This window comes from Triticum aestivum, chromosome 2D (assembly GCF_018294505.1).
Source record: "Triticum aestivum cultivar Chinese Spring chromosome 2D, IWGSC CS RefSeq v2.1, whole genome shotgun sequence".
NCBI classification, from domain to species: Eukaryota; Viridiplantae; Streptophyta; class Magnoliopsida; order Poales; family Poaceae; genus Triticum; species Triticum aestivum.
Genome location: NC_057799.1, coordinates 610,454,235 through 610,526,323, shown reverse-complemented (window position 1 = coordinate 610,526,323; position 72,089 = coordinate 610,454,235).

Genomic DNA, 72,089 nt, shown 5'->3' with positions numbered 1-72,089 from the left:
TATAGCCACCCAGTTACGTTGTGACGTTTGGTACACCCAAAGCATTCCTACGGTATCCGGGAGTTGCACAATCTCATGGTCTAAGGAAATGATACTTGACATTAGAAAAGCTCTTAGCAAACGAACTACACGATCTTGTGCTATGCTTAGGATTGGGTCTTGTCCATCTCATCATTCTCCTAATGATGTGATCCCATTATCAATGACATCCAATGTCCATGGTCAGGAAACCATAACCATCTATTGATCAACGAGCTAGTCAACTAGAGGCTTACTAGGGACATGTTGTGGTCTATGTATTCACACATGTATTACGGTTTCCAGTTAATACAATTATAGCATGAACAACAGACAATTATCATGAACAAGGAAATACAATAATAACCATTTTATTATTACCTCTAGGGCATATTTCCAACAATTCAAGATACACATGGGTGCATATAATCCTTTACAAGAATGAAGTGCAGGATGTCTTCAGACGATTCGCCAATCGTGCCATGACGAACTATGGCATCAAGATCAAGCACATCAGAAGTGACAAGGGCACAGAGTTCAAGAACACCGGCCTCGACACTTATCTTGATACATTGGGCATCACTCATGAGTTCTCAGCTCCATACACACCTCAGCAGAATGGCATCGTGGAGCGCAAGAACATAACCCTCATTGAGATGGCTCGGACGATGCTTGATGAGTACAAGACTCCAAGGAAGTTCTGGCCTGAAGCCATTGATACTGCATGCCACGTCATCAACCGTGTTTATCTTCACAAGCTTCTAAAGAAAACATCCTATGAGCTTCTAACTGGTAAGAAGCCAAACATCAGTTACTTCAGAGTATTTGGTGCTAGGTGCTGGATCAAGGATCCACATCACACTTCAAAATTTGCACCGAAAGCACATGAAGGTTTTATGCTTGGATACGGAAAGGACTCGCACTCCTACAGAGTCTTCAACCTCTTTCACTATAAAGTGGTTGAAACTGTGGATGTGCGGTTCGATGAGACTAACAGCTCACAAAGAGAGCACCTGCCAAATGTGCTAGATGAAGTCCCACCTAGTGAATCGATCAAGCTTATGGGTACTGGAGAAATCATACCTTCAGAGGCACAGGCTAAAGAGGAATTTATCATTTCTGCACCAAGTCAACCTGAAGATACTGCTCAGCCTGAAGCCAATGCCGAAGAAGAAGAGAATGATCAGCAAGGGCAAAATCTCCGTCCAGTTCATCCTCGTGTTGCAAATGAAGTACAAATTGAGAAGATAATTGATAGCATCAATGCACCTGGTCCACTCACTCATTCAAGAGCAACACAGCTAGCAAATTTCTGTGGGCACTTTGCGTTTGTGTCTATATCTGAACCCAAGAAAGTTGCTGAAGCCTTCATGGAATCTGAATGGATTCAAGCTATGCAAGAAGAGCTTCAACAGTTCGAGCTGAACAATGTGTGGGAATTGGTTAATCGTCCTGATCCTCGCAAGCACAATATCATACGCACCAAATGGATCTATCGCAACAAACAAGATGAGCATGGTCAAGTTGTCAGAAACAAGGCTCGTCTCGTTGCTCAAGGATACACTCAAGTTGAAGGGGTTGACTTCGATGAAACATTCGCTCCGGTGGCTAGGCTTGAAGCCATTCGCATATTGCTAGCCTATGCCAACCATCACAACTTCCTCCTTTACCAAATGGATGTGAAGAGTTCTTTTCTCAATGGCAAGATTGAAAGAAGTGTACGTTGCACAACCACTTGGCTTTGAAGATCCAAAACATCCTGATATGGTATACAAGCTCAATAAGGCACTGTATGGCCTCAAACAAGCCCCTCGCGCTTGGTATGACACACTCAAAGACTTCCTGAAGAGCAAAGGCTTCAAACCTGGTTCCCTGGATCCCACTCTCTTCACGAAGACATATGATGGTGAACTGTTTGTGTGCCAGATCTATGTGGATGACATTATCTTCGGCTGCACTGACAAGAGATACAGTGATGAGTTTGGGCACATGATGCAAGAGCAATATCAGATGTCCATGATGGGTGAGCTGAAATTCTTCCTCGGTCTTCATATCCGTCAGCAGAGCAACGACATCTTCATATCTCAAGAGAAATACCTTAAAGATTGCGTGAAGAAGTTTGGAATGCAAGACTGCAAAGGGTACACGACGCCAATGCCAAACAAAGGTCAATTGGGTCCCGACGACAATGGTAAAGAGTTCAATCAAAAGGTATACCGCTCCATGATCGGTTCTTTGCTTTATTTACGTGCATCTAGGCCAGATATAATGCTTAGTGTTTGCATGTGTGCCCGATTCCAAGTGGCACCAAAGGAATCGCATCACTTAGCTGTGAAGCAAATTCTTCGATATTTGGCTTACACCCCAACACTAGGATTATGGTATCCAAAGGGCTCAGAGTTTGATCTAGTTGGATTCTCAGATGCTGATTATGCTAGTGACAAGGTTGATCGCAAGTCCACATCAGGCACATGGCACTTCTTGGACGATCTCTTGTCTGTTGGTCTTCAAAGAAGCAGAACTATGTGTCTCTCGCCACTACTGAATCTGAATACATTGCTGCTGGATATTGCTGCGCTCAGCTTCTATGGATGAAGCAAACTCTCAAGGACTATGGCATCCATCTGAAGCAAGTGCCACTTTACTGCGACAATGAAAGCGCCATTAAGATTGCCAACAACCCAGTTCAGCACTCGAAGACAAAGCACATTCAGATCCGTCATCACTTTCTCAGGGATCATGTTATGAAGGAAGATATTGATATCATTCACGTCAACACTGAAGAGCAATTGGCAGATATCTTCACAAAGCCCTTGGATGAGAAAAGGTTTTGCAAGCTGCGGTGTGAGCTAAATATCTTAGAATCCTCAAATGTCTTGTGATTGGACACACATCCTAACGCTTATGCATGTTGATGACTTATATGTGCAACACACGAAGTAACATATATCTTCAATCAATGAAGACATACACTCTAAGTGTGAATACATTAACACGGAATTTGACTTCGGAGCGCCACGATAATTGTGCACCGTGTCTGGGTCTAATACTTCCTATACGGTGGGTAACGCCACCACCAAATTCTTGTTTTCGCATTTGGTTTGTCTTCAACATTGATTTGACTTCATGTTTATATTCACAATGTTGATTTCGTCTTATGCTGATATATACATATATTCGTGTTCTGTCCTCTACAACATTCACTTATAGCTATGTCTTCATGTTTGCATTTTCTTGATCTAAGTGAATGTGATCGGACCCTAACCCTTCCTGTGCTTCCACCTCAAATTCTATCTATCCAAATCATATGCATTTTATTGAAACCCGTCGATTGTCTTCTCTGAATCCTTGTCAGCAGAAGACAAAGTGACAAATGTTTAAATCTGTTTTTAATGCCACATCCTGATTGCCTGAATACCGGAGAAGCCGGAACGACCACACGACAATCCAGGCGTGCGTGGGAACATGGAACAACTTTCAATAAGTTGCATGCATGCCACATGTCCTTCACATGTGAACCGCCAGGGGCACCTGCGTAATTATGCTCTGCTGTCCCTTTCCTTATAAATACACAACTCACCGCGGTCATTATCTCTTCTTCCACCTCGCCACCTCGCACAAACCCTAGCGCCTCCACTAGCACGCGACAACGCCGGAGACGAAGCGCTTAGCTGCCGCAACTTCTTCGACGCCGTCCTCACGCCGGCCGCGGACCTCATCCTCTCCACCGCCGCCGTAGGTGTCTTCCGCCGCCAAGTTAGGGCACATGAGATTGAACTGCTTGGCCTCTCTCTCTCTTGACCTCATCTAGCAGTTCGTCAGGGTAAATAAAACTTACTTTTTACTGCCTTTTTGATCCGTCAAATCTACCCACTTCAACCAAAAGTGGTTTCTTAACTCCCAAATCTGGATCTATCTTGTTCTGCATCTCATATCATGCCAAGTATATTCACTTATGCTTCAAAACTAGTTAGATTCCTCACTTGTACTTATTCATGGATTCGTACAAATCTGGAACCAACTCTCATCAAATAAGTGAATGTCTTCGCACTATGAGGTCAATGTCTTCCAATCGATTTATCTTCAAAATCTTCTGAGAATGCATATGACCTCTTCCCCTTCCCACGCACCTCTAATGCTGTCACAGGTACATGTCCGTGGGAGAATCCCATGGTTCTCATAGTCTGCATTCATTTGTAGAGTTCTTACAGCGTCACATCAACTCTCCTGAAGCCAGTTCCTGTCTGACCAGTAGAAGGAAGCCATTCACTATCTTGAAGCCATTCAGTTTGAATATAATGTCCACAGAGAAATCAGCTAGAAAGGGCGGCAGGCAGCGCCGTGGGGATAGAGGCAAGGATTTGCCACCAGATCTATTTGAAATGTACAAGACAGATCCTGACGAGAGCTATGGCCAGCGCAAAACTCGAATCCAATGGATTCGAAAATATTGGGCAGAGGAATGGTTCAAGTACAACTTGGTAACCCCTGAATATGTAGAGAAGAATGCTATCAAGCGCCCATGGGGAGATATTCTATACAGAAATCTGCAGCCCAAGTCCAAGTCCGAAGCCATTGCTCAAGGCTTCTACCCATGCATGGTTCATGGACCAAAGCCAGAAAATGCCGACCCATCATCTATGTTATGGTGTCATGAAGACAATCTTTTCAAGCGCAACTATCAGTTTGCAAATGATTCTGCCATGAAGAACAAGAAGGATCTGGGCCTGAACTTCAACCCTGGTCCATCTGCTCCTAGGGCTGATGGCACACGCGATGCCAATCCCAATGTCATCGGCCCCTTCAACAATCTCGATGGCCTCCTCTCTCATATAGTTGTTCAGAGGGCCACAGTGGAACAATCAGGTGATGACGCAGATTCTGAAGATGCGCCACCTCCACCTAAGCCGCAGAAGAAGAAGAAAACAAAGGCTTCAAAGCCCTCTGCCGCACCAAAAGCTTCGGTTGTGAAGCCATTGGCCACTGCACCTCCTGAACCCAGTGTGCAATCTGAAGATCTTTCTCGTGTCTCCAAGAAGACGGAGAAGCCCAAGAAGAAGCCCATGAAGATTTCTGGGGATGAACTTACTCCAGCTGCCGTTCTGAGGAATGAAGATGAAACCATTGATCTGTCCAGCGATGAAGATCTTGGTGATGATGCCCTTGAGCTACTGATCAAGAGCAAGCAAGAGGCGGAGATCTTCAACGATCTGCCCCTCTTTGACGTGGATATTCTGAACAACTTCATCGACGAGTGGTTTCACAACCCGAGCCTCAGCATAGATGATCTTCAGCTGCTAGTGGATGATACGTCTCCAACGTATCTATAATTTTTGATTGTTCCATGCTATTATATATTCTGTTTTGGATGTTTAATGGGCTTATTTATACACTTTTATATTATTTTTGGGACTAACATATTAACCGGAGGCCCAGCCCAAATTGCAGTTTTTTTTGCCTATTTCAGTGTTTCGCAGAAAAAGAATATCAAACGGAGTCCAAACGGAATGAAACCTTCGAGAGCGTGATTTTTGGAACAAATGTGATCCAGAGGACTTGGAGTGGACGTCAAGCAACCAACGATGAGGCCACGAGGCAGGGGGGCGCGCCCTCCATCCTCGTGGGGCCCTCGTGGCTCCACCGACCTACTTCTTCCTCCTATATATACCTACGTACCCCCAAACCATCGAGGAGCACCACGAAAACCTAATTCCACCGCCGCAACCTTCTGTACCCGTGAGATCCCATCTTGGGCCTTTTCCGGCGCTCTGCCGGAGGGGGCATTGATCACGGAGGGCTTCTACATCAACACCATAGCCTCTCCGATGATGTGTGAGTAGTTTACCTCAGACCTTCGGGTCCATAGTTATTACCTAGATGGCTTCTTCTCTCTCTTTGGATCTCAATACAAAGTTCTCCTCGATTCTTTTGGAGATCTATTCGATGTAATCTTCTTTTGCGGTGTGTCTGTCGAGATCCGATGAATTGTGGGTTTATGATCAAGATTATCTATGAACAATATTTGAGTCTTCTCTAAATTCTTTTATGTATAATTGGTTATCTTTGCAAGTCTCTTCGAATTATCAGTTTGGTTTGGCCTACTAGATTGATCTTTCTTGCAACGGGAGAAGTGCTTAGCTTTGGGTTCAATCTTGCGGTGCTCGATCCCAGTGATAGTAGGGGAAACGACACGTATTGTATTATTGCCATCGAGGATAAAAAGATGGGGTTTATATCATATTGCATGAGTTTATCCCTCTACATCATGTAATCTTGCTTAAAGCGTTACTCCATTCTTATGAACTTAATACTCTAGATGCATGCTGGATAGCGGTCGATGTGTGGACTAATAGTAGTAGATGCGGGCAGGAGTCGGTCTACTTGTCACGGACGTGATGCCTATATACATGATCATACCTAGATATTCTTATAAATATGCTCAATTCTATCAATTGCTCGACAGTAGTTTGTTCACCCACTGTAATATTTATGCTATCTTGAGAGAAGCCACTAGTGAAACCTATGGCCCCCGGGTCTATTTTCCATCATATTAATCTTCCATCAACAAGCTATTTCTATCTTTGTTTACTTTGCAATCTTTACTTTCAATCTTTATCATAAAACTACCAAAAATATTATCTTATCATCTCTATCAGATCTCACTTTTGCAAGTGGCCGTGAAGGGATTGACAACCCCTTTATCGCGTTGGTTGCAAGGTTCTTATTTGTTTGTGTAGGTGCAAGGGACTTGAGCGTGGCCTCCTACTCGATTGATACCTTGGTTCTCAAAAACTGAGGGAAATACTTATGCTACTTTGCTGCATCACCCTTTTCTCTTCAAGGGAAAACCAACGCAACGCTCAAGAGGTAGCAAGAAGGATTTCTGGCGCCGTTGCCGGGGAGTCTACGCACAAGTCAAACATACCAAGTACCCATGACAAACTCTTATCCCTCGCATTACATTATTCGTCATTTGCCTCTTGTTTTCCTCTCCCCCACTTCACCCTTGCCATTTTATTCGCCCTCTTTTCCGTTCACCTCTTTTTCGCTTGGTTCGTCGTTATGGCTAGTCCTTTATCTACTCCTTTGTCTCCCGAGAATGAAGTTCTTAATTTTAAACAAAGGGAGGGAGAAAATCTAAAAGATGCTTGGTACAGAATTTGCAATGCGTAAAATAGATCTACTAGGAAGCAATCTACTTCCGTTCTTCTTCGCAATTTTTGTGTAGGCATCACTCCTTGGAATAGATATATTATTGATACCATTACCGGAGGAAATTTCTTGGGTAGCCATACTTTTGATTCTTATAATGCTATGATAGATTTGTTTGGCCCACCACCTCTTTTGGTTAATGGAACTATTTTAACCTTGGAACATGTGATGCAACGACTTGAAATTATTGAAAATAAAGTTGCCACTGTAGAATTGATTGAAAATTTGGATAAGAAGATCCATAACCAAATTACCCAATACGGATCTAAGGTAGGAGTTGCTCTTAAATTTTTTAAAGAAAAGGAACCTATGGTTAATGAAAAGATAGATCAAGATTCCACTAGAATTGATAAAATTGAGGATATTATTACCAACCTAGGGTCTGCCTTTTCTTCCGTGAAAAACACTCCTCCTAATGCTAAGATTGCCAAATTAATGTATGTTCCTAAAAATAAGGGTGAAACTTCTAGTAAGGGAAATGCGGACCTCAAATCCATAAGTGTTCACCCCAACTTTCTCGCTATCCTTAAGGAACCTTTTGCTACAAATGATTTTCTCGATTTCGTGCCTAGGAGTTTGATAATTAATAAAAAGAAAGAAACTCCTAGGGGTTATAGGTGTCTTATTGAAGAATTGCCTACCAAAGATGGCAATACCTAGATCTATCCTCGCTTTTATGCCTAGCTAGGGGCGTTAAACGATAGCGCTTGTTGGGAGGCAACCCAATTTTATTTTAGTTTTTTTTGCTTTTTGGTTGTGTTTAGGAATAAATAATCCATCTAGCTTCTGTTTAGATGTGGTTTTGTGTTTTAATTAGTGTTGTGCCAAGTTAAACCTATAGGATCTTCTTGGATGATAGTTATTTGATCTTGCTGAAAATTCCAGAAACTTTCTGTTCACGAAAACAATTGTTAAAAATCACCAAAACGTGATAAAATACTGATTCAAATTGCAGTAGATCAATAAACAAATTATCTAGGTCGTCCTATTTTGGTAGAAATTTTGGAGTTCCAGAAGTTTGCGTTAGTTACAGATTACTACAGACAGTTCTGTTTTTGACAGATTCTCTTTTTCGCGTGTTGTTTGCTTATTTTAATGAATCTATGGCTAGTAATGGAGTTTATGAACCATAGAAAAGTTGGAATACAGTAGGTTTAACACCAATATAAATAAAGAATGAGTTCATTACAGTACCTTGAAGTGGTGTTTTGTTTTCTTTCGCTAACGGAGCTCACGAGATTTTCTGTTAAGTTTTGTGTTGTGAAGTTTTCATGTTTTGGGTAAAGATTTGATGGATTACGGAACAAGGATTGGCAAGAGCCTAAGCTTGGGGATGCCCAAGGCACCCCCAAGGTAAAATTCAAGGACAACCAAAAGCTTAAGTTTGGGGATGCCCCGGAAGGCATCTCCTCTTTCGTCTTCGTCTATTGGTAACTTTACTTGGAGCTATATTTTTATTCACCACATGATATGTGTTTTGCTTGGAGCGTCTTGTATGATTTGAGTCTTTGATTTTTAGTTTATCACAATCATCCTCGCTGTACACACCTTTTGAGAGAGACACACATGATTCGGAATTTGTAAGAATACTCTATGTGCTTCACTTATATCTTTTGAGCTATATAGTTTTTGCTCTATTGCTTCACTTATATCTTTTAGAGCACGGTGGTGGTTTTATTTTATAGAAATTATTGATCTCTCATGCTTCACTTATATTATTTTGAGAATCTTAAATAGCATGGTAATTTGCTTTAATTGTGAAATTAATCCGAATGTGATAGGCATCCAAGATGAGCATAATAAAAACTTCCATATTGAGTTCATTGAATATCATGAGAAGTTTGACACTTGATAAGTGTTTTGAGATATAAAGGTGGTAATATTAGAGTGTGCTAGTTGAGTAATTGTGAAATTCAGAAATAGTTGTGTTAAGGTTGGCAAGTCTCGTAGCATGCACGTATGGTAAAAGCTGTGTGTCAATTTTGACACATAAAGTGTTCTTTTATTGCTTTCCTTATGAGTGGCGGTCGGGGACGAGCGATGGTCTTTTCCTACCAATATATCCCTCTAGGGGCATGCGTAGTAGTACTTTGCTTCGAGGGCTAATAAAATTTTGCAATAAGTATATGAGTTCTTTATGACTAATGTGAGTCCATGGATTATACACACTCTCAACCTTCCACAATTTTCTAGCCTCTTCGGTACCGCGCATTGCCCTTTCTCACCTTGAGAGTTGGTGCAAACTTCGCCGATGCATCCAAACCCCGTGATATGATACGCTCTATCACACATAAACCTCCTTATATCTTCCTCAAAACAGCCACCATACCTACCTATCATGGCATTTTCATACCCACTCCGAGATATATTGCCATGCAACTTTCCACCGTTCCGTTTATTATGACACGCTCCATCATTGTCATATTGCTTTGCATGATCATGTAGTTGACATCGTATTTGTGGCAAAGCCACCATTCATAATTTTTTCATACATGTCACTCTTGATTCATTGCATATCCCGGTACACCGCCGGAGGCATTCACATAGAGTCATATTTTGTTCTAAGTATTGAGTTGTAATTCTTGAGTTGTAATTAATAAAAGTGTGATGATCATCATTATTAGAGCATTGTCTCATGAGAGGAAAGGATGATGGAGACTATGATTCCCCCTCAAGTCGGGATGAGATTCCGGACTAAATAAAAAAAGAAAAAAAAGAGGCCAAAGAAAAAAAAAGAGAGAAGGCCCAAGAAAAAAAAGGGGAAAAAAAGAGAGAAGGGACAATGTTACTATCCTTTTTTCACACTTGTTCTTCAAAGTAGCACCGTGATCTTCATGATAGAGAGTCTCCTATGTTGTCATTTTCATATACTAGTGGGAATTTTTCATTATAGAACTTGGCTTGTATATTCCAATGATGGGCTTCCTCAAAATGCCCTAGGTCTTCGTGAGCAAGCGAGTTGGATGCATACCCAATTAGTTTCTTTTGTTGAGCTTTCATATATTTATAGCTCTAGTGCATCCGTTGCATGGCAATCCCTACTCCTCTCATTGACATCAATTGATGGGCATCTCCATAGCCTATTGATTAGCCGCGTCAATGTGAGACCTTCTACCTTTTTGTCTTCTCTAATAACCCCCATCATTATACTTTATTCCACCCATAATGCTATATCCATGGCTTGCGCTCATGTATTGCGTAAGGGTTGAAAAGGCTGAAGCGCGTTAAAAAGTATGAACCAATTGCTCGGCTTGTCATCGGGGTTGTGCATGATGAGAACGTTTTGTGTGACGAAATTGAAACATGGCCTAACTATATGACTTTGTAGGGATAAGCTTTCTTTGGCTATGTTATTTTGATAAGACATAATTGCTTGGTTAGCATGTTTGAAGTATTATTGTTTTTATGTCAACATTAAACTTTTATCTTGAATCTTCCGGATCTAAATATTCATGCCACAATAAAAAGAATTACATTGAAAATTATGCTAAGAAACATTCCACATCAAAAATTCTGTTTTTATCATTTACCTACTCGAGGACGAGCAGGAATTAAGCTTGGGGATGCTTGATACGTCTCCAACGTATCTATAATTTTTGATTGTTCCATGCTATTATATATTCTGTTTTGGATGTTTAATGGGCTTATTTATACACTTTTATATTATTTTTGGGACTAACCTATTAACCGGAGGGCCATCCCAAATTGCTATTTTTTTGCCTATTTCAGTGTTTCGCAGAAAAAGAATATCAACGGAGTCCAAACGGAATGAAACCTTCAGGAGCGTGATTTTTGGAACAAACGTGATCCAGAGGACTTGGAGTGGACGTCAAGCAACCAACGAGGAGGCCACGAGGCAGGGGGCGCGCCTACCCCCTGGGCGCGCTCTCCACCCTGTGGGCCCCTCGTGGCTCCACCGACCTACTTCTTCTCCTATATATACCTACATACCCCCAAACCATCGAGGAGCACCACGAAAACCTAATTCCACCGCCGCAACCTTCTGTACCCGTGAGATCCCATCTTGGGGCCTTTTCCGACGCTCCGCCGGAGGGGGCATTGATCAAGGAGGGCTTCTACATCAACACCATAGCCTCTCCGATGACGTGTGAGTAGTTTACCTCAGACCTTCGGGTCCATAGTTATTAGCTAGATGGCTTCTTCTCTCTCTTTGGATCTCAATACAAAGTTCTCCTCGATTCTTTTGGAAATCTATTCGATGTAATCTTCTTTCGCTGTGTGTTTGTCGAGATCCAATGAATTGTGGGTTTATGATCATGATTATCTATGAACAATATTTGAATCTTCTCTGAATTCTTTTATGTATGATTGGTTATCTTGGCAAGTCTCTTCGAATTATCAGTTTGGTTTGGCCTACTAGATTGATCTTTCTTGCAATGGGAGAAGTGCTTAGCTTTGGGTTCAATCTTGCGGTGCTCGATCCCAGTGACAATAGGGGAAACGACACGTATTGTATTGTTGCCATCGAGGATAAAAAGATGGGGTTTATATCATATTGCATGAGTTTATCCCTCTACATCATGTCATCTTGCTTAAAGCGTTACTCCGTTCTTATGAACTTAATACTCTAGATGCATGCTGGATAGCGGTCGATGTGTGGGGTAATAGTAGTAGATGCAGGCAGGAGTCGGTCTACTTGTCACGGACGTCATGCCTATATACATGATCATACCTAGATATTCTCATAACGATGCTCAATTCTATCAATTGCTCGACAGTAATTTGTTCACCCACCATAATACTTATGCTATCTTGAGAGAAGCCACTAGTGAAACCTATGGCCCCCGGGTCTATTTTCCATCATATTAATCTTCCGTCAACAAGCTATTTCTATCTTTGTTTACTTTGCAATCTTTACTTTCAATCTTTATCATAAAAATACCAAAAATATTATCTTATCATCTCTATCACATCTCACTTTTGCAAGTGGCCGTGAAGGGATTGACAACCCCTTTATCGCGTTGGTTGCAAGGTTCTTATTTGTTTGTGTAGGTGCAAGGGACTTGAGCGTGGCCTCCTACTGGATTGATACCTTGGTTCTCAAAAACCGAGGGAAATACTTATGCTACTTTGCTGCATCACCCTTTCCTCTTCAAGGGAAAACCAACGCAGTGCTTAAGAGGTAGCAGTGGACATCAACGTAACCTTCCACGGAGCCATTCCTAATGAGTTGGCCTTGGCTCAGAAGATTGTTGAGCTGAAGAACAAAATTGATTATGAGAAGGCTCACTTCAAGAAGAACATGGCCAAGCTCAGCGTGGCAGATGTTCAGATCTTCAAGCAGGTGCTGCATGACCTCAAGGAAGAGTTTCACAAGAAGCGTGATGAAGCTAAAGGCTCATGAGAGCGGATGAAATACTTCGCAGAGAAATGTGTTCAAGCACACAATGAGGCTGAGAAGTGCAAGGCTCTTGGGCGTCCTGGCATCGACCCCAAGATGGCTGCCAAACAAAAAAAGAAGACTGTTGTGGACCAAGCTGAAGCATCAAGGCAGGAAGCCCCTCGCATTGTCTTCCCTGCCAGCATGACTGGCTCGAAGCCTAAGGTCCCCTCAGCAGCTTCAGAACTGTCTAACCAGCACAAGAATGCTTTTGATGATGCACCATCAGAGAAGAAATTGAAGAAGTCTTCAAAGAAAGAGTGTGCTGGTGGAGTAGGGGAACGGACTCGTGAAGGAAATGATCTTTATATGGAAATGAAATAATCCGGATTGATTCTGATATCCTTTTATTGGACTTTCCAGGAAAGATACGGTCTAGTTCTATACGAATACTGATGGGGGATAGGGTCAAAATTGAAGTAAGTCAAAACCTAGAAATTGATCACTGATCCAATTTGACTACCTCTACGGGATAGACCTCAACAGTCATATAGGCCTGAGTCAGACATCAAATAGCTTCGGTTTGAATTATCCGTAGGACAGTTTGCTCTTCCTCGGTTTCTGTTTTCTTATTCGGGATCTTGCTTTTCATGGTTTTCATCTCTGCAACTCATGATTTTCGCGCATTTCACCGCTCCACCGGAAATTCCCTCTGCCCCTACCTCAGCTAGGAGGAAGGTGCCGGGGACACTATGAACACACATGTACTTGGTTGACTTCACGTCCCGTCTCACAACCGGGGCCCCCTTCCGGGGGGCCCGAGCCATCAGTGAGATACCACTCTGGAAGAGCTCGGTCAATAATGATTTTTATTTAGAATTTGGATACTTGATTGACCCACTCACTTCTATTTGCCACAGAGCCCCTTGTTGTTGAGCCCATTTCTATTGCTCGTCCAGCCTCTACCAATCAAGAACGTCGCCTTGTGATCCACGAGCCTGCTTTCACAGAGGCTCCTGAAGATGAAGAAGTTCCAGCTGTTGACCCCACCACAGCTGAAGACATTGGTCATGAAGACAATGTTGAAGATGATGAAGTCCTTCCTCAACTCGAGCACCAACTGGTATCATCGCCTGTTCTTACAAACAGCAAACTCATCAGCATTGGTCGTCCTTTGACGCCAATTTCTCAGGATGATTCATGGGCCAATCTCCCTCAACAAGACACCCCCATTCATGATGAGACACCCAGAACTCCACCACCTCAAGTCACCACTCCGGTGCTTGACGACGAAAATTACATGGTGCAGACCACTCCATCACCACAGGCATCGCCCGCATTCCGCAGGCTTCACAAATGCCCTAGGCCACAGGTCACCATGTCGAGAATTCCGGAAGGGGAGGTGCAACAAAGCTCAGTAGCACGTCAAGTGTTTCCTGAAGCCACACCTACTACGAATGTCTTTGTGTTTGAAGCAAAAGCTGCTGAAGACATTCTGGCTGCATCAGCCGAAGAAAATCAAGAAACAAGATAAGAAGAAGCAAGAGTTGCCACACCCCCTGTCACTGAAGAAGTCATTCTCGAGGGAATGTGACTGTGCCCGACCCTCCTGTCACTGAACAAACGGAGGTTGAAACTACTGAGGCTGCCACAAACAATGATGTTGAAGCCAATGACACTGTCATGGCTGAAGACCATGTGGAGCCTGACGCTAGTGTGGCCCCTGAATCTAGTGTGGCGCCTGAAGCTAATGTGGTGCCTGAAGCTCATGAACAACCAGAAGCCCATGTGGATGCTGATGCCACTATTCCAGCCCCAAGGCCTCACACAATTGAACAGGCCTATAATCATGGTGAACTTGTCACAGTTCGGTGGCCCATCATGGTGCCTCCCACTGCTCCCGGACCTCAATATGACTATCATGTGGAGCAGAGGCCACAAGTTCAGAAGCCGAAACCAAGGCTGCCAAGGCTTCCAGGTGCTGCTACATCGCCAGGATCTTTCAGCGTCTACAGCTTAAGAGCCCACAACACCTTCTTCGACAGCGCCAAGAATCCTTACCTGATGCCAAAGATCTCATCTGATCGTTTTTGGAGCTATCAGCAGCGCAGCTACTACTTCTGTATTCTATATAATCAAGGATGAATCTTTCCACACATGCGCCTTGACTGTGAAGCTATTGCTGGGCTGCCCTGTCTTGAAGAAGCCCTTGACTGTTTTAGGGTGGTTGGTCTTCTGCCATTTGTCATGGACAAGGAGCACTGGAATGAAGAGCTTCTGCTGCAGTTCTATGCCACTCTTCACATCCGTGGCTACAACACGGATCCGAAGACATGGATCCTTGAGTGGATGTCAAGGGATGTGCATCATGAAGCCAAAGCTCAAGACATCATCGAGTTGTCTTCCCTGCCCAGTCCAGGTGAGCTCTATGAGCCTGGTTGTCAGCTTCACCAAAATGAACTGCAGAGTATATTCCAGAAGCCTGAGCCAAATATGAGCCAGATGCTCAGCATGATGAAGCCATTACCTCAAGATGCTGACTATCCCAAGGAATTCTTTGTCAAAGACCTCGAGTACTTGCCCCGCACAGTGTATCATATACTGAGGCGTACTCTATGGCCAATCAAGGGATTTTCTTCTGAAGCCAAACTAGAAGGAACCATGAAGACTTTGGTGTTTTATATTGTCAATGGCATCAGATTCAATTCTCAGGATTTCTTCATCAGACAACTAGCTGCATCTGGGATTGATCTGTTTGGCCTGAAGTTTTATGCTCCATGGGTGATGCACTTGATCAAACTCCACTCTTCTGTTGACTATCAGCCCTCAGCGCGCAACCATCTGGTCTTTCTGCCTGAGGTTGATATGTCCATCGAAGCCATCTACCCCGAGCCTGCAAAGGAGCCACTATATCTTCACAATGTTGATCATCAAAGCTTCATGCAACCAATAGAAGGAATTCATGTCCCCAATGCTGCAACTCCATCTTATCCTCTGGCTGGCAATATTCGTGTGCCTCATCGTGCAAACACCGAAGCCACTGACAGTACAATTGCTCAAAGGCCTCGGAAGCATTCTCGTGTACTCAATGACCGAGAGCTTCTTGCTGCCTTACATCAAAAGCATGATAAGCATCATGACTGGCTAAACCGTCAGATGTAGAGTATCATGGTGGACGTCAATCACATCAGAAACTTGGCCACCAAGAACTCATTCGTAGCTCATGAAGCCTGTCGGCGGTCTTGGAAGAGTCTCACACTGCTATGCCCTGAAGAAGATCTTCGTGAAGATGGCTTCACAGAAGGCTTCAAATTTGACTCCAGACCTCCACGCAATGCAAGCTGGCGCCGCACTCCCTCAATAGAAGATTCTGAGTATTCATCTTCGACTGCAACTGTTGTTGCGAGAGTCGTCGATGAAGAAGACGACGCCACTTCACCAACCATGGCTACACTGCATCTCGACACTGCACCAGGCCCTTCTGCACCACCAAACTCAAGCGTCGACCCTGCACCTTCATCTACTCCTAATGGGAACGAGTTGATGCTCTATGTCTTCAAACATTTTTGGTCCTCGCTGACAAAAGGGGGAGAAGCATAGGAGTTGATAGTCTTCAAGCGGGTCCTTATGGGTGGTTGCTATATCTTTTGCCAAGTGTTTACAACTCTCATCTTTTGATACATTTGGTTCTTTTGGTTGTAACACTTAAACTTGATGGTCGTCTGCTACTTTTCCTATCACTCTGTGATGCGATGATAAATTCCTCATGAAGTCATTCCGCAGACGTCCATTTGTCATTATGCATGTCATTATCTTTGTTATATCTTTATATGCATGATGATTTGTCTTCATAAGTTGAAGAGGATCTCCACAAAGTAAAACCTGCCATGTGCATTTGCATTCAAAAGCAAACTACTTATATGCAAATCTTCAGGGAGATCCTTTTGCTACTTATGAGGACAATGCCTCAATCCTTACACTTTCACATACTTTTATCCCCGTTGAAAACTTCAACCAGTTTGTCATCAATCACCAAAAAGGGGGAGATTGTAAGTGCATCTAGTGCCACCCCTAGTTGGTTTTGGAGTATTGACGACAAACTTGGTTGAGGGACTAATGTGTTTGTGAGAATTGCAGGATAACATATGTAGTAGTCCCACATTGATTCGGTTTACCTACCAGAGATGACCCCTAAAAATGTGTGAAGACATTGAAGACAATGGTGGTTTGTGAAGATATTCACAACGAAGATTATGACTTGAGAAGACATTCACGTGAAGACTATGGAGTGCGAAGACATAGTTGTTTCTTAGTTTCCTTTTCTTCTTTGTTGAGTCATAGGAACCACCGCACTATTAAGTGGGGTCCAAGTGAACAAAGTCAGAGTGACTGATGTGATGCTCAACCAAATCCTATGTCTTGGAGCGAAGACAATGAGAGCAAATCTAATCCAAAGCTGGATGAGTCCGCTTTACTTGTAGCCCAAGTCAAGCTGCCGCGTGTGTTTGAAATCTGACCATTGGACACGTGTTAGTTCCTTAGTGACCCAGGGTCATTTCGGACAAATCAGGTCGGGTTGCCTCCTGGCTATAAATAGCCCACCCCCTACACCATAAATTGGTGGCTGCTCAGAGTTAGTGCACGGCTTTTGTCGTTTGAGGGCAACCCACCTCCGAAGCATTTGAGAGAGAGATCCTTGCGAGGACAAAGCCCAAAACACCCAGAGCCAAAGAGTGTTAGGCATCACTGAAGTCTTTCTGTCTGCGTGATCTGAAGACTTGTTACACTTGAGGACTGTGAATCCTCCAGCCGGTTAGGCGTCGTGTTATGAGCATCCAAGAGTCATTGTGGATTGCCGGTGAGCGAAGTCTGTGAAGGTTTGGAAGTCTACCTTGAAGACTTACCAGAGTGATTGGGCGAGGACTAGGTGTTCTTAGCTCAAGGGGAATAACGTGAAGACGCGGTCTTCTGAGTTAAATCTCAGCCTCCCTAATCAAACGTACAGTTGTCACATCAACTGGAACTGGTCCAACAAATCCCTGTCCTCACCAAGCAACTAGTTCTATCTCTTACCTCTCTTTACTTGCAGTATGTCTTCGTGAAGTTATTACCTGGTTGCATGATCTGATTGGCTTCACTGTGTGAAGACTGTTATTATTTGGCTTCATACTATCTTCCATCCTGATCCTTACTACCTAGCTACTAATAGTCTTCGTGCATTCACTTCATTGCTTACTTGACTATGGCTTGTCTAGTGTAGTCTACCTTCATCAATAGGTTCATTTCTACTGTTTGTCTTCAAAGCCCCCGTGTTTGAAGACTTTGATAAAAATCGCCTATTCACGCCCCTCTAGTCGATAACTAGCACTTTCAAATGATCATTGCCTGGATATCGTCATGATTATTTGAAGTTCTATCAATTGCCCAACAGTAATTTGATTACCCACCGTTTGCTATTTTTCTCGAGAGAAGCCACTAGTGAAACCTACGGCCCCCGTGTCTCTTTCTCATATTATTTGCCTTTGCGATCTACTTTTCCTTTGCATTTATTTTCAGATCTATTAAACCAAAAATACAAAAATACCTTGTCGTGTTTTATTCTTATTTATTTTATTTGGCGTTCGATCTATCAATCTACTACAATTTATTCACGTCTGTTTGCCAATTTCTGGCGCCGTTACCAGAAAGGGATTGACAACCCCTTTAACACGTCGGGTTGCGAGTAGTTGTTATTTGTGTGCATGTGTTGTTTACATTGTGTTGCTTGGTTCTCCTACTGGTTCGATAACCTTGGTTTCATCACTGAGGGAAATACCTACCCTCGCTATGCTGCATCATCCCTTCCTCTTTGGGAAAATACCGATGTAGCTTCAAGCCGCATCACACACGACCCTCCATTTCATTGTAATCAAAAGAAGCAAACGGGGCTTGATCGATGTCGACAACGTTGGTATCCAACATGTTCACGAACTCGGCAATGGCATTGCTCGAACCGTCGCTACATTGGGTGAAATTAAGTCACGAAAACCACAATGGCAAAAAGCGAAGCAAGACAAAAGATCGAAGATGCATACCTTCCGGCCATTTCATCGAACACCTCGCCTACGGTGGAAGCAGCTCCATTGAACGGCATCGTCGGGGAACATGTCGCCGGGGCGAGGGGAGTGGACGAAGGCGCCAGCCTTTTCATTGGAACATTCTTCCGCTTCATGCCCGAAACCTTGCTCACCTTCTCCACCAGCAGCTGGGCAGATCGCGCAGCGGCGGCGGCGCCCGGTATGCGTGCCTTTCCGGCGGGGCCAGCCGGATTGCCGCCCTGAACGACGACGTTGCCCTGCCGCTTGCGGGCAGGCACGTTGGCCATTGGGGCCTTGGGCGACAGCGGGGGCGACATGGCCGATGATGAGATCCGCTGCGGGGGATGGGGGATTGCGCGTGCGCGACCTCCACGGTGACGGGGGATGGCTGGAAGGCTTCCATGGCGGCGAGGAATGGCGGGGAAGACGGACCGGAGCGAGCGGTGGCGGGGCAATGGCGGTCGAGGAGTGGGGAGGGGGGAGCGGGAACGGCCGCGCGAAAAGTTCCCTCCCGCCAAATCTCGCTGCGGATAGGGGGCGAGCTCGGGTCGGCCTTCCACCCCGTGAATCTAGAGGTTGAGGTCGAACTTTTGCGGTGCCCCGCAAAATCTTTTACGGCGGTTATTTTGCGGGTTTCGGCTATATATGGGGTCTTCTAGAGATGCTCTTAGCATTTAGAAGTGTAGAACAACTATGCATGAATAGTGAGAGCATTTTGCCAAAAAAAATGGGCTGAGACCAATAGATACACGCTAACCTGATAGCGATGAAAATTGAATAAATAACGCATGTCTAATTATCTTGCAAGAAAACAATGCATGAATCGAAAAAATTGACTCACAAAATCATAGAGATAGGTGGTGGTCGTAGAAAGAAGATTTGTAGAAGAAATAATTTGAGGCAGCCTGATGGATAGAAGGTTTTTTAGAGAAGAAAATGCAGCCTACTACCTCCTGAAGAAAGAGAGAAAATGAACAGATGGACAAAAGGCTTTCTAGAGAAGAAAAAAATTCGAGGCAGCCTATTACCCTTCCTGAAAAAAGAAACAAAACAAAATAACAGACAGGCAGAAGCGTCCGGTTTTGTAGTCGACCAGATAATTTACACACACATTTTATAGTACTTTGCGTGTATGTTGACAGAAGAATGAATTAATGCCACTAGAATTACACTTTAAGTAGAAGGAAAATAATAAAAAGATAATGACAAAATTGGCACACAACTTACACATAAATTGCGTTTATTACAATATGCAAGAATAAGAATATAATATGCAAGAATTAACAAAATCAAAATAATAAAGTATTCTAAAAAAGAATGAATTATTGGAATTGGTATTACCCTTCAAGAATAAAAACATGGAAGAATGACCAAATTTGCACATATTTTATACAGAAATTGCCCTTTTCTATAATATGCAAGAATAAAAAAATAAGAGTGGAAATTTCGCAAAAAGGAAGTGCCCTAAGAATGAATGAATTAGTGGCAACGGTATTACCCGTAATCAAGAAATAAAATCAAGTAAAACTAAAAATTAAAATAGTGAAGTGTTCTAAGAAAGAATAAATTAATGGCACTGGTATTACCCCTTAAGATTAAAGAAAATAAAAATAAAATAAAAAATAAACAAATAATGACCAAATTTGCACATATTTTATATATAAATTGCGCTTTTCTATAATATGCAAGAATAATCATATAAGAGTGGAAATTTTGCAAAAAATAAGTGCCCTGAGAATGAATGAATTAGTGGCATTGGCATTGTCCTTAATCAAGAAAGAAAATGAAATAAAACCAAAAAAAGTAAAGTAATTAAGTTTTGTAGGAAAGAATGAATTAGTGGCGATGGTATTACCCTTTAAGAAGATGGAAAATGAAATAAAACAAAAAATAAACTAATTAAAAGTTTTGTAAAAAACAATGAATTGGTGGCATGCGTATTAAACTTTAAGAAGAAAGAAAATGAAAATATAGAATGAAAATGAAGAACATTCCACACAATTTAAAAAAAATTAGGCTTTTTCATAATATGCGAGAACAAGCATATAATAGTGGATTTTCGCAAGAAAATGTAGTTTCTAAGAAAGAATGTACTGCTGTCAGTTATAAATGCAAAGATAAATATGTAATAGTGTAAATTTCACGCTCCAATATAATTTACACACATATTATGCTATACACACGTACATACTAACACTCACCCAACATTTAGACACATAAAAAACGACTCAAGAAAAAAGAAAAAAAGATAAACACACATAAAAATAAATAAATTAGCATGAACCAAATTTTTAGACGACTGTCAAATAGCAAAAGCACCATAAAATTTACCTTTAAATTTGAACTAACGCCGCCATTCAAGACTGCCTTGGGAACCTCACATAGCAACTCCTGAAGGCGTTGTCGTAGCCAGGAGCACTCCGCGACGGCGTTGGCCACAACCCTGTACTCGGCCTCGGCGCTCGATCGTGAGACCCTGGTTGTCATTTAGACGACCACGAAATCAGAGAGGGCCCGAGATAGACGCGGTAGCCGGAAGTGGAGCGCCGAGTGTTGGGACACCCAGCCTAGTCGACGTCGGAGTAGGCGACGAGGCTGGTGTCGGGTGATGTCGTCAGGGTAAGACCCATGGCCGTGGTGCCACGTATGTACCGGAGAATACGTTTCACCAGAGCCAAATGGGTGTCACGAGGAGAATGCATGTGGAGGCACACCTGCTGGACATCATATTGAATATCCGGACGCGTCAGTGTGAGGTACCGAAAAGCACCGACGATGGAGCGGTAGAAGGGAGCGTCGGACGCCGGAGAGCCCTCGATGGCGGACACCTTCGTGTGCACAGGCCTGGAAGCAAGCTTGCAGTTAAGCATGCCGGCTCGCTCCAGAAGCTCGTAGGCATACTTCTGCTGATGCCGGAAGAAGCCAGTGGCAGAGCGAACAACCTCGATGCCGAGGAAGTAGTGGACAGACCCCAAATCATTGAGGGCGAACTCGGGCCGAGGCGAGCTATGATTTGCTGAAGTAGCGCTGGCGAGGACGCAGTTAGGATGATGTCGTTGACGCACAGGAGAAGGTACGTGGTAGCGGCGCCCTGATAATCCCCAAGTGCAGGGAATCATCGTAGCAATTCCCAACGGTGGAAGTGATAAGTATGGAGTATCGAACCCACAAGGAGCTAAAGGTAAGATCAATATTCTCCCAAGCCCTATCTACCACTGATACGACTCTACGTACACCGAACGTTTGCTTCGAACTAGAAACGAGAAATAAAACTACGTTGTGGGTATGAAGAGGATAACTTTGCATGATATCGGAGAGCTAAAACATAAAAGTAGGTGTTGTTATCATAAAGTTAGAATATATTACTAAATATTATAAATAACGAGTGTGGAATAATGATGGGTCGGTGTGCGGAATTGTCCTAGGCAATTGTTAACAAGACCGGTAATCACTATTGCAATTTCATATGAGGGAGAGGCATAAGCTGACATACTTTCTCTTCTTGGATCATATGCACTTATGATTGGAACTCTAGCAAGCATCCGCAACTACTAAAGATCATTAAGGTAAAACCCAACCATAGCATTAAAGCATCAAGTCCCCTTTATCCCATACGCCATGACCCACTTATCTGTGTTTATGCTTCTGTCACTCAAGCAACCCACATAAGTAAACCATGGACATATTGCAACACCCTACAGCGGGAATCCCTCACGCTTGCGCGACACGGAGGGCACCATAGGACAGCACCAAAATAAAACATACAACTCATACCAATCTAGATCATCAATCAACCCAAAGACAAAGGATATCTACTCAAAACATCATAGGATGGCAACACATCATTGGATCATAATATGTGGCATAAAGCACCATGTTCAAGTAGGGATTACAGAGGGGTGCGGGAGAGTGGACCGCGTAAAAGAGATGAGGATGGTGATGATGATGGTGATGTTGATGAAGACAATCACCGCGGCGACGATTCCCCTCCCGATGGCACTCCGGCGCCACCGAGAGAGAGGAGGAGAGGTTCTCCCCCTTGTGCTTCCTCCTCCATGGCCTCCCCCTAGATGGGGAGAGGTTCTCCCTCTGGTCCTTGGCCTTCATGGCGATGATGGCCCCTCCGGGATCCTCCTCCATGGCCTCTGGTGATGATGGCCACCTCCGGCAGGGTGCCAGAGAGGGCCTAGATTAATTTATCGTGGCTACAGAGGCTTGCGAAGGCGGAACTTTCGATCTAGGTTAATTTCTGGAGGTTTGGGTATTTATAGGAGAGGTTGGCGTCGAGAACAAGTCAGGGGCCCCACGGGTAGTCCACAAGGCACAGGGGTGCACCCCCAACCCTTGTGGGGCCCACGAGATTCCCCTCCAGTAGATTTTTATTCCAGTATTTTTCATATTTTCCAGAAAAATTCTCCGTTGATTTTCAGCGCATTCCGAGAACTTTTATTTCTGAACAAAAACAACACCACGGTAGTTCTGCTAAAAACAGCGTCAGTCCGGGTTAGTTCTAATCAAATCATACCAAAATCATATAAAACTATTGTAAACATGGCATGAATATTTCATAAATTATAGATACGTTGGAGACGTATCAACATCCCCAAGCTTAATTCCTGCTCGTCCTCGAGTAGGTAAATGATAAAAGATATAATTTATGAAGTGTTAATGCTAGCAAGTGCATAAGTTTGATCAATGATAATTCAATCACCTTTTCTAGCATCATTATATATCATAACAGTAGCTCAACTCATAAAACTTCTCATGATCAAGTAACAAGCTATTCACATGTTAAAGTATAGATCATAAACTTTCTTGAAACTAACAAACTATATCTTAGTCATCAAACAATTGCAATTCATCTTATTTTCAGGAAGGGTCTATGTCAGAGCTTTGATTTAGCAAACTCCACATACTCAACTATCATTTAATCTTTCACAATTGCTAACACTCACGTGATATTTATGGGTTCAAAGTTTTAATCGGACACAGAGAAAGATAGGGGCTTATAGTTTCGCCTCCCAACCTTTTACCTCAAGGGTAATGTCAACAATAATAATTTATGAAAACCTACATCCAAGTGGATATATATATATCCGGATCGCTCCAACACAAAGTGCTTGCCAAAGGAAAAAGTGTAAAAAGGAAAGGTGATGATCACCATGACTCTTGTATAAGGGTAGAAGATAAAAGTAAAAGATAGGCCCTTCGCAGAGGGAAGCAGAGGTTGTCATGCGCTTTTATGGTTGGATGCACAAAATCTTAATGCAAAAGAACGTCACTTTATATTGCCGCTTGTGATAAGACCTTTATTATGCAGTCCGTCGCTTTTATTTCTTCCCTATCACAAGTTCGTATAAAGCTTATTTTCTTCGCACTAATAGATCATACATATTTAGAGAGCAATTTTTATTGCATGCACCGATGACAACTTACTTGAAGGATCTTACTCAATCCATAGGTAGGTATGGTGGACTCTCATGGCAAAACTGGTTTAAGGGATGTTTGGAAGCACAAGTAGTATTTCTACTTGGTGCAAAGAATTTGGCTAGCATGAGAGGGAAAGGCAAGCTCAACATGTTGGATGATCCAAGACAATATAACGTTTCGGATATAGGAAAACATAACCCATTAAGTTGTCTTCCTTGTCCAACATCAACCTTTTAGCATGTCATATTTTAATGAGTGCTCACAATTACAAAAGATGTCCAAGATAGTATATTTATATGTGAAATCTCTCTTCCTTCAATATTCTTTCATGAATTGTTCAAGTGACCAATTCTGCGTTTGCTAACTTTCAATAAGTTTACTACCTATACTTATTATGTGTGAAGTCATTACTCCCCATGGTATAAGCATATGAAACATATATAAATTCAGATTTATGATATTCAATTCATTCAACCATTTACTCATAGGATATACGTGAAGCACGTGAGTAAATGACAAACTACTCCAAAAAGATATAAGTGAAGAACACTGAGTAGTCAAATAATTAACTAGCCATGGGAGGATTCTTTTTCATTCAAGATTTCAGATCCAATGATTTTATTCAAACAGCAAGTAAAATTGAAAATACGCTCCAAGCAAAACACATATCATGTGACGAATAAAAATATAGCTCCGAGTAAGGTATACCGATAGTTTTGAAGACGAAAGAGGGGATGCCTTCCGGGGCATCCCCAAGCTTAGGCGCTTGAGTCTTCCTTGAATATTACCTTGGGGTGCCTTGGGCATCCCCAAGCTTAGGGTCTTTCCACTCCTTATTCTCCTCATATCGATATCTCACCCAAAGCTTGAAAACTTCAATCACACAAAACTTAACGGAACTTCGTGAGATAGGTTAGTATGATAAAGAGTAAACCATTCACTTTGGTACTGTCAAAGACAAGGTTCATAATTGTTCTCACACAATGCCTACTGTACCATATCATTTCTACAATTTATATTGAGAAATATAAGCCATAGAAACTAGAAAACAAGCAAACTATGCAATGAAAACAGAATCTGTCAGAAACAGAACAGTCTGTAATGATCTGAACAGCAACCATACTTCTGCTACTCCAAAAATTATGAGATAAACTGGTGGACGTGAGTAATCTTTCTATTAATCTTCTGCAAAAAGAATCAACTCAAAAGCACTCTTCTGTAAAAAATGACAGCTAATCTCGTGAGCGCAAAGTTTCTGTTTTTTACAGCAAGATCACATTAACTTTCACCCAAGTCTTCCCAAAGGTCTTACTTGGCACTTTATTGAAACAAAAGCTATAAAACATGATTAATGCAGTATCTTAATCATGTAAACACACAAAAACAGTAAGGGTAAATATTGGGTTGTCTCCCAACAAGCGCTTTTCTTTAATGTCTTTTATTTAGGCATGATGATTTCAATGATGCTCACATAAAAGAAAAGAATTAAAACATAAAGAGAGCATCATGAAGAATATGACTAGCACATTTGAATCTAGCCCACTTCCTATGCCTAGGGATTTTGTGAACACATAATTTATAGGAACAAGAATCAACTAGCATAGGAAGGCAAAACAAGTATAACTTCAAAACTTTAAGCACATAGGGAGGAAACTTGATATTATTGCAACTCCTACAAGCATATATTCCTTCCTCATAATAATTTTCAGTAGCATCATGAATGGGTTCAACAATATAACCATCACATAAAGCATTCTTTTCATGATCTACTAGCATAGAAATTTTACTACTCTCCACATAAGCAAAATTCTTCTTATTCGGAATAGTGGGAGCAAACTCAACAAAATAACGGTCATGTGAGGCATAATCCAATTGAAAATTAAAATCATGATGACAATTTTCATGGTGAACATTATTCTTTATAGCATACATGTTATCACAATAATCATCATGGGTAGCAACTTTGCTTTCATAATCAATTGGAACCTCTTCCGAAATAGTGGAATCATTACTAACTAAAGTCGACACTCTTCCAAATCCACTTTAGATGATAGTATTATTCATACTCCAAAAGATATAAGTGAAGTTTATGGAGCATTCTACAATTAATATAGACTAACCAATATCCAAGCTCAAAATATATAAGTGAAGCACACGAAGCATTCTATAAAACCATACTCAAAAGATTTAAGTGAAGCACAAAGAGCATTCTATAAGGTCATACTCAAAAGATATAAGTGAAGCACATGAATCATTCTATAAATTGATGAAGGTACATCTCATACTAGCATGGTTCTTAAATAAAAAGAAAAATACAAAGGACATAACTCATGTGGACAAAACAAAAACCGAGGTATACCGATAATTGTTGAAGAAGAAAGATGGGATGCCAACCGGGGCATCCCCAAGCTTAGATGCTTGAGTATCCTTGGAATATTTACTTGGGGTGCATTGGGCATCCCCAAGCTTGAACTCTTGCCTCTCTTTATTCTCTCACATCGGTAACTCCTCGTTCTTCGAACACTTCATCCACAAAAACTTAACAAAAACTTTGTGAGATCCGTTACTATACTAAAGCAAATCACTACCTTTAGGTACTGTTGCAAACTCATTCCAATTTCATATTAGCACTTTATCTACTGTATTCCAACTTCACCATGGTTCATACCCCCCGATACTACCCATAGATTCATCAAAATAAGCGATCAACACATAGAAAACAGAATCTGTCAAAAAAAGGACAGTCTGTAGTAATCTGGAAGTTTAGTAAACTTCTGTAACTCCAAAAAATTCTTAAAAAATATGAAAATTTAAAACATTTGTACATAAGTAATGTGCAAAAAGTTTCAGACCCATTTGACTTTCCAGTAAAAAATGTAAATTCACACACTACAGCCAAAGTTTCTGTTTTTGTACTGCACATAGTAAACAAGCAATCTAATCATCCTAAAACCAAAGATTGGCACATTATTTTTACAATAAAATGGATATATACATGGGGATTATTATTTTCAGAGAAGCTTCCATGAAAAAATTTACATTGTTTCCATGAGCATGAACACAAGTGTTCAAGGTCGACCCTCACTTCTCCAATGCATGACCTTCCAATCACTTCTCTTATTGAAAAACTTTTTAGGCATGAGAGGCAAGTAATTTTTTTGTATTTTCATTCTTTAAATTTTTTGTATGTTTCACCCACAACTAAACAGAAACAAAAAGGAAAAACAAAATCTACTTAGTGAAGAAAGCAAACAAGCACACACGAGAATATCAACCCCACGCTATTGCTCCCCGGCAACGGCGCCAGAAAAGAGCTTGATAATCCCCAAGTGCAGGGAATCATCGTAGCAATTCCCAATGGTGTGATAAGTATGGAGTGTTGAACCCACAAGGAGCTAAAGATAAGATCAATATTCTCTCAAGCCCTATCTGCCACTGATACGACTCTACGTACACCGAACGTTTGCTTCCAACTAGAAACGAGAAATAAAACTACGTTGTGGGTATGAAGAGGATAACTTTGCATGATATCGGAGAGCTAAAACATAAAAGTAGGTGCTATTATCATAAAGTTAGAATATATTACTAAATATTATAAATAGCGAGTGTGGAATAATGATGGGTCGGTGTGCGGAATTGTCCTAGGCAATTGTTAACAAGACCCGTAATCACTATTGCAATTTCATATGAGGGAGAGGCTTTTCTCATCTTGGATCATATGCACTTATGATTGGAACTCTAGCAAGCATCCGCAACTAATAAAGATCATTAAGGTAAAACCCAACCATAGCATTAAAGCATCAAGTCCCCTTTAACCCATACGCCGTGACCCACTTATCCGTGTTTATGCTTCTGTCACTCAAGCAACGCAGACAATAAGTAAACCATGGACATATTGCAACACCCTACAGAGGGAATCCCTCACGCTTGCGCAACACAGAGGGCACCATAGGACAGTACCAAAATAAAACATACAACTCATACCAATCTAGATCATCAATCAACCCAAAGACAAAGGATATCTACTCAAAACATCATAGGATGGCAACACATCACTGGACCATAATATGTGGCATAAAGCACCATGTTCGAGTAGGGATTACAGCGGGGTGCGGGAGAGTGGACCGCGTAAAGAGATGAGGATGGTGATGATGATGGTGATGTTGATGAAGACGGTCACCGCGGCGACGATTCCCCTCCCGATGGCACTCCGGCGCCACCGAGAGAGAGGAGGAGAGGTTCTCCCCCTTGTGCTTCCTCCTCCATGGCCTCCCCCTAGATGGGGAGAGGTTCTTCCTCTGGTCCTTGGCCTTCATGGCGATGATGGCCCCTCCGGGAGCCTCCTCCATCGCCTCCGGTGATGATGGCCCCCTCCGGCAGGGTGCGAGAGAGGACCTAGATTGATTTCTCGTGGCTACAGAGGCTTGCGGCAGAGGAACTTCCGATCTAGGTTAATTTCTGGAGGTTTGGGTATTTATAGGAGAGGTTGGCGTCGAGAACAAGTCAGGGGGCCCCACGGGTAGTCCACGAGGCACATGGGCGCGCCCCCACCCTCATGGGGCCCACGGGACTCCCCTCCGGTAGATTTTTGTTCTAGTATTTTTCATATTTTCCAGAAAAATTCTCCGTTGATTTTCAGCGCGAGAACTTTTATTTCTGAACAAAAACAACACCACGGTAGTTCTGCTAAAAACAGCGTCAGTCCGGGTTAGTTCTAATCAAATCATACCAAAATCATAGAAAACTATTGTAAACATGGCATGAATACTTCATAAATTATAGATACGTTGGAGACGTATCACGCCCTGGTGATAAACAAACATGAAGGCATCGGACCGTGTGGAACGGAACCCCTGCTGCTGAAGGAAGGCCGCGATCCGCTAGTACCAGGCTCGAGGTGCCTGCTTCAACCAGTAAAGAGAACGGGAGAGTAAGCACACGTGGTCCGGATAGTCGGGTTCGATGAAACCAGTAGGCTGCTGACAAAACACCTGCTCGTCGAGATGGCCATGCAAGAAAGCATTGGACACGTCGAGCTGGTGAACTGGCCAGGCGTGAGAGACGGCAAGCTGGAGGACAGTGCGAATCATGCCTGGATTGACAACCGGGGCGAAGGTGTCGGTGAAGTCCACGCAGGCGCGCTGGCGGAAACCGCGCACCACCCAACGCGCCTTGTAGCACTCGAGGGAACCGTCGGGGCGAGTCTTGTGGCGGAAAACCCACTTGCTAGTGATAACATTGGCATGGGGAGGCCGCGGGACAAGCTGCCACGTATGGTTGCGCTGCAGGGTGTCAAACTTCTGACGCATCGCAGCAAGCCAGTTTGGATTCCGAAGGGCTGCGCGTGCGGAGGTGGGTAGCGGAGACGGGGTCGAGATAGATGCGGCACATGCGTACTCGTCGGAGGTGTAGCGCTTGCTAGGACGAAATGTCCCAGTCCAAGCCCGAGTAACCACACCAGTGAGGGATGCAGCCACAGCCGGCGGAGTCGAGGGGGGGACCGGTGAGGAGGAGGTTGATCCGGTCTCCGATGACTCCGAGGGTTCCGCAGGAGAACACCCGAGGGGGCACCCGCGGTGGCACCAGAGGCCTCGGCGACGGGGGCGCTCACGCGGGCTCCCGAGGGGGCCGCGGCAACGGGGGCACCCGAGGGGGAGGCCACACCCGAAGCGCCGCGGAGGGGCGGCAGGCGCCGGAAGCGCAGGTAGGGCCGTGCCCAGTGCTCGGCTCAGCGAGGAGTGCGGCTCGCTGTACGTGGTGGCAGGGGCGAGCCGCGCCGCAGGAGGCGCCGAGGAGGACAGTACCTGCTGAAATGGGAACACCAGCTCATCAAAGTACACGTTTCGCGATGTATAAACGCGGTGGGACACTGGATCATAGCACTAGTAACCTTTGGTGTTGGGAGGGTAACCGAGAAAGATGCAAGGAACCGACCGGGGAGCGAGTTTGTGAGGGGTGGTAGACGCGGTGCTAGGATAACATAGACACCCAAAAATGCGAAGACCGTCATAAGATGGAGCTGCACCGAAGAGGAGCTGGTGAGGAGCATAGTTCCAGCGAGGACGTCACGGGCGGATGTTAATGAGGAGGCTGGCGGTGGCAAGAGCATCCGGCCAGAACCGAGGAGGCACGTTGGAGTGGAAGAGCAACGTGCGGACACAATCATTAAGAGTGCGGATGACGCGCTCGGCGCGGCCATTCTGCTGTGGTGTGTAAGGGCAAGTGAGGCGAAAAATGATGCCGTGAGAAGCGAGGAGATTACGGATGGCAACTTTGTCGAACTCTTTTCCGTTGTCAGTTTCCAAGGCAAGAATAGGACGACCAAACTATGTGATGACGTAGGAGTAAAAGGCGGTGAGTGTGGCAAGAGCGTCGGACTTGCGATGGAGAGGAAATGTCCACACATAATGGGAAAAGTCATCCAATATCACCAAATAGTATAGATAACCCATGTTGCTTGCAACCGGGGACGTCGAAACATCACTATGCAATAACTGAAACGGAAAAGTGGAAATGTTTGTAGACTCGCTAAAGGGAAGACGAACGTGCTTGCCGAGACGGCAGGCCTCACAAGTGTGGTTGTCAACCTTATTACATGAGAATGAAAAACTCTGAAGAATCTGACGCAAAACTGTGGAGTTGGGATGACCGAGACGGGCGTGCCAAAGATCGACGCTAGCGGCAAGGGCGGCTGGACGGGTGGTGGTGGCGGCGGAAGGATGCACTGGGTAGAGCTCGTCAGGGCTATCACATCGGTGGAGTACCATCAGTGTACGGGCGTCCTTCACAGAAAAGTCAACATCATGAAGTTCAACAGTAATAGGGTTCTCACGAGCAAGATGACGAACAGAGCCAAGGTTGGTAACTAAGTCAGGAGAGACGAGAACATTAGACATGTTAATAGGAGTAGAAGTGGAAGGAAACGACATATGAACGACATGTGCAATGGGTAAAGAGGAACCGTTACCAACGGTGATGCGAGTGGGAGTACGAACGGGAGTGGAAGACGTGAGGTTACTAGGATGAGATGTCATGTGAGCAGTGGCGCCTGATAATCCCCAAGTGCAAGGAATCATCGTAGCAATTTCCAAAGGTGGAAGTGATAAGTATGGAGTGTCGAACCCACAAGGAGCTAAAGGTAAGATCAATATTCTCCCAAGTCCTATCTGCCACTGATACGACTCTACGTACACCGAACGTTTGCTTCCAACTAGAAACGAGATATAAAACTACGTTGTGGGTATGAAGAGGATAGTTTTGCATGATATAGGAGAACTAAAATATAAAAATAGGTGTTGTTAACATAAAGTTAAAATATATTACTATATATTATAAATAGCGAGTGTGGAATAATGATGGGTAGGTGTGCAGAATTATCCTAGGCAATTGTTAACAAGATCGGTAGTCGTCATTGCAATTTCATATGGGGGAGAGGCATCAGCTAACGTACTTTCTCTTCTTGGATCATATGCAGTTATGATTGAAACTCTAGCAAGCGCCCGCAACTACTAAAGATTATTAAGGTAAAACCCAACCATAGCATTAAAGCATCATGTCCCGTTTATCCCATACGCAACAACCCCCTTACTGGGGTTGAAGCTTCTGTCACTCTAGCAACCCACTATAAGCGAATCATGAACGTATTGCAACACCCCACAGCGGGAATCCTTCACGTGTGCGCGGCATGGAAGGCACCATACAACAGCACCAAAATAAAACATACAACTCAAACCAATCTATATCATCAATCAACCCAAAGGACAAAAGAAATCTACTCAAAACATCATAGGATGGCAACACATCATTGGATCATAATATGTGGCATAAAGCACCATGTTCAAGTAGGGGATTACAGCGGGGTGCGAGAGAGTGGACCGCGTAAAAGAGATGAGGATGGTGATGTTGATGAAGACGATCACCGTGGCGATGGTTCCCCCGATGGCATTCCGGCGCCACGAAGAGAGGGGGAGAGGTTCTCCCCCTTGTGCTTCCTCCTCCATGCCCCCCTCTGGTCCTTGGCCTCCATGGCAATGATGGCCCCCTCCGGGATCCTCCTCCATGGCCTCCGGTGATGATGGCCCCCTCCGGCAGGGTGCCAGAGAGGGCCTAGATAGATTTTTCATGGCTACAGAGGCTTACGGCGGTGGAACTCCCGATCTCTCTTCTGTTCTAGGGTTTTGAGGATTTATAGGAGGGGTTGGCAGCGGTTTCACGTCAGGGGGCCCCATGAGGCGATCACAAGGTCGGGAGGCCTAGGGGGGTGGGGGCGCACCCACCCTTGTGGTTAGCCCGGGACTCTTCTCTGGTATCTTTTCGCTCCAGTATCTTTTATATTTTCCAAAAATATTCTCCGTAAAATTTCTGCCCATTCCGAGAGCTTTTATTTCTGCACAAAAACAACATCACGGTAGTTCTGCTGAAAACAGCGTCAATCCGGGTTAGTTCTAATCAAATCATACCAAAATCATATAGAATTGTTGAAAACATGGCATGAATACTTCATAAATTATAGATACGTTGGAGATGTATCAGCGCCCGAGTCCTTGTACCAGTCAGCGCCGCCACCATAGTTGCTAGGTGACGGAGCCGACTGGAGAGCGGCGAGCATGGCGGGATCCCACGACACGGTCACCTAGGGAAGGTAGAACCCGCCATAGGGAGGCGCGGGGGTGACACCATAGCCGCCCGTGGCCGGCGATGCAGGGAGCGCCGGGTAGGGGGCGGCACCGGGTGCGGCAAAGTACGCCTGATGGCTCGCCGAACGAGGCCCAAGGATGCCCGGGGCGGGAGGCCGAGGAACCGGCGTCGAGTATGCGTGAACGACGCCCGTCCACGGATTGGTGCCGTAGGTCCATGGTCGAGTCGCCTGCTGCTGACGAGGGGCCCCCCGTGCGCCTGCGGCTGCAGCTTGCGCCCGCCCCCGCAGCGGTTGCCGCGCCGACCGCCACCCTGCGGCTGCTGCTGAGGGGCAGCGGGAGGGGCGGGGGCGTGGGCGGGAGGGGGAAGAACCCCGGGGGCGCGGGCTGCTGCCGGGGCGCGGTCTGGGCGGGTGGCAGCGGGGCGCCGCGAGAGGTGCCGACGGCGAGGGCGTGGTGCTGCACGCGCTTCTTCACCCCCTTCATCTGGTGCTCCTCCAACCGCAAGTACGCCACAAACTTGGGGAAGGAGGGCTCCGGCATCAAGGTGAGGTTGGAGGCGGCGTTGCTGAAGTCCTCGTTGAGGCCGGCGGTGAGCGTGCTGAGGAGGAGGTCGTCATCAACCTTGGCGCCGATGTCACGGAGTTCATCCGCCAACGTCTTCATGCGGCGGCAGCAGTCATCGATGGACTGTTCATCCTGATGACAGTCAAAAAATTTCTGCTGCAGAAAAACGCGGCGCTGAAGCTTGTTGTCGGTGAAGAGGCCGTTGAGCTTGACCCAACGGCGCGGGCGTCATCATCATCGCTCACGACCGTGTGAAACAGGTCCTTGGAGATGGTGGTGAAGAACCACCGGATGAGCGTTGCGTCGATCGCGGTCCACTCGAAGTCGCCCACCATGGCGCGGGAGTCGACGGTGCCGTCAACATGATCCACGAGATTGTTCTCGCGGAAGAGTAGCGAAAAGTTTGTCTTCCACGCGAAGTACGTGGAGTCGGTGGCATCGAGGACGACGGGAACGCGTTCGTGGATGTTGATGTCGCGGATGTCAGCGGGGTCCGGCCCGGCAAGGGGTTGGAGTAGGTGGAGGCGTTGGCCGACATGGCGGGGGCGCGGGGATGAGGAGGGGCGGCGGCTCGGGTTGGGTGGGGATGGCGCGGCGCGGCGGGAGAGGCGGTGCGGCGGGAGAGCGGCAGAGGAGGGGTGGTGTGGCTACGGGGAGGGGAGAGCGGCGGCGGCTAGGGTAGGCGGAAGCAATTAGGAGAGGATCGGGACGGTATCTGATACCATGTAGATTTGATTGTGTGCATCGATATTCTCATTCATCGTGCATTAGATACATATAGGTACAAGGGTGCGACCGGTGTCCTGTCTTCCGAGATACAAGTAAATACAGAGAAAAAAACACTACAGATGCGGCATATAAAACCCGGACCTACATACGTGTATACATGTGCAACAACGTTGATCAAATTCTTGGCCGTCCGTCAATACGCACGCCAGTTAAGTTGCATGCTGCATGCACACTGTAGTGCTCGTCACATGCATGAGGCGTTTGAAAATATAAATCGACTAATCATAAATTTTATTTCAGTCGATTGAAGTGTAGCTAAAGCGTCGGCAAATTGACCTATACGCGCCGCTGCCGCTGATTCCTGCGCCCTGCGGTGCAGGTGGGGTGGGAGTGGGGGCGGATGACACTGGACCGGAGACACGCCGGCGTGCACGCAACGCCGGCGGTAGGGAGAGGCATCCGGCAGCTGGTGTTCGCGCGCTCCTCCACCCAACACGTCGCGTGCGCGCGTCTACACTCGACCAGATTCAGAGAGGTGCGGTTAACCTCTTCGGTCCGAGTTTTTCAGAAAAGGAGGCGCGATTCTGATCATGCACAGAGCACAAGTTGACGACCGAAAGGGCGGGGAATTTCTCTAGCAAGAAACGCCTAAAGCACGGCAGAGATAGGATGGAACTCGATGCAAACCGATCATGCACCGCCGCTGACGAGAAGAAAAGAAAAACATGCATGATCTTACCACGTCATGATGCCCATGGTAGGCCGATTCGCCTCCATCATTTGCCCGGCGAGAAATAATCGCGTTGATAAGGCACGCATGGACGTCACCGTTACGCCGTTCTCGGAGCCTTGTATTTGAAGTCGACATGTGCGTTCCACTAGGCCTCTCATCCGAACGATTACTTACGCTCTAAAGGCCGAAAGCTGCGATGGCGCGGGCAGATTATTGGCGCGCGATTGCCCGGGAATCCATTATGATCAGTGCAACTGTGCAAGATTATCGTACTACCACAAGATGGTATTTTTTTCCTTTGTTTGTGCGGGAAGATGTCCATGCCGTTATTGAAACCGACGGATTTGTGCTTCATATGCGCGATGGCGGGTTTCTGTCCAAGCATCTTGATTTGGCAACAAAATCATCCTCTGTCGTGATCAGGGATAGGTGCCGGTGGTCCCCAGCACCAACGAAACGAACACCCACCCGTTCTTTGGCTGCCATGATAACGCCATCATGCACCTCACTGCTGCACAAGTTTACTACATTATCCAGCTGCGTGTAGCTCTAAGCCTGTGATATTGTTATATGATGATTGGTCCACCTATAGATCTTGATCGCGTGTTGGGTCTCTGTTGGCAGCAGGCTACTAGGTGCTTAAGGGTTCTTAACCAGTAGCACAGTTTTGTATTACTCTCTGGCAATATGCTAGCATTCCTTTTTTCTTTTAGGGACATATGCTAAGCATTCTAAGCTTTTGCTTTCCATCGGTGTATAGATAAAACAGCCAGTGTCACCTCATTGGTCATGCCGCGACATGGAAGAACAAGAAAAACATTGTCTCAAACCAAAAAGGATCATGCAGTAAAGCTAACATACACAAGAACGGAACACATTCACGTGGGTACGGCACGTGATCTCGGGTAGACACACGGCGCTGATTGATGACCATTCTTAATTTACAGGTGCACCTTGGCCGTAGCCGTCTCATCTCTGATCGATGGATCGATCCTGTTTGTAATGACACGATAAGTCATCTGAAAGCAGGGGCATGGCCACCTTCGCATCACATGCTTCTGTAGCCGCATCACTCTGATTTCTCTCGTTTTTATCACTAGTCACCGCGGCGGCACTGTTGGTACCTTCACACGCCGTGCTTAACGCCGGCCGTGCGTGCGTACGCATACGGAGTTTCAGTTACGTACTATCTGGCCAAGATTTTGCGCTAACCTTTACTTTTGCACGTGGCTTTGCTTGCGGCAGGACACTCTCCTCTCATCAGTGGTAGTATCAGTGTGGGATTTGTCAGAGGAAAAACAGGGCGAAAGTTGCTCGAGCCGATGCCACTAGGCACTAGCATGCATGCCTTGGATGCTTGCACGATGGACGATCACCGTATTGATTACCGGCCAAGTGGCTAGAAAGATTCATGCTCGGAGGGAGGCAGGAGCGTTCCTCAAACTAGGCATATCCACAGATTTTGACTCGCTTGCATGGCCGTTTCTGTTCAAGGTTTTGACACACAAGGGATTTGGGGCCAAATGGAAGACGTGGGTGTCCATTCTTCTCAAGACAGCAACCACGAAAGTCATTGTTAATGGAGCCCTGGAAGAAGCTTCCAACATGTGCAAGGGCTAAGGCAAGGGGATCCAGTTTCACGGTTGCTTTTCGTCATTGCGATGGACGTGCTGTCCAAGATAATGACCAAAGCTGCTTCTATGGGGGTGGCGAGCAAATTCACTGGGGTCTCGGCGGATCAAAGTGTGTCTATCTGTGCGGACGATGTGGCGCTGTTTGTTAAGCCCACGGAGGTGGATCTGAGATTTGTAAAGGAAGCGCTGCGGGTGTTTGGGGAGGCATCGGGGCTGAAGATCAATTACCAAAAATCGCTGGCTGTTATGATCCAAAGGGAGGATGCGAATAGGGTGCGTGTGGAGACTATCCTGCAATGCAATGTGGGGAGTTTCCATTGCAGATACTTGGGTCTGCAGCTAGCGATCCATCGGCTTAGCAGGGCAGAGTGGCAGCCCATGGTGGATCAAGCAAAGAAGGCTGCTCCGGCGTGGCAACGGGGACTCCTTCAGAGGTCTGGGCAGCTGGTTCTTGCCAAGTCTGTGATCGCGGCCAAACCCATTCACCATTTCATGATTGCGGAGGCCCTGGCGTGGGTGTTGGAGGAGATCAATCAATGGATACGCGCATTCTTCTGGGCAGGCAAAGAGAAAGTGAATGGCGGGCGGTGCCTAGTGGCCTGGAGCACGATTTGCAGACCCACTTACTTGGGTGGCTTGGGGGTGAGGGACCTGGAACTCCAAGGCCTCACACTTAGGGTGAGATGGGAGTGGTTAAAGAGGACGGATCCTACGAGGCCATGGCAGGGGCTAGTTATGATGGAGGACAGAGACGCTAGAGAGGTTTTTGATAGCCTTGTCAAGATTGAGGTGGGCGATGGCAGCAAGGTTTTGTTTTGGAGAGACAGATGGATACATGGATTTGCGGTGGCGGACATAGCACCTTTGTTACACAAATTGGTGGACACTCGTACTAGGAACCGGCGCACGGTGAGAGCCGCATTGGAGAATGGCAGATGGTTGCAGGATATGGCTGGAGACCTCACCTTTGTGGGTCATGTGAAGGAAATATGCCCTAGAGGCAATAATAAAGTTATTATTTATTTCCTTATATCATGATAAATGTTTATTATTCATGCAAGAATTGTATTAACCGGAAACATAATACATGTGTGAATACATAGACAAACATAGTGTCACTTGTATGCCTCTACTTGACTAGCTCGCTGATCAAAGATGGTTGAGTTTCCTATCCATAGACATGAGTTGTCATTTGATTAACGGGATCACATCATTAGGAGAATGATGTGATTGACTTGACCCATTCTGTTAGCTTAGCACTTGATCGTTTAGTATGTTGCTATTGCTTTCTTCATGACTTATACATGTTCCTATGACTATGACATTATGCAACTCCCGTTTATCGGAGGAACACTTTGTGTGCTACCAAACGTCACAACGTAACTGGGTGATTATAAAGGTGCTCTACAGGTGTCTCCGAAGGTACTTATTGAGTTGGCGTATTTTGAGATTAGGATCTGTCACTCCGATTGTCGGAGAGGTATCTTTGGGCCCTCTCGGTAATGCACATCACTATAAGTCTTGCAAGCATTGTAACTAATGAGTTAGTTGCGAGATGATGTATTACGGAACGAGTAAAGAGACTTGCCGGTAACGAGATTGAACTAGGTATTGAGATACCGACGATCGAATCTCGGGCAAGTAACATACCGATGACAAAGGGAACAACGTATGTTGTTATGCGGTTTGACCGATAAAGATCTTCGTAGAATATGTGGGAGCCAATATGTGCATCCAGATTCCGCTATTGGTTATTGACCGGAGACGTGTCTCGGTCATGTCTACATAGTTCTCGAACCCGTAGGGTCCGCACGCTTAAAGTTTGGTGACGATCGGTATTATGAGTTTTTGTGTTTTGATGTACCGAAGGTAGTTCGGAGTCCCGGATATGATCACGGACATGACGAGGAGTCTCAAAATGGTCGAGATGTAAAGATCGATATAATGGACGACTATGTTCAGACACCGGAAAGGTTCCGGGAGGTTTCAGACATTTACCGGAGTACCGGGGGGTTACCGGACCCCCCCCCCCCGGGGGGGGAGTTAATTTGGCCTCATGGGCCTTAGTGGGAGAAGAGGAAGGGCAGCCAGGGCAGCCGCGCGCCCCCTCCCCCTCTAGTCTGAATTGGACAAGGAGGGGGGCGCCCCCCCCCTTTTTCCTTCTCCTTCTCTATCCCTTCCTTCCCTCTCCTACTCCAACAAGGAAAAGGAGGATTCCTACTCCCGATGGGAGTAGGACTCCCCCCTTGGCGCGCCCTCCTCCTGGCCGGCCGCCTCCCCCCTTGCTCCTTTATATACGGGGGCAGGGGGGAACCTCTAGACACAACAATTGATCTCTTGATCTCTTAGCCGTGTGCGGTGCCCCCCTCCACCATATTCCACCTCGATCATATCGTAGCGGTGCTTAGGCGAAGCGCTGCGTCGGTAGCAACATCATCACCGTCATCACGCCGTCGTGCTGATGGAACTCTCCCGTGAAGCTCTGGTGGATTGGAGTTCGCGGGACGTCATCGAGCTGAACGTGTGCTGAACTCGGAGGTGCCGTACGTTCGGTACTTGGATCGGTCGGATCGTGAAGACGTATGACTACATCAACCGTGTTGTGCTAACGCTTCCGCTTTCGGTCTACGAGGGTACGTGGATAACACTCTCCCCTCTCGTTGCTATGCATCACCATGATCTTGCGTGTGCGTAGGAATTTTTTTGAAATTACTACGTTCCCCAACAGTGGTATCAGAGCCTGGTTTATGCGTAGATGTTATATGCACGAGTAGAACACAAGTGAGTTGTGGGCGATACAAGTCATGCTGCTTACCAGAATGTCACACTTTGGTTCGGCGGTATTGTTGGATGAAACGGCCCGGACCGATATTACGCGTACGCTTACGCGAGACTGGTTCTACCGACGTGCTTTGCACACAGGTGGCTGGCGGGTGTCAGTTTCTCCAACTTTAGTTGAACCGAGTGTGGCTACGCCCGGTCCTTGTGAAGGTTAAAACATCACTAACTTGACAAACTATCGTTGTGGTTTTGATGCGTAGGTAAGAATGGTTCTTGCTCAGCCCGTAGCAGCCACGTAAAACTTGCAACAACAAACTAGATGACGTCTAACTTGTTTTTGCAGGGCATGTTGTGATGTGATATGGTCAAGGCATTATGCTATATTTTATTGTATGAGATGATCATGTTTTGTAACCGAGTTATCGGCAACTGGCAGGAGCCATATCACTACTAGGGAAAAGCCTAGCAGCAGCGCGGGTTTTTGGCCTACCAGTAGCGCGGGCACCGGCGCTACTAATAGGGCGCTACAGCTAACCCATAGCAGCAGCGCGTGCGCGCCCGCGCTACTGCTATACAAGTGTAGCAGCAGCGTGCTGCATGGAAGCTCGCTACTGCTAATAGCTCTAGCGCTCTTTGGCCGAACGCGCTACTGCTATTGTCACGCTGCTGCTAACTTTCCTCCACTCGCTACTGCTAATTTTAGTAGCTTTTGTTTTTTTCTGCATATTTGTTTTGTATTTGAACAGGATTTATACACGAATCTTTAGCACATACAAATGTCATCATCATACACATACAAATCGCTGCAAGACCACAAATGTAATCATAGAATATACATACAAATAGTCTCATCGTAATTATCATCCAACACAAAGTGGTATATCGTCATCATCTCAAAAATAGCGATACATGCAAGTCTCGAATACTTGCAACTACAACGTCATCCATCTAAACAATGATATACGCGAGAAGTGCTATCACTATGAGTGATAGTGGAACTATGCAGTACATGAGGCGGCGGTCATGAGTCCTCTCTCGCGCTCGCCTGAACCTCAAGTAACTAGCTTGTGCTTCTTGTCTGCTTTTGAAGCCTTTATGGCTGGCACCCGAGACCCCCTGCACTTGCGCCTAACACTCATGCCACTCGTCATACACTCCCGGAACCTTCCCTTCGTACACGACATAACACTTCGCCATCAAGAAACTAGGTACCTGTTAGAGATGCATCTTCATCGAGAGGATGTACAATCATATGCAACAAAATATACTAGAGCAACACGAAAAAGAAAGGGTTAGAAACTAGATGCAACATACAATACACAAACTAATTAAGTAGAGGTACGCAGGTCATCGTAGGCAAACTAACAAAGTAGCGTTACGCAAGTTCGGCAGGGACCGTGGACATCACAAAGTTTCATCGCTACAGAAAGTATACAAGTTCAACCGACACATATCATCATCATCGGCATCGTAAATCACTAGAAGTTCCATCCTTCCGTATCATCGAGGATGGACCCTAGCTTATTGAACGGCGTGAGGTCTAGACGTTGCATGCCTATGCGAGTTCGGACGTCAGCTCGCGATATAGGGCCGTGGTGGAAGATCCCCTTCTCATCGACGACTTCTTTCATGATGATCATCGCAATGTCCCTTTGGATGCCAAAGAAGTCATCTCTAAGTTTATAATCCGCTTCTCCATGAGATTCTAGCCACTTGTGGATATGATCATCATTTCTGCTTGTCATGCGAAGCTTTTGGTGATCCGTGCTGAACTCAATCATGAGATGGACGATGTAGAATCCATCCTTCTTGCTTGGTTTTGGGACATGGATGCAGGAGAAGTTAGTTTTATGCGCGAAACCCATCTTCTTGTTCCTTTCTTTCCTGATATGCACGTGGCCACCTCTAATGCTGAAGCCTTGGAGAGCATCATCTAGAATATTCATTATGTGGGTGTAGTCCTTTTTCTCGTAGTCTCTGGAAGGGTCGAAATACACGGCATGGGGGACTCGCGGGTAAAGAACGATAAGGACGGCGCGCCCGTTGCTGCGGGGAAAAGACACCTCAAATTATTCTCCATATGAGCGAGAAGGAATGATTGAAATGTACGAAAGGGTTGTCCGGAACTGACTTACTTTGGATGATAAGGCAGGAGGACAATTTCCTGGTCCTTATTCTGTACCATGAAGTTTTGGAGGTAGTCCTTAGCAGTTTCACGCTCAAGGTCGCCGAAACTCAAGAAAGACTCGTGCATGTAGTACGAATCCGCCACAGAGATTTGCGAGACTTCTTCTCTCTTCATGACGGAGCTCATATGTAGCGCAAAAGGCAGACGATTGTAAAATCGAGCCGCCTTGTCAAAAACATCTCAAAGATATGGTCAAACCGCAGGAAGAACATCTCAAAGATATGGTCAAATCGAGTCGCGTATGTCGGATATCCTGGATCCTTTGAGGCTAGTAGGCTTTTCTCAGTCGACAGCACATGGTCGTGCAGTCTCCTGAGATCCCCTGATAGTGCCTCAAGCGGTTTCGGCGGTAGCATCGGCTCGCCCGTGAGATGGAACATGGCCGCACCTTTCACGGGTACACGCTCTTTAGAATCCATCGTCTGGCTGCTATGTGCTCTGGCTTGTTTGGAGGCAGCTATCTTCCCCGATCTCTTCCTCTCCTTTTTCTTGGGCACACCTTCCAGACCCTTCTTTAACCCCTGCCCTAGTGTTCCCGGGCTAAGTACTGTACGACCCTCGCGCCCGGCTAGTTGAGCCTGTGTTGAGGCGGCATCTTCAGGCGTGTCCTGTGAGGATTTCATGAAGAGAGACTTTTTGCAATCCCTGCTACGACCTTCCTGCCCGGGCATATCATCCATGTCCTCATTAGCATGTTGATAGCCCGATTCGTCATATGGTTGACTCATCATATCTATGTCACATGTCATACGCGTTTGTATTGAGGAAACCCATAGGGTCGACCTCCGTCTCATCATCCATTCTCTGTTCTACAGGACAAATTACATCAGCCAGTACTATTGCACCCCCTTCATCATGTCGTCCGCCGCTCTCACCCGGCACTACAGGAGCTGGTAATTGCGTAGGCGGGGTGGTGGTCTCCGCACATGCTTGTTGATGTGTGGTTATTGGTGTGCTCTTGGCCGGCTCCAGACGAATAAGATTCTTCGGCCATAGCAGCACCCAACCCTTGCAGCTTCCAATCCGCGGCGGGGTTTCGTCGTCCTCTCCCACATGCTGTACTGGAGGAGGCAAATCCTCGTGCCCCGATTTCACACCGGACAAGCTAACCCTGAAGTGCCCAGCGGGGATCGGCTGGTTGTGGAACGTGGGTTGCAAGGGGTCCATTATCATCCCCTTTCCCACGTCCACCTTCTGGCCTTTGATCAAGTAGAGTATGGTGCACGGGGTTTCTTTGGCCTGCAAACACATATGTCTGTGGCGTAAAACATCCGAAAGGCAACGAAAATGGAATATTCTATATATATATATATATATGTGTGTGTGTGTGTGTGTGTGTGTGTGTGTGTGTGTGTGTGTGTGTTGGTGCGACATGTAATTACCGTGACGGCGTCGAGCTCAGCCAAAGACGAAGGCCCACCTAGCGCGCCAGAGACTGAGGACGGGATGCTATGAGCGGGAGCGGCTGCGTGAGGTGGCCCGGTTGCGTGAGCAAGTGATGGTGCGATGGTGTTGTTGTTCATGGAGTTGCTCCCGGCAAAACTGGGCAACGGGAAATCATGTACCGTCTTGTCTGGATTTTCCTTCGTCCAGTTGATGATAGCTGGAACCAAGTTAGTAGCGAAATCATTTCTGCAGGCAGTTACAGCTGCATTGACTGCCTGCTATAGCAACTCATTTTTCTCCTCGGCTGTTTTTTTCGCGTCCTCAGCTGCTTTTTTCTCGACCGCAAGCTTCACCTTCGCGTCGATGTCCGCCTGACTAAACTTCTTTTTCTGCTTCTTGGCCTCCGGGCCCTCGTTGTAAAACACCTTCCACGTGGCGCCGTCTCCAGCGCCGTGCACACGACCATATTGCGGCCGCTGGCCCAAAGGGAGTCCCTTAAGTTCGTTCAAGGCCCGGTTGAGAGGGGTGTCCCACTTGGGCCTCATCGGAGAAGTAGGGCTTTCGGCTGCAAGCTGGTGTTGCTTCTCCTGCAAAGGAGCGTGAACCGTTTAGGAATGTGTAGTCGACTAGATATGGAGCTAAATGTAAGGTGGTAAAAGAGTAATTACCAGTAGTCTAATCAATTTCCTCGTGATCTTGTCCGTGTAAAAAACCTTCTTTTCGTTGTCCCACTTGTAGCGGGCCCTGATGAAGTCACGCTCCAAGGGGTTGGTGAACTTCGCGAAGGGGTCTGGGATACCCGCGGCTTCACGTTCCGCGTCCTCCTTATCCCATATGGGCCTTTTACCGAGGTAGCCACGGCTTCCGAGGCGATGCTTCCCCGTGTTCCTTTGCTGAAGGCTCTTGAATTTCGCAGCCTTAGCCTTGGCTGCCTCGGTAGCGCAAGTGTCCTTGAACTTTTCGAACTCCTCTTCCGTAAGTGTCGGATTTTCCTCCAGAATCTTGGACAGGGGTTCCTCAGCCTCAATAGCTCGTTTCACCCTCCCTTTCCAGGAGGCCAAATCATTGCTGAACATGCCCATGGCGTGATTGTTAATCTTTTTCATCTTCGGATCATCCCACGGTTGTTCTATGTTATCATCCCGGTCGGCGAACTTGAATCTCTTGTGCAACTTCGTCAGGAGCAACTGCGTCAAATATTCTTTACTCCTTAGGTCATCGTCGTTGATGCTCGCGCATTCCCGTAGGATGCATCCTACTTGGTTCCCATAGCACTTGCGAGGTTCTTCTGGCTCTAATGGCTCAAACTTGCCAGGTGCCATCTTTGTGATCACTAGTCGTCCAATCCCTAGTTTGTTAGGTTTTCGTATCCTTTGCTTCTTTGGCTTGTTCTTTTTGGTAGCGGCATCGGCGCCGGTACCTTCCCCGCCGGTATCTTCCCCGCCGGTACCTTCCCCGCCGGTCTCGGCGCCGCCATCGGTGCCGGCGCCGTCGGTGTCGATGTCGGCGTCAGTACCATCATCGAGGCCGACCTGCAAACCTTGCTTAGCAGTCAAATAGTCGAGGTACTCTTGTTCACCCTCATAATCCATCTCGTCTGCATCTTGGTCAAAAGGCCCAGTTTCTTCGTTGTTCGACATGTTTCCTATGATTAAGTCTCCTCGTTTAATTCTAAAAGTATGAAAAAAAATGAAAAATGACATAAAAAAGAAATCTATGTTTGCCGGAATGTCGTTTCCCAGCAACTCTCAGCACTCGGATCATGCCAAAAAGAAATCTATCATGCCAAAATTCACGGAAAATTTCGGCATGACCTTTGCTAAAAAATGGACATATCGAGCGCCTGAAATTCACCGGAACAGAAATGAATCAACATTCCGGCGTAACATAGGCCAATCGGATCATTTACCCTGCACATAATTATCATTTTCCAAATATGACATGTCCAAAACTAAATAAACCTAGCTAAATTCATAACTAAATAGATAACCTAATTAACCTACTGTCTTAACTAAAACCTAAGTAAATTAACCGAAGAACCCTAGCTAGCAGAGAGAGGAGGAGCGCTGGGGGGTTTACAGAGGGTGCAGGGGCGAGGAGGCAGGCCCGATGACGGCCGAGGTTGGGAGGAGAGGAAGCAGAGGAGGGAGGCGTCGCGCGTCGGGGTCGGGGGCGAGCGCTGGGGTCGGGCGAGCACCGGGTCGGAGCCGAGGCCGGGGTCGGAGCGAGGCCGGGGTCGGGGGCGAGCGCCGGGGCGTGGCAAGGGAAGAGAGAGTGGGGATTTGGGGGGAAAAGAGGCGGGATGAAGCAGAGAGAGTGAGGATTTTGGGTTATGTGGACGTAGCAGTAGCGCGTTTAGAGCAAACGCGCTACTACTATTACAGGCAGCTATAGCGGTTTTATACAGAAACCGCTACCCCTACCTTGACTAGCTGTAGCTCTTTTTCAGTAAAGCGCTACTGGTATAACCAGTTTCCCTTTTTCCTTTCCTTTATTTTCTCTCACTTTTTTTTCCGAGAGCAGTGAACAAAGGGAAGGCGATATATATATATTGCACCATTTGACGGTTAAATATGTATACAAAATAGGAACATATATATATTACATCATTGGACACATGCATAATAATGGCTAAGTGTGTATACAAAATAGGAACATATATATATATATATATATATATATATATATATATATATATATTACATCATTTGACCGTCATACAGTTCCTCAGCGTTGACGTTTTCGTTTTTGAGTCAGCTTCTTTCCTTTCTTGTTCGTTGAAGAATAATTGAGCCCCTCATTGTGACTTTGCCTTTTCCATGGAGTACGATTTTTCTTAGGTAATGTAGTATTGATTCTTCTTTTGACATATACTTCATCATCATCGTCATCTTCCCTCATTTGGTTCCCGTACTGATCGTAGTCTTCCTCGTTGGCGACTCCATCCATTCCAATGATGTTCCTTTTGCCTCTCCTCACGACAAGACGGCTGGGATTGCACGGGTCGGTTATGAAGAAGCATTGTGTCACGTGCTTAGCGTGTACCCATGGCTCGTTTTTTGCGATAGCGTTCACGGTAGCGCTCTTGGCGTCGGGTATAGTCATGGTAGTGAAATACCGGTTTTCTCTTTCGACATTCTTAGCTCATCTGACACGGAACATCATCGTGTTGTGCAGTCCAGAGTAGTCAAGCTCCCAGATCTCCTCGACCCTTCCGTAAAATCTTTTAGTTGCGCCGTTGTCGCTGCCGGTCATGCATTCCATCGTCACCCCTGAGTTCTGATCATCACTATCCATATCTTTGGCCTCCGTGTAGAACGTGTATCCGTTGATATCGTATGCCTGATAGGTTACGAGGTTGGGCGAGGGGCCATGTGCTAAGGCGTATATGAGCAATCCGTCCTTAGAGCCCTCCTCTGGGGGATTAGCAATAATATGCTCTTTGAACCAATGCAGGAAAGTGGAGTTGTGCTCTCTAGTAACTTCGGCGTTCGTCCTGTATACCCCCCGGTCACGATACTTCTTTGCGATAATTTCTTTGTGCAGTGCCACGAAATGATCTACCTCGTCTAGGTGTTGTAGCACTACCAAGTTTGCTCTGTCAAAGTCACTGCGTCGATCTGAGTATGCCATGTGCAGTTCCCTGCGACCGTTGGAGTGACCTTCTCCTTCAAGCCTCCCATCGTCCTTGTTAACGGGCAAACCAACACTAACACCAGGCGGCTGCAGGTCTGCGCCATATAGAAAATTCTCACAGAAAGAGATGCACTCTTGTGTCAAATAGCCCTGGACGATGCTTCCATCCGGACGGGACATGTTACGAAAGAATCCTTTGATGATCCCATTCATCCTCTCAAGCGGCATCATGTTGTGCAGAAATGACGGCCCCAGATCTATTATGTCGTCCACAATATGGACACATAGATGCACCATTACGTCAAAGAACGCGTGCGGGAAGTACATCTCCAGCTCATTCAGTATCACAACAATCTCTTCCTGTAGCCTTCGGAGCTGCTTCAGACTGATCGACTTTCGAGAGATGACGTCAAAAAAGTTGCAGAGGCCAATAAGCGTGTCACGGACGTGCTTGTCCATTATCCCTCTAAGGGCAACAGGTAGTATCTGCGTCATCATCACATGACAATCATGGGACTTCATCCCGTTGAACCTTTTCTTGTCCATGTCTAGATATCTGCTTATCTTGCCACAGTAACCAGAACTAACTTTGACTCCAGTAAGGCACTTAAAGAATTGACCGATCTCAGCCTGACTTAAGGTGAAGCAAGAAGGGGGGCAATAATCCTCTTTCTTTATTTTCTTGCCCTTCTTCTCCCGTGCCTCTGTCTCCGTCTCTGCTGACATTTTACGGGACGGCATGTGCAGATCTTCCCTGATTTTCAAATCTTGCAAGTCTTTTCTTCCCTTCGGCCCATCCTTGGTCTTATCCGGCATGTTCATTAGTGTCGCGAGCAAGCTCTCAAGGACATTCTTACAGATATGCACTTGATCAAGGCAATGAGGTGTATCGAGTTTGTGCCAGTACTCCAAGTCCCAGTACACAGACCTCGTCTTCCATACCTTCAGCAGCGGCTCCGGCGCCTTTTTCATCGTCTTTCCCGGCGCGGGGCACTCCTTCCAGTTTTTCAACAGCTCATCGATTTCGGCACCGCTCCGCTTACGTGGAGGTCCTCGATGCTCAGCGTGACCATTGAATAGATATCCACGGTTTCTCCACGGGTCGTCCTGTTCGAGCCATCTTTGATGCCCCATGTACACGATTTTCCCAGACCCGCCATCTTTCCTTGACGTTAGCTGCTGAGACGTCGTATCATCCATGCACCGCTTGCATCCGCAATATCCATGGCACACCTGGCCTGCGACATATCCGTAACCGAGATAGTCGTGCACCGTCGTGATTAGCGCGGCTCTCATGTAGAAATACTCGCCTTTTCTGGCGTCCCATGTCTTGGCCGGTGTTTTCCATAACGTGTCTAACTCCTTTTGAAGTAGCCCCATATACATATTAATATTATTTCCTGGTTGTTTCGGCCCTTGAATAAGCATGCTCATGTGAATGTACTTCGACTTCATGCACAACCAGGGGGGAGGTTGTACATCCATACAAACACGGGCCATGTGCTATGGTTGGTGTTCTGGTTGCCAAACGGATTCATGCCATCGGTACACGCGCCGAGCACGATGTTCCTTGCATCACATTCAAAATACCGATAGAAGTTGTTCAACGCTCTCCACTGGCTTCCATCCTTCACATGTCTCTGCTTCGGATCATCTCCATCGTCGGGCTTCTTCCTCTCCGCATGCCAGCGCATTAGCTTTGCTTCCTTGGGATCTAGAAAATACCGCTGGAGACGGGGAGTGATCGGTAAGTACCATACAACTTTCTGGGGACATTTCTTCCCGACCTTCTTGTATCGAGAAGCATTGCACACCGGACAGCTTGTTTTTTCCGCGTGCTCCTTCCGATAAATTATGCAATCGTTGATGCATGCAATGGTATCTAACGTGCGGCAGATCAAGAGGGCACACGATCTTCTTGGCCTCATCAACACTAGTAGGACATAGATTCCCCGTGGGAAGAACATCCTTTAGGTACTTGAGATGCTCATCGAGGCTAGTGTCGGTCCATTTGTTTTTTGCCTTTGTCTTCAGGAGTTGGAGCGTGAAACTCAAGCGGGTCACCTCAGGATTGCAACCATCATACAATGGAGTGTTCAAGTCTACCACCAGTTGCTCCAGCTTAGCTTGCTCTCTAGAAGCAGCTCTCTCAGTACTCGTCTCCTTGCGAAGCAGTGCTTGAACATGATGGCCCCGCACGATTGAACTTAGTACCGACGAACTCTGCTGCGTGGAGTCCACGTCGTTCTCTCCGCCGCCATGTCCAGCCACTTCTCCTCCGCCATGTCCGGCCCCTTCGCCGCCGCCATGTCCGGCCTCTTCTCTGCCGCCATTATCGATCATCTCTTCGTCTTGCCCCATGTCGTCATTGCCTGCCCCGTCGGCGTCCTCAACATCGTCATCCTCATCTTCAATTATCCACCGAGTATAGCCATCCATGAAACCAGTCATGAGCAGGTGCGCTTCGACACGACCATCGTCATAGGGGTCGAGCCAAACTATTCCTTTGCATTTTCGACACGGACATAAAACCTCTGTCCGGTTATTTTCTTTCATGTCCTGCACCGCCGACCGCAACCACCTGTGCACCATCGTTCCACTGACCATCATGAACGTCTACACGGTAATAATAAACAAATTGATTATAAAAATGCGTGCATGCATCAAAGTCATACAAAAATTCGGCATGACCTTCCCTAAAATAGGACATATATAGATCTAGAGTTTGCCCGGAATTCACCGAAACGGAAATAAATCGACATTTCGGCAAAACATAGGCAACTCAAAAGCACAATTTGGCGTCAACTCATGCCACACACACAATTTCCATCATATTGCCCAATTATCATATCACACACACATACACATATTTCCATTTTGCAAAAGCATGAAATTTTAATCACCTACTCCCCCCTTTCCGGTTTATAGGGCTTATCTCAAAATCTTAGTTTTTCCATTTTATAAGGCTCAATTTGGTTGTTCCCCATCACAATTTCAGATTCCAAGGTGCATTAAATATTGCATGCAAGTATTAAGGGAAAATTGACCAATGCATGTACTTTATGCATGCCTGCATTGCAATCAATACATTGGTAAACATAAATTTTGAGGAAAACAAGAGCATTAATTGGGTGCTTTTGCAAATTACAAAAAGTATTCCACCACTCACCATCTACCTTGGTTGGTGAGATTTTTGAATTGAGCCCTATAAACCGGAAAGGAGGGAGTAGCTATCTCGAGATTGAGCACATGCACGGTGGAGATGATGATGTAGCTAGGGAGATCAAAAGTGCACAAAGCTCTTCTTGACAAAGATAGATCTAATTAGGAGGCAAATAGGTCACTTGACTAAATGCTACATCTACCTAGCTAGCTAATTTGGGAGGAGACAACTTCAACTAGTGGAGGGGGAAGGAAAAAGATAAAGGAGATGCTTTAATGGACGTGGTGTAGTTAGCTAGGAGTAATGAAGAGAGAGAAAGGTAGGTAGAAGAGGGAGAGTAATGGGGGGAGAAGTCTTGAGGAAGAAGAAGAGTGAGAGAGGGAGGATGTGGGAGGTAGGGGAAAGGGAGGAGAGGAGATGGGGGAGGGGAGGACGGGTGGGGAAAGGTGGTGGGGTATAGTGCGCCTTAGCAGTAGCATGGGTGGCAAAGCGCGCTACTGCTAAGGATGTAGCAGCAGCGCGCTTTCCGAACACGCGCTACTGCTAAAAGGGCAAACCGTGTGGACAATTTCAAAATTAGCAGCAACGACGTGACTAAAAAGCGCGCTACTACTACTGCATTAGCAGTAGCGCGCATCGTGTCACCGCGCTGCTGGTAAACTTAGGTTGGTGGGTACTGTCGGTGGATTTTTGTAGCTGCGCGGTTTCGACAACACGCACTATTGCTAAATTTACGTCAGTAGCGTGGTTTCCTTATCCTCACTACTGCTAATTAGCAGTAGCGCCTCTTTTTGTGCCGCGCTGCTGCTAAGATTCTGTGTATAAGGTTTTCCCTAGTAGTGTATGGTTGTCGCTTTATTGTATGCAATGCAATCGCCCTGTAATTGCTTTAATTTATCACTAAGCGGTAGCGATAGTCGTAGCAGCAATAGTTGGCGAGACGGCAACGATGCTACGGTGGAGATCAAGGTGTCGCGCCGGTGACGATGGTGATCATGACGGTGCTTCGGAGATGGAGATCACAAGTACAAGATGATGATGGCCATATCATATCGCTTATATTGATTGCATGTGATGTTTATCCTTTATGCATCTTATTTTGCTTTGATTGACGGTAGCATTATAAGATGATCTCTCACTAAATTTCAAGATAAAAGTGTTCTCCTTGAGTATGCACCGTTGCCAAAGTTCATCGTGCCGAGACACCACGTGATGATCGGGTGTGATAAGCTCTACGTTCATCTACAACGGGTGCAAGCCAGTTTTGCACACGCAGAATACTCGGGTTAAACTTGACGAGCCTAGCATATGCAGATATGGCCTTGGAACACTGACACCGAAAGGTCGAGCGTGAATCATATAGTAGATATGATCAACATAGTGATGTTCACCATTGAAAACTACTTCATCTCACGTGATGATCGGACATGGTTTAGTTGATTTGGATCACGTGATCACTTAGATGATTAGAGGGATGTCTATCTAAGTGGGAGTTCTTAACTAATATGATTAATTGAACTTAAATTTATCATGAACTTAGTACCTGATAGTATTTTGCTTGTCTATGTTGATTGTAGATAGATGGCCCGTGATGTTGTTCCATTGAATTTTAATGTGTTCCTTGAGAAAGCAAAGTTGAAAGATGATGGTAGCAATTACACGGACTGGGTCCGTAACTTGAGGATTATCCTCATTGCTGCACAAAAGAATTACGTCCTGGAAGCACCGCTGGGTGCCAGGCCTGCTGCAGATGCAACTGACGACGTTAAGAACGTCTGGTAGAGCAAAGCTGATGACTACTCGATAGTTCAGTGTGCCATGCTTTACGGCTTAGAACCGGGACTTCAACGACGTTTTGAACGTCATGGAGCATATGAGATGTTCCAGGAGTTGAAGTTAATATTTCAAGAGAATGCCCGGATTGAGAGATATGAAGTCTCCAATAAGTTCTATAGCTGTAAGATGGAGGAGAATAGTTCTGTCAGTGAACATATACTCAAAATGTCTGGGTATAACAATCACTTGATTCAACTGGGAGTTAATCTTCCGGATGATAGTGTCATTGACAGAATTCTTCAATCACTGCCACCAAGCTACAAGAGCTTCGTGACGAACTATAATATGCAAGGGATGGATAAGACAATTCCCGAGCTCTTCGCAATGCTAAAGGCTGAGGTAGAAATCAAGAAGGAGCATCAAGTGTTGATGGTCAACAAGACCACCAGTTTCAAGAAAGGCAAAGGGAAGAAGAAGGGGAACTTCAAGAAATCAAGAAGTTGCTGTTCAAGAGAAGAAACCCAAGTCTGGACCTAAGCCTGAGACTGAGTGCTTCTACTGCAAGCAGACTGGTCACTGGAAACGGAACTGCCCCAAGTATTTGGCGGATAAGAAGGATGGCAAGGTGACAAAGGTATATGTGATATACATGTTACTGATGTGTACCTTACTAGAGGTCACAGTAGTACCTGGGTATTTGATACTGGTTCTGTTGCTAATATTTGCAACTCGAAACAGGGACTACGGATTAAGCAAAGACTGGCTAAGGACGAGGTGACAATGCGCGTGGGAAATGGTTCCAAAGTCGATGTGATCGCCGTCGGCATGCTTAATGCTGGCACCAAATAACAATTATTCAGGTCTAAAACTAATCCCGAAGGTAGATGTAGAGGTAGCGTAACATTATATCTGGATCTTGTTTGATGCGAGACGGTTATTCATTTCAATCTGAGAATAATGGTTGTTCTATTTATATGAGTAATATCTTTTATGGTCATGCACCCTTGAAGAGTGGTCTATTTTTGTTGAATCTCGATAGTAGTGATACACATATTCATAATGTTGAAGCCAAAAGATGCAGAGTTGATAATGATAGTGCAACTTATTTGTGGCACTGCCGTTTGGGTCATATTGGTGTAAAGCGCATGAAGAAACTCCATGCTGATGGACTTTTGGAATCACTTGATTATGAATCACTTGATACTTGCGAACCATGCCTTATGGGCAAGATGACTAAAACGCCGTTCTCCGGAACAATGGAGCGAGCACCAGATTTGTTTTTAGATCATACATACTGATGTATGTGGTCCAATGAATATTGAGGCTCGCGGCGGGTATCGTTATTTTCTCACCTTCACAGATGATTTGAGCAGATATGGGTATATCTACTTAATGAAAGATAAGTTTGAAACATTTGAAAAGTTCAAAGAATTTCAGAGTGAATTGGAAAATCATCGTAACAAGAAAATAAAGTTTCTACGATCTGATCGTGGAGGAGAATATTTGAGTTACGAGTTTGGTCTATATTTGAAACAATGCGGAATAGTTTCGCAACTAACGCCACCCGGAACACCACAGCGTAATGGTGTGTCCGAACGTCGTAATCGTATTTTACTAGATATGGTGCGATCTATGATGTCTCTTACTGATTTACTGCTATTGTTTTGGGGTTATGCTTTAGAGACGGCTGCATTCACGTTAAATAGGGCACCATCGAAATCCGTTGAGACGACGCCTTATGAACTGTGGTTTGGCTAGAAACCAAAGTTGTCATTTCTTAAAGTTTGGGGCTGTGATGCTTATGTGAAAAAGCTTCAACCTGATAAGCTCAAATCCAAATCGGAGAAATGTGTCTTCATAGGATACTCAGAGGAAACTGTTGGGTACACCTTCTATCACAGATCCGAAGGCAAGACATTCGTTGCTAAAAATGGATCCTTTCTAGAGAAGGAGTTTCTCTCGAAAGAAGTGAGTGGGAGGAAAGTAGAACTTGATGAGGTAACTGTACCTGCTCCCTTATTGGAAAGTAGTTCATCATAGAAACCGGTTCCTGTGACATCTACACCAATTAGTGAGGAAGCTAATGATATTGGTCATGAAACTTCAGATCAAGTTACTACTGAACCTCGTAGGTCAACCAAAGTAAGATCCGCACTAGAGTGGTACGGTAATCCTATTCTGGAGGTCATGTTACTTGACCAAGGCAAACCTACAAACTATGAAGAAGCGATGGTGAGCCGAGATTCCGCAAAATGGCTTGAGGCCATGAAATCTGAGATGGGATCCATGTATGAGAACAAAGTGTGGACTTTGGTTGACCTACCTGATGATCGGTAAGCCATTGAGGATAAATGCATCTTCAAGAAGAAGACCGATGCTGACGGTAATGTTACTGTTTACAAAGCTCGACTTGTTGCGAAAGGTTTTCGACAAGTTCAAGGGGTTGACTACGATGAGACTTTCTCACCCGTAGCAATGCTTAAGTCTGTCCAAATCATGTTAGCAATTGCCGCATTTTAAGATTATGAAATTTGGCAAATGGATGTCAAAACTGCATTCCTGAATGAATTTCTGGAAGAAGAGTTGTATATGATGCAACCAGAAGGTTTTGTCGATCCAAAGGGAGCTAACAAAGTGTGCAAGCTCGAGCGATCCATTTATGGACTGGTGCAAGCCTCTCGGAGTTGGAATAAACGTTTTGATAGTGTGATCAAAGCATATGGTTTTATACAGACTTTTGGAGAAGCCTGTATTTACAAGAAAATGTGAGTGGGAGCTCTGTAGCATTTCTAATTTTATATGTGGGATGACATATTGCTGATTGGAAATGATATAGAATTTCTGGATAGCATAAAAGGATATTTGAATAAGAGTTTTTCAATGAAAGACCTCGGTGAAGCTGCTTACATATTGGGCATCAAGATCTATAGAGATAGATCAAGACGCTATTGGTTATGTGGGAACCAATATGAGCATCCAGGTTCCGCTATTGGTTATTGACCAGAGATGTGTCTCGGTCATGTCTACATAGTTCTCGAACCCGTAGGGTCCACACACTTAAAGTTTGGTGACGCTCGGTATTATGAGTTTTTGTGTTTTGATGTACCGAAGGTAGTACGGAGTCCTGGATATGATCACGGACATGACGAGGAGTCTCGAAATGGTCGAGACGTAAAGATCGATATATTGGACGACTATGTTCGGACACCGGAAAGGTTCCGGGAGGTTTCGGACATTTACCGGAGTACCGAGGTGTTACTGGAACCCCCCTGGGGAGTTAATTGGGCCTCATGGGCCTTAGTGGGAGAAGAGGAGGGGCAGCCAGGGCAGCCGCGCGCCCCCTCCCCCTCTAGTCCGAATTGGACAAGGAGGGGGGCGCCCCCCTTTTTCCTTCTCCTTCTCTCTCCCTTCCTTCCCTCTCCTACTCCAACAAGGAAAAGGAGGAGTCCTACTCCCAGTGGGAGTAGGACTCCCCCCCTTGGCGTGCCCTCCTCCTGGACGGCCGCCTCCCCCCCTTGCTCCTTTATATACGGGGGCAGGGGGCACCTCTAGACACAACAATTGATCTCTTGATCTCTTAGCCGTGTGCGGTGCCCCCTCCACCATATTCCACCTCGATCATATCGTAGCGGTGCTTAGGCGAAGCCCTGCGTCGGTAGCAACATCATCACCATCATCACACCGTCGTGCTGACAGAACTCTCCCGTGAAGCTCTGCTGGATCGGAGTTCGCGGGATGTCATCGAGCTGAACGTGTGCTGAACTGGGAGGTGTCGTACGTTCGGTACTTGGATCGGTCGGATCGTGAAGACGTACGACTACATCAACCGTGTTGTGCAAACGCTTCCGCTTTCGGTCTACGAGGGTACGTGGACAACACTCTCCCCTCTCGTTGCTATGCATCACCATGATCTTGCGTGTGCGTAGGAATTTTTTTGAAATTACTACGTTCCCCAACAATATGCAGCTCGTGCACCTCAACCTGGCTATCAGCACAGTGCCTCGGGACCCAAACAGGGCTAATTGTTTCTCTTGGCCGGCGGATCCGTCCGGGAAGTAAACCGCAAGATCCACATATTATCGCTTGTGCTAGGGGATCCAGCGGGTAGCGTATGCCTCATGCATTTGGAAGAGTTGGGCGCTTCTCAAGTGCATAATATTTGTCTGGCTGGATATACAGCACCTCATCTGGACCTCGGATCAGAGAGCGAAGCATGGGCTGCAGGAGCGTCCATCCACCTGTTTCACTTGCTTGCAGGAGGAAGATAACGCAGAGCACATATTGGTCCAATGCATGTACGTTAGGGAAGTTTGGCATGAATGTCTTCAAGAGCTCAACTTGAACATGGCGAGGCCGACGACGGAGGATAATTTGTTGGATTGGTGGTTGGAGGCCAGGAGGGGATTCGGGAAAGAGTTCAAACGTGGGTTCGACACTCTTGTGATTGCGGTGACTTGGGCGTTGTGGAAACAGCGCCATGCGCGTGTATTTAATAGAACGGCTCAACAGAAATCGTCACACCAGGTGGTGGAGGCTATCCTGCGGGAGATCCAAGATTGGAGAGGGGCGGGTGTAGGAGTAGGCGGGTTGTCACGCTTTGTGAGAGAGTAGGCTTGTGTTAGGGCGCGGGGTGTAATTGGGTGTGGCCGAGGTGGGATGTTCGCATCCTCCTCATGGCTTCTCTTGTAAACTTGTTGCTCTTCTTCTATAAAGATAAGGTACGCCATTGGCGTACTCTCGGAAAAAAAATTACCGGCCAAGAACCACTAGGCTGGAGATTGAGCGACCGGTGCTGCTAGCATTGGGCTCACCCTGATAGCTCAATCCCACCCAATTCCAACCCTGTGTGTGTAGATAGGTGATCGGAAGCGCCGACGGTGCAACCTGCTTTGGGGCGGTGTTGGTGGCGGCAGGCGGTGGCGATTCATTCGGCTGCAGACCAATAGGGCGAAGTGGTTACCGGAGATCATTTCTCTAGTGGTAAAATTCCACGTTCATCGCTGGTTTGTGCAGCTTAGGCGGCGTGGATCGTGGCGGCGGCTGGATTTGAGAGGCAGGAGTGGTTGCTGGTACTCTGGTGGTAAAATTCCCTCCCTCCTCCTCAAATCAAGGTGATGGGGCGCCCAGGAAGACAATAGATGACACGGACTAGCAAGAGGTTTTGTCCATGAAGGACAAATTTGGTACACTGCAACAGGACTCAGCAGCTCTCCGTGGTGACGTATCTAGCCTGCAAAAGGACGTATCATCTATAAGTTCCAAACAAAATGCTATGTGTAACCAGATTGAAGTTGTAGAACGGCAGTGTTACAGCTAGAAAGATAATTATCTGCTATGAACAATGTGTTGCAGTCATTAGTCCCAAAAACCGCAGAGGAAAGGGAACCAGTTGCAGAAACAAGTACCAGCTACCCAGTGAAATCTCCAACCCAGTGAAACCTGCTCCGAGGTCATGATGTCGAGCTCGTCGCAATAGTGCAAATACATGATCTTTGACCACTTGTACGCCCAATTAGGCATACGGTCCGGGTCATTATGATCATCCCATGGCTCATAACCAACACCTGCAGGCGTTGGCCGCCAACAGGCAAGCGTTCCTAACTCTAGATCGAAAAGAGAAGCATGGGACCACCGATATTGGCTTCCTTTGCCTTGGCGGTGTTCTTTGGATCCACGCCCCTACGACAAGCCTCGTCCAACTACACACAAAGAAGTGGAAAGTATGTGTCTCAGGGCGCCATCGATCAATGAGGGTCATGATCACACAGGGGTTCATCTTCGGGATCGAACGAGACACAAGTGAGATAAATGGGAGAAGCCTAGTCTTCCGGATATACTCTGTGTATCGTTCATCATATTGCATCTTGTCATATCATTCGTCATACTGCATCTTGTCATGAACCGCATCGGATAAGTGAAGCTGATAAAAAACCCTTCTTTCTTCTGCCATGTACCGTCCATGATGAAATAGATCGTAAGATGGATGGATAAGAGAAGCCATCCTACAAAATAACAATGCATATTTTAAGCCTCCTTGTCATTTGTAAATATCCGGTGTAGTGGAAATACAAATATACATACATGTGCAAATATCTATACCCATACAACAAATGGATACATTAAAATGCAAATATATACCTAAGCCAAATCATCCATACATGTAACATGCATACACATATTTGCAAACAACCTTAGTATTCCCTATGTCAAATTTTCTACAAAGAATAACTCATACATAAAAACTAAAGAAACCTACTATAAGTACTAAATCCTAATCATACCATACAAATCCCTACCCATACATTTCTAAGACAAGTACAAACATCAAGAAATTTTGAAAAAGAGGATGAAAGGGTTTCTACACATGGGGCCATGCAAAAAAAAGCAATAAAAAGAGGGGAAAGTTGGGGGAATACCTTGAGGATTGGGAGGGGAAGAAGATCCACCAGTTTTCCCCTTCGATATGTTGTTTTTCGCCATGGATTTGGAGGGGAGAAGGGAGGGGCGATGGGCTGGGGGAGACACAGCACAAACAAAGAAAGAGTCCTCTGGCTCGGGTCCGTAGAGATTCGCGTCGGCCTGGGAGATTTTTCCATCGAAGGGCATGGCGCCCCGGCAGGGCGTCATGGTGCCCGGCATAACACCCCCGATTGGGTCGTCGTGCGCCCATAGATGGGAGCAATTGCCTTAGCGAAGGAATCCAGATTTCACAAGAGAACCAAACGCATCAAGAGACGCTACAACTCCATCCGTGATCAAGTCAAGGAGGGAGACATAGAGATTTGCAAAGTACATACGGATCTGAATGTTGCAGACCCGTTGACTAAGCCTCTTCCACGAGCAAAACATGATCAGCACCAAGACCCCATGGGTGTTAGAATCATTACATTGTAATCTAGATTATTGACTCTAGTGCAAGTGGGATACTGAAGGAAATATGCCCTAGAGGCAATAATAAAGTTGTTATTTATATTTCCTTGTATCATGATAAATGTTTATTATTCATGCTAGAATTGTATTAACAAGAAACTTGATACATGTGTGAATACATAGACAAAACATAGTGTCCCTAGTATGCCTCTACTAGACTAGCTCGTTAATCAAAGATGGTTAAGTTTCCTGACCATAGACATGTGTTGTCATTTGATGAACGGGGTCACGTCATTAGGAGAATGATGTGATGGACAAGACCCATCCGTTAGCTTAGCATAATGATCGTTAAGTTTTATTGCTATTGCTTTCTTCATGACTTATACGTATTCCTTTGACTATGAGATTATGCAACTCCCGAATACCGGAGGAACACCTTGTGTGCTATCAAACGTCACAACGTAACTGGGTGATGATAAAGATGCTCTACAGGTGCCTCCGAAGGTGTTTGTTGGGTTGGCATAGATCGAGATTAGGATTTGTCACTCCGAGTATCGGAGAGGTATCTCTGGGCCCTCTCGGTAATGCACATCATGATAAGCCTTGCAAGCAATGTGACTAATGAGTTAGTTGCGGGATTATCCATTACGGAACGAGTAAAGAGACTTGCCGGTAACGAGATTGAACTAGGTATGAATATACCGACGATCGAATCTCGGGCAAGTAACATACCGATGACAAAGGGAATGACGTATGTTGTCATTGCGGTTTGACCGATAAAGATCTTCGTAGAATATGTAGGCACCAATATGAGCATCCAGGTTCCGCTGTTGGTTATTGACCAGAGATGTGTCTCGGTCATGTCTACATAGTTCTCGAACCTGTAGGGTCCGCACGCTTAACATTCGATGACGATTTGTATTATGAGTTATGTGTTTTGGTGACCGAAGATTGTTCGGAGTCCCAGATGAGATCATGAACATGACGAGGAGTCTCGAAATGGTTGAGAGGTAAAGATAGATATATTGGGCGATAGTATTCGGACACCGGAAGGGTTTCCGAATGTATCGGGTACATATTAGAGAACCGAGGGGGTTACCGGAGCCCCGGGGGGAAAGATATGGGCCATATGGGCCATAGGAGGGAGGCAAGGCAGCCCACAAGGGGGTGGCGCCCCCCCCCATGGGGAGTCCGAATTGGACAACGGGAGGGGGGCGGGCCCCCTTTCCTTCTCCTCCTCCCTCTCCTTCCCCCTTTCCCCTTCCGGTAAAAGGAAAGGGGGGCGAATTGGACTAGGGTCCAAGTGGGACTCCTCCCACTTGGCGCGCCCTAGGCCGGCCTCCTCCCCTCTCCCTCCTTTATATACGGGGGCAGGGGGCACCTCTAAGCACACCAATTGTTTCTTAGCCATGTGCGTTGCCCCCCTCCACTGTTTCCTCCTCCGGTCATATTGTCGTAGTGCTTAGGCGAAGCCCTGCGTGGATCACTTCACCATCACCATCATCACGCCGTTGTGCTGACGAAACTCTTCCTCGACACTTTGTTGGAGCAAGAGTTCGAGGGACATCATCGAGCTGAACGTGTGCTGAACTCGGAGGTACCGTACGTTCGGTACTTGATCGGTTGAATCATGAAGATGTTCGACTACATCAACCGCACTAAACTAACGCTTCTGCTTTTGGTCTACGAGGGTATGTTGACACACTCTCCCCCTCTCGTTGCTATGCATCTCCTAGATAGATCTTGCGTGATCGTAGGAATTTTTTTGAAATTGCATGCTACGTTTCCCAACATTAACGAGATCGACTATGGAAGCAGAACTCACAGCATTAGACACATCATGCGTCGAAGCAGAATGGCTTTGTGAGATTTGATGGATTTGCCGGTGGTTGATAAACCAGACCCGGCTGTCCTTATGAACTGTGACAATTGCCAAGGCTAAGAGTTCAAAGGACAATATGAAATCCACAAAGCACATAAGAAGAAGATTAAAATCTTCTAGAAAATCAAGAAACTCCAGAGTGGTAGCGTTGTATTATATCCAGACGGCTAAAAATCTGGCAGACCCTTTTACGAAAGGGTTATCCCAGATTGTGATAAAAAATGCATCGAGGGAGATGGGTATGAGACCCACGTAAGTTGCCATGGGGGTAACCCAACCTATGTGATCGGAGATCCCGTGAATTAGGACCTTGTGAAAACAACCCAGCGCTCAACTGAGGAGAGTATCCTTAATTAACCCACTCCATTGGAGATGCAATAATACTCTCAATTATGTAAGGAAGGCTCACTTTTGTCTCAATGTGTTCCAAAGCTTACGTAAGCAAGATGCTAACCTATAGAGCATTCTTTGGAGGAACACATGAGCCCGACTGTTGGTCACAGTCTATGAGATTGGGTGATCTCTAGGAAGCTCATGAGAAGGTACGGAGTATGACTAATAAGCTCCACCCGTGGGGTTTAGCCTTCGGCAGCCACGTATCAGCTGACAATGGGAGAAACTTCTACATGCCAAACTAACAATTCAAGGCATAGTCCATTGTTCAGTTGTGAAGAAGTCTAATCCCATTACTCTAGGTGGAAGTTCAACTTAACAGTCTCCACTAAAAATTCTGGTATATCAAACATTGTTTGGAACAGTTGACAAACTTATGTGCCTCGAGATCTGGTGGGGGATTGTTGGATTATGGATGGGCTTAGACCCATATAAGACAATAATCCCTGGTTAATCTCTAAGGCCAATGCATGTGTACGGCAAGTGGTGGGAAGTGTGTGAAGTTTAGTACCATACTGCTGCAGTAAGAAGAGTGAGACCTCTTTATAAGGGCTGCTACAGTAGGAAGAGTGAACCAGTTGCAGAAACAAGTACCAGCAACCCATTGAAATCTCCAACCCTAGCTCAACTAGAAGTGAAAGCTCAAGAAAACATAAATGAATATCTGAGGAAACAATTGGAAGCAGAAAGGGAATTGACAAAACAATTTCAAGAAGCTTGGTTAAAGAACTTACCTCCTATCAGAGTAGACAGACCTAAGGCACCTCCTGGATTTGACAGGGGAAACTCCAGTGGCTACTCATCAGAAGCACCTACAACTACATTCCAGCAGTACCATGCAAACAATGAGAGACAGTTATGGCAGGGGTATTTCAGAACATATGAACATGATATGCAGGCCCAGTTCATGAAGGCTTTGACTAAAGGACCAAAGACGGAGTTTCCAATATTTGATGGTACTCACCCTGTGGGCTGGGTTAGACAATGCAACAAGTATTTCCAAATCTCGGCACCTCCTGAAGAGTATAAGATATCATTAGCTCAGCTCTATGTGTAGTGGGAGAAGCAAATGTGTGGTTAAGGAGATCTGGCATTATGGAGAAACAGTTGAATTGGTCACAGTTTGGCAAGGAATCATTAACAGATTTTCAAATAAGAGCTCTTATGATCTCACAGAGAAATTCAATTCATTGAAGCAACATAATTCATCTGTCTCTGATTACACCAAGCAGTTTGAAGATCTTATGGCAGAAATTCAAGAACAAAACCCCGAAGTATCTGAACTCTAGTTTGTCATAGGTGTGATTCTTAGTATAATTTTTCTATGGCTGATGAAACTCGAGAACATAGCAATAAATCAATGGGCAACACATTTGCCATAGGTGTGATTCTTCTACACACTTTCAGTTCAATGTGAAAGTGGGACTTCTACCAATATTGTCCGTCGTTCCGGTGAAATAATAAAATACATGCTTAGTACAATTTCTGGAAAACCTGTTGCGGGGTCATAATGTGGAGCTCGTTGCAATACTGCAAATACATGATCTTTGAATTGCCAACAAAACCTTCAACCTTGTCCCACTTATACGCCCAAGTAGGCATACGGTTCGGGTCATTATGATCATCCCATCGCTCATAACCAACACCCGCAGGCGTTGGCTGCCCAACTGGCAAGCGTTCCCAACTCCAGATCGAAAAGAGAAGCATGGGACCACCGATATTGGCTTCCTTTGCCTTGGCGGTGTTCTTTGGATCCATGCCCCTATGGAAAGCCTCGTCCAACTATACACAAATAGTACATATGTCAATACAAACTAGATAAAATATCTACATTGTGAAGATACTATGCAAAACTAGTTACATGCTGATACAAATAAGCTAGTGTCGCGATAACCCAAATCATTCCATGTTCCCACCCAGCAAATAACTTTAACCATATAAAGGAAGCATTCACGCCCGTGCCGTCGGAGAAAAGAGTCCGGCTGACTACATACCACAAGTATACCTACAATACTTTTGCACGGTTTCATCATCAGCATCATCAGGGCACTCCCTAGAGTTCTGAGCAATCCAATGATAACTTGCACCGACAGACTTTCCTTGCACCCCCGGCTCCCTCCGGATGAGTCCCACCATAGTCTCACGCCATCCCTTCTAATCTTTGCTAAAACAAATAGGTTCTCCTTTGATGGGAAGTCCAGTGATCATTGTAACATCCTGCAAAGTCACCATCATCTCTCCAGAAGTGGAAAGTATGTGTCTCAGGGCGCCATCGATCAACGAGTGCCGATCGCACAGGGGTTCATCTTCGGCATCGAACGAGACACAGGTGAGATAGAAATGGGAGAAGCCCAGTCTACTGGATATACTATGTGTATCGCTCGTCATATTGCATCTTGTCATGAACCGCACCGGACCTCTAGTGAAGCTGATCAAAAGCCCTTCTTTCAGCTGCCATGTACCGTCCACGATGAAATAGGTCGTACGATGGATGGATAAGAGAAGCCATCCTACAAAATAACAATGCATATTGTAAGCCTCCTTGTCATTTATAAATATACGGAGTAGTGGAAATACAAACATACATACATGTGCAAATATCCATATCCATACAACAAATGGATACATTAAACTGCAAATATATACCTATGCCAAATCATCCATACATGTGAACATGCATACACACATTTGCAAACAACCTTAGTATTCCCTATGTCAAATTTGCTACAAAGAATAACCCATGCATAAAACCTAAAAAAAACTACTATAAGTACCAAATCCTAATCATACCATACAAATCACTACCCATACATTTCTAAGACAAGTGCAAATATCAACAAATTTGAAAAAGAAGATGAACTAGGGTTTCTACACATGGGGTCAATGCAAAAACAAAATTAACCAATAAAAAGAGGAGGAAGTTGTGGGAATACCTTGAGGATTGGGAGGGGAAGAAGATCCACCAGTTTCCCCCTCCGATACGTTGTTTTTCAGCACGGATTTGGAGGGGGGAGGGAGGGGCGACAGGCTGGGGGAGAGAGAGCATGAACAAAGAAAGAGTCCTTTGGCTCGGGTCCGTAGCGACTCGCGTCGGCCTGGGAGGGTTTTCCATCGAAGGGGCATGGCGCCGCGGCCCAGGGCGTCATGGTGCCCGGCATAGCGCCCCCGTCTGGGGCGTCATGCACCCACAGGTGGGCCCAACCATAGCCGATGTGGCAGGTCAGCACCGTTGCATGACGCCCTTGACCAGGGCGTTATATAATCTAGCATGGTGCCCCGGGTGCGGGCGTCATGTGGGAATGACCATTTTGTGGAAAAAAAATATCTGAAAAGGGCTAGTTTTGTTGTCTTTTACGTGTTTGTGCTCTCCTCCACCCAAGACGTCGCCTATCCGGCCAGATTCACAGATGTGCGGTTATCCTCTTCGGTCCGAGTTTTCCCGAAAAGGAGGCGCAATTCTGATGATGCGTAGAGCACAAGTTGACGACCGAAAGAGTGGGAAATTGTTGCCGAAAAAGGCTTTCGCCCCGCTTTATATATAAAGCACAGATCACCAACAACTCAGTACAACAGACGCCACCAACACACACGCACACACCCAAGGCAGGATACATAGACGCTGAGCGCAGGAACACCACCCCTAGCACTACAAGAACCGTCGGGGCCTCAACCGTGAACACGCCACCACAAAGAGGAGAAGCTACATACGACACTCCATGGGCTCCAAGGCGGTGCCAACAGGAAGGTTACGACACCGAAGCGCCGCCACCGCCCGACCCAAGGATCAGGGTTTCCCCCAGAGCAACACGCCGGGCAGCGAGAGTCGCGGCGACGCCTTCAAGAAGGGAACGAGCTTCGCCGTCGCCGGTCAGTCCGAAGATAGAACAGGTTTTCATCACGACCAATATTCACCGCCACCGAACGCCGCACCTTGGCTACCACGCCGCCCAAACGGACATGGCCACCAGGCAGCACCAAGTCACGGGCTTTGCCCAGGAGCACCGCGACACCACCACCAGGGCCGCCGCCCTAGAATCCATGACCTTGACGCCACCTCACCCGCCACCCACCGCTACCCCAACCAAAGAGACGAATGGAAAGGAACCGCCTTTCGCACTCCTGAGCAGTCCCCAGCGTCGAGACCCGAAGTCCGGCCAAACCTGGCCACCATCGACCCGTCCTGCTGCCGGGCGCGAGACGAGCTCGGTCCTGCTGCCGGGCGCGAGACGAGTCAGGTCCTGCTGCCGGGCGCGAGCCGGGCTCGGTCCTGCTGCCGGGCGCGAGACGAGTCCGGTCCTGCAGCCGGGCGCGAGACGAGCTCGGTCCTGTCGCCGGGCGCGAGACGGGCAATGGGTGCCGCTGGGAGAGGGCCAACCCTCCGATGAAGGTAGCGTCTGAACGACGGGGAGAGGAATCTAAGGTCGCCAAGGGCGCTCACCGACAGGCAGACGCCGAAGAAGTCCAGCCGCCGCCGTGAAACGACCCAGACCACCGCCATGGGCCCCCACCACACCGTGGCAGCCCACATCCACGCCGAGACCCCGAGGGACTGCACCGAGCCCCCCGCCGACGGCCCTGTGCCAGATCCAAGGAGCAAGTCGGCAACTGCCGCCGTCCCCTCCCGAATTCACGACCAGGACGAGCTCCGGCCACCGCCCTGCGCCACCAGCCGGGTCCCCGGCGACAAATCCAGCCGGATCTGGCCGGAACCCGGCTCGCCAGCAACCACCAGCACCGCCGCCGCCGCGTCAGATCCGCCGCCCACCGCAGCCACGAAGGCCGCACCTTGAGCAGGATCCGCCGCCGCCTTCAGCCGCCGCTGCCGCCAGCCAGCAGGACGACGGCCTCCAGCCCACGCCGCCATAGCCTGCGTCGCCCGGCTGCCAGATCTGGCCGTTGCTGCCCGGGCACGCCCCGCCGTCGCAGTGCCCGCCACGCAGGCTGCACCAGCGCGCCGCCGCCGCCAGAACGCGGAGCCGCCACACCCGCACAACGCCGCGCCGTCGCGCCCACCGCCGCGCGACGCTCCGGCTCGAAGAAGCACGCCCACGCAGACCCCTCAAGCAGGAGGACGCCAGCGCCCCGCCGCCGCCGGCACCGGTCGGGCTTTGCCCGGCCGTGCCCTCTGGCAGCGGCAGAGCAGGGGAAGAGGAGGAGGAGGGGGGCGCTCGACGGGATCTGGTCGCCCTCCCCGTCGCCTCGCGGGGGCGACGCGGGAGGGGTCGGGAGGTGTGTCCTCGAGGCGGGAAATTGTTTAGCAGGAAACGCCTAAAGCACGGCGGAGATAGGATGGAACTCTTTCCTGATCATGCACCGCCACTGTCGAGAAGAAGAGAAGAAAAACATGCATTATTTTGCACGTCATGATGCCCATGGCAGGCCGATTCGCCTCCATCATTTGCCCGGCGATCGAGAAATAATCGGGTTGATAAGGCACACATGGATGTCTTGCATTTGAAGCCGACGCGTGCATTCCACTGGGCCTCTCATCCGAACGCCTCTGCATGCGGTTCAGTTTCAACGCGCTCCAAAGGTCGAAGGCTGAGATGGCGCGGGCAGATTATTGGCGCACGATCGCCCGGGAATCCATTAACATGTTATTGCATTATAAGATACTCCCTCCGTCCCACAATATAAGAGCGTTTTTGACACTACATCGTACATTGTGGTTAGAGAAGATATCCATGCCTTTACTGAAGCTGGCGGATTTGTGCTTCATATGCACGATGGCGGGTTTCTGTCAAGCACGTACTTCCTCCGTTTTAAAATAGATAACCCAACTTTGTACTAAAGTTAATACAAAGTTGAGTCGTCTATTTTGAAACGAAGGGAGTATCTTGATTTGGCAACAAAATCATGCTTTGTCGTGGACAGGGATCGGTGCCGGTGGTCCCCAGCACCAACGAAACCAACACACACCCGTTCTTTGGCTGCCATGATAACGCCATCATGCAGCTCACTGGTGCACAAGTTTTACTACATTATCCACCTGCGTGTAGCTTTAAAAGCTTGTGTTATGAACTTGTAAGATAGCTCGACCTATGGGAGCACTACTCTTATTTTATGTTCTTGATCGCGTGTTGGTATTTTGTTGGCAGCGGGCTATACGTGCTTAGGGTTTCTTAACTAACTAGTTGCGCAGTTTTGTATTGTTGTCTGGACATATGCTAAGCATTGTAGAGTATTATGAGTAGGTCTGCTTTTGCTTTCCATCGGTCTAGACAAAACATTCAGTGTCACCTCATTGCCTATGCCGCAACATGGAAGAAGAAAAGCACTGTCTCAAAACAAAACAAAAAGGATCATGCGGTAAAACTTATACTTCCTGCGATAAAACATTCAATGTCACCTCATCGGTTTTGGTTCGAACCACGACACTTATTTCATATCGAACAGAGTACTGTACACAAGAACGGATCACATTCACGTGGGTACGGCATGTGATATCGGGTACGCATACGGCGCTGATTGGTGACCAGTCTTAGTTTACAGGTACGCTTTGCCGGTAGCCATATATCATCTCTGATCGATCGATTCTGTTGTAACAGCATGATAAGTTGTCTGAAGAAGCAAAGGCATGGCCACCATACGGCCATGTGCTTGGCAGTCTAAGTAGTATTATGAGTAGGTCCCCTTTTGCTTTCCGTCGGCCTAGATAAAACATCCAGCGTCATCTCATTGGTTATGTCGCAACAGCCAACATGGAAGAGGAAACAAACATCATCTCCAACCTTTTTTGAAGGAAAGATGCGGTGAAACTAATTTTTGAGTGAACACATTCACGTGGGCACGGCGTGTGCTCTCGGGTACAAAGACGTTGCTGATTGGCGACGATTCTTAATTTACAGGTGCACTCCGGCCGTAGCCATCTCGTCTGTGATCGACACGATAAGTCATCTGAAACTGAAAGCAAAGGCATGGCATGCCCACCTTCACATCACATGCTTCTGTAGCCGCATCACTCTGATATTCTCACGAGTCACTCCCACAGCATTATTGGTACTCTCTCTCGAGTGCTACCTTCATACGCCGTGCTTTAAGGCCGGCCGTGCGTACCCCTCCTTTCTCTCTCGCCATCCATCGTCTTGGTCATACTCCCCTCGCGAAACCCTCTCGCGTTGTTGCTGCCCCTGCGAGCGACCGAGGGGGCAACCCTAGCCGTTGGCGCCTCAGGTCCCCCCGCCCCTCTTCTCCCCTCGCCGCCGCCGGGCAAAGCCCGATAGGTGCTGGCGGCGGCGGGCCCCATCTCCTCGCGCGAGGGCTTGGCGCGGGCGGGCGTCCTCGGGCGGCGGCGGCGCGTTCATCTGGGGCGCGGTGGCGCGCGGGCAGGTCCGGCGGCGGTGCTGCGGTGCCTCCACTACAAAGATTTCGGTCTATTGCAACAAAATTTATTGCTACAACTACATTTTGTTGCAATAAAATGCAATATTACCACAAATTATCCGGTTGTGGTAATAGACCGCGCATACTGCCATAACTTAGTTTGGTCACGATAAATACTAACTTTGTTGCAATTGAGGCCTCATATTGCAACGAACCGTGTTGGCGTTGCAATATGGTAGCGGTATTGCGACAAAAAAAATTCCGTTGCGCAAGGGTAGTCATTTTGTTGTAATAGAGACTAGGTATTTCAACAGAATAACTATTTGTGGCAATATCCAGAAAGATATTACAACATCGACGTGTCGTTGCATTAGTTACAAATATTGTTGCAAAAAAATGGCTACCCATTGCAACGAACCGCATCGGCGTTGCAATATGGTAGCGATATTGCGACAAACAAATTTCATTGAGCGAGGCAGTCATTTTGTTGTAATAGAGACTACATGTTGCAACAGAATAACTATTTGTGCTAATATTCGGAAAGATATTGCAACATCGGTGTGACGTTGTAGTTATAAGTAAAAACAGTGGAAAAAATATTATTCGAATTTATGGCTATTGGTTATTCACCGGAGAAGCGTCTCGATCATGTCTACATCATTCTCGAACCCGTAGGGTCCGCACGCTTAACGTTCGTTGACGATATAGTACTATATGAGTTATGTATGTTGGTGACCGAATGTTGTTCGGAGTCCCGGATAAGATCAAGGACATGACGAGGAGCTACGGAATGGTCCGGAGGTAAACATTGATATATGGGAAATTGATTTTATACCCTTAGTTGTGTCACACTCGGCAGGTTTGCCCCTAGTTTCGGAAAACACTCGTTCTTCTCCAACTCACTTTGGTTTTCTTATGCTTTTGCCCTTCCGGCACGGTTCCGTCTAGTCAGCGCCGTTTGACCGCTACCGGCGCTAGTTTTTGGACATTTTTACCCCTCTTGCGGATAACCCTCAGTACCCCTTCGTCCTCAGCCAGCTCGCGTGAAAAACAGAGGGAGGGAAGGCACGGCAAGTTTGGAGGGGGAAGCGGGAAGCGGGAGAGAAAGGAGCGGTGCACATGGCGAGCTCGGGCTCATCCAACTTCTCACCGGCGACCGGAGAGGTAAGTAGTCCCTTGAATCTATGAATTTGGTGCTCCTCCACCCCATCCCACTTGAATCTAGGGATTTCTAGGGCTTGTGACATTTGGGGGAAATTTTACCTTTGTTTTAGGTCGATGGGGTCGGGATTGTGCAACATTCCTCGGAGTTTTATCTTCCCGACGAGTCCTATTCCGGCTTGGAGTTTTTGTCGAAGCATCGCTGCCCTTGCCATGGCCTTGTCCCTGCCCGCCGTGTATCATGGGGAGGAGCTAGCAGTGGCCGCCGTTTTTTAGGTTGTCCATTAGATGTAAGTTTTTGTGAATTTGTGATAGATTTAGTTTTTGTTGATTTGTACTCTCTAATGTTGATTACTCTGACTTGCAATTAGTTACCAGAAGAGTGTGAATGGGTGGTGTGGGTTGACCCAGCTCCTCCATTGCGTGTTGCCCTTGCTTTTGAAGACTTGCACGCAGCACATTACTAAAACAGTACCTGAAACAGAGTGCTCCTCCTCATCAGAGATGCATGCAGCCTCCACTTACACCTCTCATAGGCACATTTCACAGTAAACCTAGTTGGGTCACTCTTAAGTGTAATGTACTCAGTTTCAGACTTGATTGAGAATGTTCCAAATGCATTCTTGCAATCAATTGCGTTAGGAAAGACCACACCTTCCTCAATGGATGGATTATCTCTATCATACATCATTACAGGTCTATCCTCATCTGCATCCTCAAAAGCTCCCATGTCATTATCCTCTTGCCTCTCATCATCATCAGTATCTGAAAATTCTGCAGGAATGTACTCTTCATGTGTTGTATGCTCATCACTGTTGTGCTGGACATAACCTGGGTAAAGTTTCTCATCCTCCTCATCAGATAAAATAGGTGCATCAAGCAGTGCCTCTTCCACAACTGGATCAGGCTGATCCTCTGGTCTATTAGTGACACATTCGGCAGTAGTTGGAGTGGTACTTGCACTTGCTGCACTAGTTCTAGGAGTACTAGCAGCAGCTGTCCTGGACCCACATGGCCTATGTGACGCCCGGATAATCAAGCTACAGTAAAACTCTGCTAATGATGCCACGTCACCTCCGGTACTGTTTCTAATCCTTCGTTAGTTCAAAACCGATTCAAAAATCAATGCGAAATATGGCAAACAACAAAAGTTTTCAAACATTGAAACAAAAATGTTCGGAGTGAACCAAATATTGCACAGATAATTATGATGGAGAAACCACACCTTTATAAAATGTTTAAATACTATGAGATGAATAAAACGGTAGCAAAAACAATTATATAAGTGTTATTAAATATAAACAAATATTAAACTAGTTTATTTAGTCGCTAAAAACTTTTTCCAACTCCGATTTAGGTGTGGGCTTTAACTTATTATAAAACTATAACTATTAAAGAAATAAAATAAAACAGTAAAGGAAAATAAATAAAAGAAAGCACAAACAAAAAAAAACAGAAGACAATCAAAAAGAAAAAAAACAAAAGGCCCCCTCCCCCACTGGGCCTCTTGGCCCAGTCGGCTCAGCCGACCAGGCCGGCCCAGCCGGCCCACCCCGCACCGAACCCTAGCCCTTATCCCCCACCACCCGCAAACCCTAACCGATCCACCCCCACTCCCACTCCCGCACGATCCCCTCGATCCCCCTCGCTCCTCTCTCCCCCCCCCCCGATCTGTTCTGGATCGGGCGAACCGCCCTGACCCCTTCGCCCCACCGTTGTGCCCCGTCGCCGTCGCTGCCTCACCTCGACCACCTCCTCCGCCACCTCGCCTCCCCGCGTCGGCCTCGACAACCCCGGCCCGAGCCACCACCCGACCCCCATCGCCGATCCCGCCGCCCGTCGCCGCACCTCGCCGGCGCAGAAGGCCACCCCACGCCACGGCCTCCTCCCCGCTGCTCCCCGCGGCCCCGGCGAGCACGCCCGCGCCCGAGGGCTGCCGCCTCCGCCCCGCAGGTTCTTCGCCGCCTCGACCACCGTGCGACCCGAACATCGCCGCCGCACGAGGACCCGAAGCCGCCTGACGCTGCCCCGCCGTCGCCGCGTCCCCGTCCTCCTCCCCGCCGGACTGCGTCCGCCTCCCCGACACGGCGACGACGCCTCGTCCCCATCCTCCTCCACAACGGTCGCCCCCGAGCCTCGTCGCCCCGCTTCTCTCCAACGCCGGTGAGGCCACCTCCGGCCTCCAGTCCCTTCTCCCTTCCCCGCGCCGTACCCGCCCGCTGCCCGCCTCGTATCGCCCCACTGCGCCTGTTCCGGTAGCCGCCCGTGCCGCCGCGGATGTCGACTCCGCCGTCGACGCCGGCCAAGTCCGGTCGACGTGGTCGACCACTAGCTACCCATCGGTCCCCTTCGCGCATCGAACCGACGCCCGTAGCGCAACCCCCGGCGGGTTCCCGCGATGCTGCCGTCGCCGGCGCACTGTAACTCCTCGCCGGTGTTAACCACGATGACGTGGACGTCATTAACCCCCTAACCAAATCCCTAACAGCCACTGACATCGGACCCCACAGTCCTAATTAATCTCATCGGTTTTGTTTAAAAGTCTGTTAAACAAATCACTCAATGACACTCGGGCCCCACTGGGCCCTTTGACCAGTCAAACTACTGACTAGGACTAGCCCAGTCAATGGTAGGTGGGACCCCGTGGCCCACTTTGACCAGTCAACAGGGACCAGTCAACTGCTGACTGAGCAGTCAACTGGGACCCACTGTCATCCTCACATACAAATAGCTGGGTACACTCTCTGTGTACCCGTAGCAATTTAACATTTAATTTCGAATTAAAACAATTTAGAAAATGTTTTAAAACTTTAAATATTAATAATAAATGATAAAAATAATAAATTAAATTAATAATAATAAATAATTAAAATAATAATAATAGTAATAAATAAATAATAAAGATAATTAATTAACTTAATTAATCCTGATAAGTTAAACTTAATTAGCCTAATAACTAGTTAACCTAATTAATCACTGTTAATTAGCTAAACAGTCCCTCACAGGTGGGACCCATCTGTCAGGTTGACCAGGTCAACGGTCAATGTTGACTGCCGACGTCAGCATGACATCATGCTGATGTCATAAATCCATTTTGGAATTAAAATTAAATAATTAATTAAATTCCAGGAATTAATAAAATCTTTAGAAAAT